This window comes from Pteropus medius, unplaced genomic scaffold (assembly GCF_902729225.1).
Source record: "Pteropus medius unplaced genomic scaffold, Ma_sr-lr_union100, whole genome shotgun sequence".
Classification (NCBI taxonomy): domain Eukaryota; kingdom Metazoa; phylum Chordata; class Mammalia; order Chiroptera; family Pteropodidae; genus Pteropus; species Pteropus medius.
Genome location: NW_024349800.1, coordinates 23,111,719 through 23,172,666, shown reverse-complemented (window position 1 = coordinate 23,172,666; position 60,948 = coordinate 23,111,719). Strand labels below are relative to the sequence as shown.

The window sequence follows — 60,948 nt, the reverse complement described above, 5'->3', positions numbered from 1 at the left end:
TACAATCGCTGTTCCTTTTGCCTAAACATTCTTCTCCCAAGTAGGCACCTGCTTCAGCTCCTTCAGATCTTTATCCAAATATCACCTTTCCAGTGAGTCTTTCTCTTGCCCTCTTATTTAATACTGCAAACACTACACACACACACAATTTTGTATCTCCCTTTCCTGCTTTATTTGTCCCTTCAAAACTGTTCGCTATCTATCATGCTGTCTCTTTTATTTTTCTTATTCACTTCTATCTTTCCCACTAGAATACAAACCCTGTGAAGGGAGGGGATTTTTTTCCCTGCTTTATCACCTAAGTTTAGAACACAGCTTAACAAATAGTGGATATTCGAATAGCTGTTGTAAGAATGTGTGAATAAAATTTTAGGGCATGGCCTTAACATATACTTATGTAAGAATAATTCAGAAAGCAGGAGATAGAATATAGTTCAATTATGTAGTATTTTGGTGATTCAATTTGCTACAGGGGTTAATGCTTAGAACATAAACACAAAAGAATGGATCACAGATCTTTTAGCCAGTGGTCTCTAAAGCAGGGTAGCACAAGATGATCTATTGGGATGAGGGACCAAAGTGTTAGAATTATATTTATCTTATAAATTTAAATAAATAACCAATGAATTTTCACAGTGCCCTTACGCAATATGTGTCAGAAGGGCAGCATGTATCATGCATGGCTCTTGAGGTACCCTAGGGAAGAATGGAGTGGGAATACTCATGTTAGGTGTAATTATATATTTACATTATTATTTCTATCCTGTTTTACGTGTTTTATATTTTTATATGATAGAAATAAGCAATTACAGCTTCAAGAAGACAATCTGGTAAAAGACTCTTCCCTTCTGGATATTTACTGTCTAGCTTCATGACTCTACCATTGTAGATGAAGGGAAATTTAATTCCCTGTATGAAGTAAGGAACATTTAGATATTAAGATTGCTTTGATAAAAAAAAGTTAAGCCATAAAGAACATCTTTCTTGCTAGTGCATTTAGGAGACCTAAATACAACTTCTTCTCCTTGGCCAGAATACTAACATTCCTCTAATACAACTAAGTAAAAGTGTTCTGTTAGGCACTGGCAAAATGACAGAACAAATATTCAAAATGCTTGAACAGAAAAATATTGGACTATCGATTTAAATTCAACAAGTTTTCAAAACACGAATTTTATAGAAAATGAACCAGATTTTTCCCAGTTGGTAGGAGGAAATTCGGGCACTTTGGGAAGAACATGGTCACTGAGTCACTATCTAAACTGTCTAGTATGTAACTTGCAAGGAACCAACTCTCTAGCAGGACTTAACTCTGAAAAGGGCCTCAATTATTCAACCACTAAACAAAATTCCTTTATTAATAAGTAAGGGATGTTTTCCTAAGAGAACCAGAGATTGAAAATTGTACCAAATTGTACCTTTAAATGCAAACTTCTCATTTATTTCAAGTGAATATTTTTGAAGTGTAGGGCAGAACGGTCCACAAGTTACCACTTCTGTTTTCTCATTCTGTTATGCAAAAACGAACTCACAGAGACAAATTTAAATATCTATTTTGAAAAGTATTTACTTAGTTTGAATAAATTAATTGCAAATAAAAATTAGCTACAATATATAGATTGAATAGAAATGACTAGAACAAATACAACACAGGATTTGATTTCCTTGCATTAGTCACAAAGCATGTGACAATCTAGAAAACTTCAAAATTAATTATATTTCTTTGAAAAGGGGGTAACAGTAGTTACTGATACATCACAACTAATAAACTTATAATACAAGTTTCCTGACATGCATTTCCTGAGTGAACCCAAATGATGATTTTTAAAAAACAAGGAAATTTTGACAAGTTGAAGTAAAATGAAATAGTTCATGGCTTCTAAATAACAGATGTTTTTTAAACCAAAAGAAAATTCAGAACATCGTTATAATAGGATAAATTAAAGCTATGCTACCATACGAAATTTTGCTAGTCAATTAAATATTACACAATTTTTCAAACGAAAGGAAAATAAATCGAAAGATTAAAATACTGATTCTGTCTAATCTAAAAGTGTATTGATTTCTACAAGTGCCACAGAGTGTTTGATGTAGTGCAACTGTCTATACTTTCCTTGTGGTGCAATAAGAAAAAAAAAAAGAGGTGGGAGAAGAAACCTTTTCTTGCTCCTGAGAGCAAAAAAATTTATTGAAACTAGAGAATAAACAGACCATGCAAGCATGTCCCTCCACTCTGCTGTCAATGGTCCTTATCTGCCAACTGAACATTTGAGTCACACTGGCAGCTTTCCATAGAATTCAAACCCAAAGTTAAGGCTGGTCTGCTAAGTCAAAAAAAGGGGGCACTACCATCATTCAATGCTTTGCATCTCTTAGATTTCTTAATGTCTAGATAAGGCCAAATACAGAATAATTATTTAACAAGCATTTCTTTTTCTAAAAAATCAAGTCACTCTCTTTTCTTGTTAATTTATGCTTTTTCTCATGGGAATGATTCTTTTTTTCTAGAAACAGCGAACAGATGAACCATAGTTTGTATCTGAAAAATAAACTTGCCAAATGTTGCTGATACTAAAAACAGATTAGTTATCATGGGAGAAAAATAGATAATCTAGATTAATTGCATATTCAGAGGAGCATATAAAATGTTTCTTAGCATTAAGTTTTTGTTATAGTACTACACTTGACAGAAACATTAAGGGAAAAAAGCTTTCCTGATTATCTTCAATGTGGTTAAAAACAAACAACTTGTATACAACGGTAATATGAATTTGATTTTACAAAGTATTCTAATTTACCGAATTCCATATTTAGAAGGGGGTGGGGAGAGAGGCTCTCGTCCTTCTTCCTAACTTTGCAAATCCTTGAGCTACACTCTAAACTACCATTCACACCAAGAGTGTGACACCATCGTTACCATGCTACTCTATCAAGAACATTCTAAGATATTTTCTATAATAAAGATAAATAGAAAAAAAAGTTAATATACAATGTTGCTGTATTTTACAATGTTCGCAACAAACTGTAAACTAACATAGTATGAACCAACAGTACCCTCAGTTATACAAAACAATTTTCAACACTGAGGATGGGTGATTCAAAAACACTATAATGAAGGCATCAAATTAGACTGTCTTTTTTCTCTTCAAAATAGATTTTAAAAACTCAATTCAGAAGTCTGATAATTTCAGAAATTCCTTTGCTTGAGTTTCCCAGATTTTTGCTCAAAAATTGTTACTATTTATTATAAATGTTTAAAAAATTTCTTCATCTTAATGCAAATGACCAGATCAGAGAAATTGTGACGTAGACAACAGGTTGAAAAACCCAACTCGCTTAGCTTACAAATTTATAATGCAGTCCTGGAGGACAACTGTATGTTAGTCTAGAGGTCCTTGGAAAATAAGTCTGATGTAGCCTTGTTCACCAGCCAACTGATGTGCACAAAAGGGACAGGCTGCATGAAAAGTATGAGTACCGTGAGGAAGTGGGATCTGGGACCAATAGGCAGTTGTCTTTTCTGAACACACATGCCCACATGGGCTAAATGCATGGGTTGGAGGACCGGCGTCCACATAAAATCCAGCTTCACATCCAAGCCACAGAGGGACATAGGGACCAACAGACCTACACATAGGACATTCACGATCTTTTCCATCACGTTCTTCTTTGTTTCCCCAGTTATGATAGCCATGCACGTGGCCACAATTTAGATATACCCATGGTTGTTTCTCATCGACAACATCTTTCCTCTTCATACTAGGAAATGCCAGTGTGTTGAACCCTACAGGGCACTGAGGTCGTGCTGCATTGATTTCCTGTCTTAAAGCTTCTAAATGCTTCACTGTAGGAGTGTGGGAAAGGCCTTCTGCAGTACGCCACAGCAATGTTGCACCACAAAGGTCAATTAACGAGCCATCTTGTAATTGATTGGTTTCAATTTCCACCTAGAGGACACAAGAATCAAAAAACACATTCACCACTGTGTTTTGGATTTTTACGTAAGGGTGTTGGTTTTACATGATCCTTACTCAAGAACCAAGATCGTCTGTAACTGTTAATAAATATTTAAGAAACTAACGACAGTTGTGAAAAATATAAGTTTGAAAATCAAGGATAAAATACTGAGCAACTTTATAGCAAAGATAATTTATGATTAAAACATCTGGCTAATCAGTAAGTCTAATATTTCCAATAAATATTATGGTCAAAGATATACAGATATAAGTAGAAAATACACAGTGCTGTTTAACTTAGGAAAGCTTAGGTTTTAAAATATATTAACATAATAGGAAAGAATACATTTTTAGCGTGTCCTAATTGAAACATTAAGATATTATCCTCTAGTGTAGTATTTAGCAGTCAGTGTTTGATAGTCAGACTTAGTACTCCGTGTCAGCAAGAGATTTAAGAGTTTTGGGGAATATGTACGTAATGCAGTCAGTCCAATTTGCCCTATGTGTTTATTGTAGCTAAATAAGAAGCTACATCTCAGCACTTACCATTTTTCCTCTCTGCTGGGCTGATCTGGTTTCACGCAGGCTGAATACATTTCCACACACGGATATTTCTCTCCAGATTCCAGGCTTAGAGTCTTCTGTGAACCCATTACGTGGATGCATAACAAGAACACCATTAGTGGTTAAGCCATCCATCTGCCCATCCGATGTCTTCCATTTGGCAGCCTTCTCCTAGTAGGAATAAGAGTAAGCTTCCATTTATTTGTAATTTGGAAATAGAAGTGATTATGAAATAATGCACCAGTTAGAAAAAAAGCTTTTTACCCCAAGAAAGATGTTTTTTGATGAGTCAAATCCTGCAGCATAAATCCGTGCTGTGTAGGGGGGATTCCGTTCACATATGATTCTACAGGCAAATCTTGATATAGTGCTTTGCACTGACTGTGTATCAGAATTACTTTGACTTCCAGGAACTGTGTCAGTTACTACAAAATCAATGGGACTTTCAGTCGACCGACCAATCTAAGGGAAAAAGAAATATCTATAAACCTATTCAAAGGAACACAGTGGAAAATCCATTCAAGAAAGAAGCAATCAGGTGAAATCATTAAGCCTCTGAAATTTCTAAAGCTCAAACTTATATTTAACTCTGGGGGCATCTATACCCTTGAAAACTAATCTATCAGATTTGCTCTGATATAATAATCACTTAGAGTGTAGAATTAAGTGGGTATTTATGACCTAGAACATGTGAAACCCTCAGGGAATAGAGTTTAGGATGGCTGAGATTTCTAGATGGCTATAGATTTTAATTTTAACCCCTTAAGATGGGAAAATGTCTAATATGTGTTACTCTACCTTCTTGAACAGAATATAGTTAACATACAAGTAAATCTTTTATAACTCCAGAATATGACTATAAATAACATTTATATTCAGCTGAAGTACAGTGATGTCTTCAAGTGCTATAAAAGCATACAAGAACACCCATCCTTATATTAAGGGCTTACACAGCCTTGCTTTGAGGTCTTATGGATACTTCACAGATTTTCTTTGTCTTTTCTGGTAGGTTGTCAGTTATCGTCTCTTGCTGTTGGGCGCACTTGTCTCTAGCAGCTTACGCCTCCTCTAACCAGCTACTCTTATTCTGCTATGGATTGAGAAATCAAATAACCAAACTTCAAAGAATCTTTTCAAAAGGTTCTTGGTAAGAGCCTAAGGGACTCTCCAGGGAGCAGAGAAAAGGAATTTCAGTACTTGACTTATCTGGCATTAATTTTACATGCCTAGATATCCTTTTTATTTTCTTCCTGGTTCTTGGCCGTATTTCAGAGACAAGGTTCCCAGATAAGAGTTCTGGTGCATGAAATGTCAGAGAATTAAAAATGTCTTCAGAGTACTAACTAGTAAATAATTTCATTTTGAAAAATGAAAGTTGAAAAGAAAAAAGGAAATCAGTGGAATGGATGACAGACCAACATGTGTCACAGGGTTTTAATGTAAACATTTTAAAATGTTCAGCTCATTAATGTATTTATTATGAAGTAATATCATAAAATTGAAGAATGTGGATACTGGAAAAAAAAAACAATTCTCTACCAAGATGATGACTCTTAAAAGTCATTCTCTGCATAACTGAGCCTCAAGAATTCCTCATATCAGCACACTTTTGGATAAAACTCTTTAGTGTTTTTGTCTTATCATCAAGTATAAAGTCTTTATTTGGTTTGGATAGTTTTAAGAGGAAATTGATTGACAAATATAAGATTGGATGTCCCTTTTCCTTATTTTAAAGATAATGATATGCAAAGAAAATGGTGTCAGGCTTTTGAAACTAAAAATTTATTTCCATAAATAAAAATACTCTTTTAGAGCCAAAAGATGTAGGCCAAGGAATGGATTGAGAATTGATATTCAGAGTCAAAATATTCGGAATTTATTTGGGAAGAGAGAATACTGATTTTGATCTGTGCCTTGGAGAAGTTCTGACACATCAAAGCAATTTGGTAATGATTGGTAAGAAGGAAGAAATCTTAAGTATCTATAAAGAGAAGAAATCTGCATGATTGTGATGATATGCCAAAATATAATTGTGTTAAGATAGACTTTAAATTTCTCCTCTTTCTAATTGTTACTACTAGCTTTAAAAATACAAATCTTACCATCTCATTCTCTCCCATCCCCATTAAAAGCCTCAACAGTTCCTTACAACTTATCTAAACTTATCCGTTTCTTATTTCTGGTAATAATTAGAAACCGACTTCATAATTTGCTTCTCATCTACCAACCCAGCCTAATTTCCTATTATTTCTGTTCACACAAAAAGTATATTCTAGCTACAAGCCACTTATTCATCAGTCTTCTACCATGCTGTGAACTTCTTTGCCTTTTCTTTTGTCAGAATGCCTTTCTGCTGGTTGGACTGACAAAATCCTACTCAACTTGATAAAAAGAAAAGGTCCAGATAAAAAGTCACTACTACAAAGTCTTGTCCTCACCCTTCTTCAACCCGATCAGAAGACTACTTCAGTGTAGCACTATGTGAGTGATCAACTTGTAATGTCTCCTTTACCTCATAGTGTCAAGCAATGCTACGAGTTGGAGTTTGAATATCTGATGGCTTGAACAATAAATGTTCTTGTTTAGAAGGAAAGCAATCCTATAATGCTTATAAAACCAGTTCTTCAAAAACTGGCTAATTTAGCAGGGCAGTTTCTGATATATCTCAGGTTTTGATGTAGAAATATTTGGATTTTCCATAGGTATAATGCCTGTAGAAAGGGTATGATCAGTTTACTATTATTGGGAAAAAAACATCTATTTCTGTGTAAAAAAGCGAAAATCAAATATACCGCAACTTATTCAAGGACCTTCATAAGATGGTGACGATACTATTCTATAATTCAAGATGCCTCGTTTAATCACAATTTTGCCCCCAACTAACTTTGTAATCTTTAACTTATGAGGTTTCAGTAACTTTATTAACAAAAAGATAAGGGGTAAACAAATAAATACAAAGTACTTTCTGAAACTAAAATTCTAGTCTGTGATCACATATCTAGGTAACATTTTGATTTTTAAAAAGCTAATTAAACACATTAGTTTTAACTGGTTGTCAGCAAAATGTGGAAAACCACCTCAAAGCCTGTGTTACGTTCTCATTAAGATCCAAACCTTCATCTTCATTAAGGATGTTATTTATTTTTAATTTTTTGGTAAAAGCAACATCCATATTCTAATATTAACTACAGAGACACTATTCTAAAAATTCAGTATTCCACTAAAAGGGTTGGGGGGAATGAATGACTTAAAAGAAATATTTTGCTATTGGTTATAATTAAAGACATCTCCAAACCTTTCACATTCGTTCAATCTTATAAAATGAAGAAAAACTGAAAAGTCATTGAGACAATAATTATAAGAAGCAACATTATCAGGAGGTATAGAGTGGCTAAGTAATGTTTAGCAAGAATTCTGATTTCAGAGATCATCTCTTAACCGTGCTACACTAACTTCCATACATGGGGTTTAGAAATAAATATTTATTTTAATGAAATACATTAAAATATGATAATCCTTAATCTGACAATAGCAAAAGTCACTGACAAGTTTTAACTTTTTTTGTTTTTAAGAAAAAAAAAATTCACATATTATAATACCTGAAACATATCAGTGTTGCTGTCATGAGTATATTCAACCACCACTGTCTGGGCCCGAGATAAGGTATATGATATGCTATGCTGGTCCTTGTTGCTTATTGCCTAAGGAAAAAAAAGATTAATAGCAAAAATTAGCGGGCAGCTCAATCAAATCAAATTTTAAAAAAGAAAAGTAATCTGTCACATATATGACATATTTTCCCCCTGAAATTTATGTTAGAGATTAACAACTTCAGCTGTGACAGTAGTTTCTAAGGTTGAGTGGAGTGTAGAAGAATACTCTGAAGTAGTTATAGAGTAAGAACATAATTTCACCATATAAAAACACCATAAAATTTAGGTCTTCTTTACAAGTATTTTAAATTATAAAGTAATCAAGACCAAATCTCATGTAGAAACTGAAAACAATACTCAGTACTTCTCTGATAAGGAGAAAATACAAAATCTTTCAAAAGTAATCTTACTTTTAAAGTAACCCAAAGAGTTTTACAAAGTTAACCAATAAGCAGAGTTAATTGCTTTTCCTAACCATTCTGTCACTCTATAGATGACAGATATTTGCCGTATACTGGATTAGATACAAAGAAAATTCATAGAATGATTAAACGTTACCAAAGGAAATTAATGTAATGCTTACGACTGTACTTCTGACTTATCCCAAACTAAAAACATTGCTAAAGAGAACTTTTCAGTTTTGTTTTCAGGCATTTTCTATGTATGTGAGTTGAAGATTACAGAGCGGGGAAAACCCAAACAAAGGAAGTGGAAATAGGTTGCGTAAAAGGAAAACAGCTACGAAGACACAAAAGAATGATTATACCCAGAGAGGTTAAATGAAAAAACTGTTTCTTAATTAGAGTTTTGACATTATAAAATTTTATTTGGTTTCAATTTGGAGCTAATCTGTAATAGATAGCGCCTTAAGACAATAGCTTTAAGATTAGATAAGACCATGAAATTTTCATATATTATACAAAGAGAATAAACAAATACCTGGTACTAACTACCTAGCTTAATCAAAGTTTAATAATGCCAGTTTTGCTTCTGATATTTTAAAAGAAATTAAACTCTACAGATATAACTGAGGCTTACATGTCCCTCCCTACTCCCCTTTCTTCATAGAGGTATTCAACCTCAAGAATGCAGCAGAGATCATTCCTATGCATGTTATTTTTTTACTACATATTTATGTATTCATAAACATTATATAATTGTTTTATAGGTTTTAAAATCTACAAGTACTTTAACTCAGCATTAAGCAACTGATTTCTGAATCAAATAATTGCTCAGTATTTTGGAAGTTAATTCTTAATGGTTAAAGAAATTTTAAAAACATAGGTTTTTGTATACTTGGAGATTATAATCCTTTTTTTTTTTTTAGTTATTAAACCTACTTAGATTGAGAATAAGGAATATATCAAGTTAAATTCTCACTGGCCTGGAAGGCAGGGCTTATCCATTTATCCCAGATGATTGTGCGACTGAACAGTTTTCTTCATGACCTCATACTACATTCTTCCAAATTTGAAAGAGGAAAGAGTCATTCTTTGGTCCCTAAGATTTTTTTTTTTGTCCAATAAAGATGAAAGGGGGGCAACAATAAAAACATTAAGAGCATGGCAGTAAAAATGCAAGGAAAAAGTACAGAATAGGATATTATAGAGGTAAGGATTAGAAATATTTTTCATAATGATAATGGTTCTCAACCTGAGGTCGTATTAGCTATATAAGTGGCATTTAAAAATATGTAGGTGCATTTTTTTGCTGTCACAACGATTTGAGGGCTTAAATAGTATTTAATAGGTGGGGACCAAGAATATTAAATATCCTGCACAAAGTAAGGCACACCCAAAATGCCAAGCACTCCTGTGAGGAAATATTGGAAAGATCCTCAGATTGCAGCAATAACCTGTTCACTTCTGCCACCTTAGCACATCCCTTCTCTGCAAAGCAGCAAAAGGGAACAGCTAAAAGAAACTGTCCCTTTTCTACATTCACTGGCTCTCAAACAGTAATAAATGAGGCCTAGTTAAGGCATAAGGACTCTTGTTTTAGACACCCACATTGGATATAAAACAAAGCCAAAAATCCAATTAACTTCAGGGACTGGAGCTATGACCTAAAACGAGGCATTATATGTCAATTTCTCTGTCTCTCATTTAACTTACAAAGATACACCTCCGGTGGTATATTATTAAAGATCCTGGGGCTGCTTAGCTAAAGATAATAGGTATTTCCAGAAGTCAAAGAACTCTTTGTAATTTTATTCACTTATTACAGTATCAAATTCAGTCTGAATTATACAATTGGAAGTAGAAGAATTCATAGGAAATGTGAAGATCTGAAACTCTCCATAATGGTCTATCACTCTAAGAAAAGTCCAAGTATCCTGAAATGGTGGTCCAGGTTCTGGAGACTTTGGTGGAAAAAGAAAAAGGGGCTAAACGCATTAAATATGCAAGGAGATTGAAAACTTATGTTATAGATAAAGTTAGGTATTTGCTTTCATAGCTTTGATTCAATTTAATAATTATTGACGTCTTTCTTTAAGGCACTATCCTAAAAGCTAGCAAAAAACGAAAAAATAAAAACAAGATCAGCCACAAAATCTTTGATAAAGACCCTTAGTGAAAGAAATTACCTCATCTAAAGATGCTGCTAGTACCTAAATAGCCTTCCTATACACTACATTCCCTGCTCAGCCTAGGCGAGGCCCCCTACTAACAGTGGGGAACTCCTTACCACTCTGGGGAGACAGGTGCACAATTCTAAATGCTAGATAAAGCCCTGGCCCTACTCCCACCTTAAAACAACAACAACAACAAAAGAAAAGAAAGAAAGAAAGAAAGAAAAGAAAAGAGAATATTTTCTTCTAATATCCATCCACTCATCCCGGTTTGTCATTATACAAAAAAAAACTACTAAAACAAAAAAACTCCTGATGTCATTCTATATGGCAGCTCTTCAAATATCATGTCTCCAAAGTGTCTTCTCCCATCCAAACAAAAGGAAATTTCTGGTATAGAATGTGAAGGGAATGGTAAAGAATATAAACATATAAACATAAGTAGTCCAACTTCTCCAGTTAATTTACAGTTTTTGGTTTTTTTTTTTTTTACCTTTGCAGCCTGAGGAGTACAAGCAATATGCACAGTGCTGGGCTTCACCCCATTTGCCTTAGGTCTTTTAAACAAAGCAAATCTACTTTTCCTCCTTCCTCTATCGCCGTTTGGGAGAGACCCATTATACCTGATAGGGGAGAAAAGTTTAGGTCATCTCTTGTTAAGAATCACACAATTCCAACAAATGTTTTACTTTGTTTTATAGAATCAATTCCTAATTATCTTTTAGCACATTTTAAGTATCTCAAATTCCTTTTAGCAAATGCTGATCCCCAGAAGTCTGAGCATGAAACAAAATGAGATTCTTGCTGGCCACATTCCTAGTCATAGAAAGTATGTTCTAGATTATACGCACAAAGCTAGAATTTGGATCCAGGTGTTTGTCATACTTTTTTTTCATTCTTTACTTTGAGTCATCTATACTTTTCTTCTCTCTTTTACCCAAGATACTCAAGAGCTGATTACTGGCATATCTAACTCCTTAAGACTCATTCTATTTTTTTCTAAAGGTGAATGTTTGCATGTGCTAATCTAACTTTTAAAAGTACAGTATGAATTGTTTAAAACATAATCTCCTTTAATTGTGAATCGAACAACTTTAAAAAGCTGAACTTTTGAAATAAGGAATTTTTAGACTTAAGTCTCTGCTACTTGAATGTACATACACACTCACATATATTGGCAAAACCTGTTCAACTGAGAAGCCTGCTATGTAGCAGTTAAATATACTTTTGTTGTTCAGATATTATGACTATTTCTCCATGATAATATATGTGTCTTGAAGGTAAGCAAGTAAGTAAGGACTGAACTAATAGGAAAAAAAGTTCAAAACAAAACATTTGAGTGTTTACTATGTAGTAGGCACTCTTGGGTTCTATCCCATACATCACCTCACTTAATCCATCCTCATAAAAACACTGCGAGACTGGCATCACTCTTTACTTTTACAGATTAGGAATTAAGTTATTCCTCAGAAAAATGAAATTCCTCAGAGACTCGGAGGAATAAAGTTATTTCCTGAAGGTCACACATGTGACACTGGCAAAGAGAGAATCTGGATCCAGATGTTTGTTGTGCTTTTTTTCATTCTTTCCTTCTCTGTTATGGCACAAACAGTAGCTTAATATTAATCTCTCCTCATTTACTGTACCCCGCCCTTCACCATCATTGGTCAATCTGGGGGGAATGAGGCAAGGAATAAGGACATTTTGAGGTTGGAGGAGAATGTGATTGTAAAATGGCCTATTTTAGTGGCTGACAAAGAAAAGAAGGGAGATTACTCAGGCTGCCATATATAGAAATTATACTGACCATTTATAAAAAAATAAAGTCAGCTAAGGCAAATTTTTCTAAAAGAAGAAAAAGGAAAGACAAATGAAATGATTATGTGACTTTAGACAAATACATTTTTCATTTCATCTTTAAGAAGTTCTGTCCTTTCTGAGGGTGAGGCAAAGTTTATGCAGTATTTGAGCACTTAAAAGTGATGGCATAAAATGAGAAAAGAGCTTCTTGATTTGGTAATATTGCCTTGTAGCTTTAAATTCTTTCTGGAAATAGGCAGGATATAAATTCTTAAAAAAATTTTTTTAACCTATATGCTAAAATTCTATTATACATTGTTCAATTTTATGTGTCATCAGATTAGAGAAACCTTACCCTAAGACAATGAGTTCACCATATTTTACTGGTGCTTTGGATGGATGATTTTCTTGATCAGGAGAAAACATGAGCTTGGCTGTCTTTCTCAAATTTTTGTTCACTGGTCAGGAGCCTTGGACACCTTTTGCATTATTTCCTAGAAGAGAAAAGTTTTCATTAATAATATAAACAATGAATTACAGTTTAAATAAAAATGTTATTTTCTAGCAGTCCTTGTAAGCACAGTACTATATAAATTATCACATAATATACAAAGTATGCGACATTTTCCTGAATAATGGTTGTATACTTACTACAATTATTTAAATAGATTAAAATGTAAATTTGGGGACTTCCACTCCAGGAAAATGGAATAGACATATTTTTCCTTATTATTTCCACTAAGTACAACTAAAAACCCTGGACTAAATTATATACAAAACATAAGAAGATTCCGAAAAAGAGAGAGAAGGCAGATCAGCTGAGGACTTCACGGCCCCAAAATAGACACAGTGGTGAGCTCCCTGGGTTTTCTTTTTGCCTAACATATCCCAGATTTGGAGCTAAAGAATCCAGCAAACTGGAAATGCCACTGGCAGAGATTTAAAAAAAATTTAAAAAGTGCCCTAACAAAAGCTTGGTCTCTTTAGCCAAAGGAACAAGAAAGGAGCAGCCTTAGGAAGACAAAACTTTTGACAATAACCACTCTACCGTAGCCAAACACCACAGAAAACACCGTGGTACCACCTCCACCCACTGAACTAAGAGCCAAATCGGGTGCCTAGAATTCCACTTCATAAGGCCATAATGAGAAGGCCCAACCTCCCAACCAGGTTAGTGTTAGGGCAGGCCAAGTAGGGAGCCAGGATTTCCACCCTGCTGGCTGGTAACATGCCCCCATATCTACCTTAGCAGTGTCAGAAGAAAATACATGGGAAGCTTGAACTTCCACTTCTACCTGGTGGCAACAAGGATCTCCTTTCCTTGGGGGTCAATGGAGGCCGAGTAGGGAACCTGAACTTCTATGTCCATCTGCCAGTAAAAAGGCACCTACTTTTTAGTATCAGGAAGTTAGTGGAAATACAAGGTTTAGATAATATCCAGAGTCTCAGAACATAATATGAAAATGTCCAGGTTTCAATAGAAAATCATTCATCATATCAAGAGCCGGAAAGATTTAAAAACATGCAAAAAGATAATTAAGACGCCAAAACTGAGATATTAGAATTACCTAATAAAGATTTTAAATCAACCACGATGAAATGCTTCAGTAAGCAATTACAAACATATTTGGACAAATGAAAAGAAAACAGAAAGTCTTGGAAAGCTCACTGGATGGGCTCAACAACTGAATAAGAGGGGACATAGTAAAGAACCAAAACAACAGAGAAAATGGACTGGGGTAAAAAAACAAAAACAAAAACAGAGCCTCATCAACCTGTGGGACCATAGCAAAAGATCTAACATTTGTATCATTGAAAACCCAGAAAGACAGAAGAGAGTGAAGCTGAAAAACTACTCAAACAATGGCTGAAAATTTACTGAATTTGTAAAGAGAAACAAAACCACAGATTTAAGAAGCCGAAGAAATCCCAAACAAGATAAACCTAAAGAAATCCATGCCAAGACACATCATTATTAAACTTCTGAAAACCAAAAGCAAAGAAAATATCTTGAAAGCAGCCAGAGAGAAACTACACCTTACCTATGGGGGAAAAACAATTAAAATGACACTGGAACATACAGAGGGGATGGGGGGTTGGGGAGCTGGGATAATGAGGTGAAGGGTTAAAGAAATACAAATTAGTAGTTGAAAGATGGTCACGGGGATGGGGAGCACAACATAGGGAATGCAGTTAGCATTGATATATTGGCTAGGTGGAAAACCAGAGGAGAGAAGGAGCAATTAGGGGGATTGTTTTATAAACTATAAAAATGTCTAACCAATGTACTGTATGCTTGAAATAAATTTTTAAAAAAAGAAAAGAAAATGACATTGGATTTCTCACCAAAAACTACAGAAGCCAAAAAGAAAGTGGCATATTTTTTTCAGGTGCTGAATGAGAAGAACTGTCAACCCCAATAGCGAGCAAAAATGGAAGAGAAATCAAGACAATCTCAGATGAAGGAAAATCAAGAGAATTTGTCACCAGCAGATCTACCTTAATAGGATGACTAGAGGAAATTCTCTAAAGCACAACAACAACAACAAAAAAAAATGATAAGAGAACTTTGGAACATCAGAAAAGAAGAACATGGTAAGTAAAAATATGGGTAAATACAATAAGTTTTCCTTATCTTAAAGTTTCTATATTACATCTGAAGGTCAAAGCAGAAATTATAACACTGTCTGATGTGGTTACAAATATATGTAAAGGAAGTATTTAAGACAATTATATATTGCATTCCTGGCATTTCATTTATATTAGAGAAATGAAGACTTATGTTCACACAAAACCTGTACACAAATGTTTATAGTAGCTTTATTCATATTATGTGGACTAATACTCAGCAACAAAAAGGAACAAACTGCCAGTACATGAAACAACATGGATGAATCTGTACAGAGAATTACGCTGAGTAAAAAAAGGTAATAACCTTTTTTTGAAATGACAAAACCATAGAAATGAAAAACAGATAAGTGGCTGTAGGGAGTTAAGGAAGTGGCAGGAGGAGGTGGGAAGTAGGCGTGGCTACAAAGGGCAATAGGAAGGACTCCTGTGGTGACAGAAATGTTCTGTATTTTTATCAATAACAATATCCTAGTTGTGATATTTTACCATGATTTTGCAAGGTATTACCATTGGAGGAAACTGGGTTGAAGGTACAGAGAGAATCTCTCTGTATTTCTTCCAACTGCATGTGAATCTATGATTACCTTAAAAAGTTTAATTAAAAAACATAAATTTGACAGAAGTATGAAAAACAAGACTGACGCCTCTGTTAAGTCAGAAAAATCACTATAATAAACAATCCCCACAATATTCTCATGTATATTTCATTAGCAGTTTTAATGGGACCAGGTATTTCCTGTTATCTATTTCTCTCTCTAGTCTTTCTGTTAGGCTTGTTAACAAAGGTTTCACAACAAAACTCTCATACTAACCCATAAAAGTCTCCTGGTTCTAAAATTCCACCAACAGGTTTCATAGGAAACTAATAAGTTAAAAATGCCTACTTTTTTCCCCCTACAGTACAGAGAAATATAGCCTGTATAACAGCACTTTTGGAGAGAAGGCAACAAAGAATATTTGTAGCTCAATGAATAAGAACAAGTAAAACGAGAAGGCTTTGCAAGTTTGACCCCTTTTTATGCCTTATAAATGACATACACATTTAGACTAGTAATTCAGACAAACATACTAACTTTTATTATTGGTCAATTCTGCTTACTAAATTAACTTATTTTAAAGAAATCAAACACACTTTAATTATTTTAAGAAAAACTCCATTCAAATACACTATAAAATCCTCTTATCTCCCATATGAATTTTAATAAGAATTAAACTTATATTTTAGATTAAAATTTAATAACATTGCTTTGTCTTAATTTGGATTCCTATTTACAGCTACTTTCTATTTTTAGGAAGTGGTGGTTTTCCATTTATAGTAGCAAATAATTTCCTTTAAAAAACGTTTATTTAAAGAAGTCAATTTAAATAGTACTAAATAGTTAAGTACACAGATACTGCAAAAATCTGAAAATGATATGTGAATGCCCGTATTTGGCTGACACTAATATATCACATGGCTTGCAAGTATTAGCCCATGTTCTAGTTCTAGCTCTCTTTGAACAAAGCAATCTGTTTCCTCATTTCTAAAAAAGAAGAGACTAAAGTAGAATGAAGAGAATTCTGAAGCTGGAAATATGAGACCATCTGGTCTTAAAATAAGAATTTACAAGTAATGTGTACATAGCACTTATAGATTTAGTCCTATTGCCTCTATATCAAAAGAAACAATTTTTTGCTTAACAAGGAATTAGAATAGGGCTGGCATATAACCACCATTCTATTTTTTTCTTTTCCTTTTTTAACCTTAGAAATGGAATATTTATTTGTTTGTTTATTTATGTACTTTTAATTAAGTTTATTGGGATAACATTGGTTAATACAATTATATAATTTTCAGGTGTACATTATCATTTGACATCTGTATATTCTATTGTGTGTTTACCACTCAAAGTCCAGTTTCCTTCGGCTACCATGTATTTGATTCCCTTTACCCTCCCCCTCCTCCCCAACTCCACTAGTAACCGCTAGTCTATAGTCCATGTCCATGAGTCTCTGTTTGTTTGTCCTGCTCATTTGTTGCTTTTAGGTTTATATTCCACATATAAGTGATATCATGTGATTTTCAACTTTTTCTTTCTGGCTTATTTCACTTAGCATGATTATCTCGAGGTCTGTCCATGTTGTCGCAAATGGCAGTATTTCATCTCTTCTAATGGCTGAGTAATATTCCATTGTATATATGTACCACAGCTTCTTTAGCCAATCATCTATCGTAGACACTTCAATTGCTTCTATGTCCTGGCCACTGGGAATAATGCTGCTATGAACATCGGTGTGCAAATATCTTTTCGGATACGGGTTTTCAAGTCTTTAGGGTAAATATCCAGCAGAGGGATTGCTGGATCATATGGTAGATCAATTCTTAGTTTTTTGAGGAACCTCCATACTGTTTTCCATAGTGGCTATACCAATTTGCAGTCCCACCAGCAGTTATAACCATCATTCTGTACTTTCTAGATCCCTTAGCCAAATTAGCCTAGAAAAACAATGTATTTCCAATTATACTTACTCTGCTTTGGTCTCTTAAAAGGCCTGAATTTGGTATATTATATCAGTGATACCAAAGTTTCAATCACAGGAAAACACTCGAACTTGGATCTATTTCTGTATCTAATAATCTAAAACCTATAGTAAAACATTTGAATATTATTGGTTATTTATACGCTTAAATGACTCAATTTAAACAGTTTCCTTAAATTTAAAAAGGCATATAATCAATTATATATAACTGGCATTCTTAAACTACGAACAAAACATGCCATGATAACTATTTCTCCTTGAACTTTTCATTGCAGTCCTAATACATGTTGACAGGTGACTGTTGTAAAAAGTTATTAGAATCTTTATGTCTTCTGAAGAAAGATTCATGCTCTTCAAAATGGTTTAGAATCTTTAACAAAGCCCAGTAGCCAAACAGTGTTCTAGCACTCACTCTCTTCATATATTCTCTATTTTAAAATCTGGATAAGATATAGAATTCTTCAAAATCAATTCTTAAAGGCATGCACCTGAGGACTTGAAGTGGCTATGTACATCAAATTTATTCTAATGCCTCCCTCACCAGCCCCTCCTGTTGGCTAGTAATCAATTAAGTCAGTTGATCAGACCCCCATATATTCAGTCCTATCCCAATGTGATCTAGGCACAAAGAACATGAAATAGCACCATCACGTCTACCTGAAACTGGGGAAAAATGTTGGAGAAAATCTTCCTAAGATAATAAGGCTGTTTTCTATAAAACATCTACTACTTTGAAGCTCTATTTGATCCTTGAAATTTAAGCATGTTGCTCTATCAGCAAGAATCTTCCCAAGGTAAACAAAATGTTTTTAAAGTAGTATATTCTGGAATAGTGTTATTTTCTGTGTGTGGTGGGAAAACACGAAAAGTTAGTCATAAAATATATAGTAACTTAAAATAGTCTCATTAATTTGACTGACAGAACATTTTGAATCATTCGTTCTTTAGAGTCCAGTGAACTACAATTACTTTCAAATCAAGTCCTCCCTAAAGGAAAGGCTTTCCATAATATATAACTGTCAATTTCATCAAAAGAAGGAAAACTGGGAAATCAATCTTTGTCAAATTGCTCCCTCGACATAACTCATTTTCTTTTATCATTTACATTGCATACAGCCTTTTGCTTACTATCTACTAAACACAAGTACAAAATTCCTACCCTAAAAAAAATTAAAAGCAGCAAAACAAACACCAAACAAGGGATGTAGATGTTTACATTAATCTTTTGAACACTTCTATTTTGGTGGGCAAGTAAGTAGGCACAAAAAAGGAAAAATGTGTTAAAATATGAAAATGTTATGATGCTTTACAGTGAGAAATATAATGTGGATTACATATATTACCTTTGATGAAACAGATTTCTATCTACACTAGAGTTCCCCTGTGGCTGATTTCAAAAGACTAAGAAAGAGCTGTTTTGATATATTTGTGGTGGAGCCATTTTATGCAACCAATTTAGTTAATGATTGAAGGGAGGTAAATTTATAGCAGTTTCTTGATAAGAGTGAAAAATTAATCACCTTCTTACTTCTTTCACAATCAGTAGGATTAATAAGCAGCATTTCTCCACAAAAGGAGAGAAGGAATAGGAGAAACAATGGTGTCAGCAGTAAGAGTTTGAGGTTATTACTGTCAGTGTCTTTTAGCTTTCTCAATACACCACTGAAGGAAATGAAAGAAGTCCATGATCTTCTTCCCAAGATACAGGGCACTCCCTGGGCAAATGCCTCCCTTTAGAGTAGCCAAATGACATGCTGATATTCTATGACCTACAATAATAACCTATTTTCATCCTGATAGGAAAAATATTAACATCTTTGCCAGGGATGGTATTTGTTCCTCTAAACTAGGGTTTCTCAACCTTGGCACTACTAACATTTCAACATTATAAAGAGCTGGCTTGTGATTGATTAAAGGAGGTTCAGCAGTACACCCTGGCTTTTATACTCCCTAAAATGCCAGTAGCATCTCTAGTTGTGATGATCAATAATATCTCACCCTCTTTCTTCCTACCCCCTAAACCTATGAGAACCACTGCTCTAAATATTAAATTTGGGATAACAACTTGTTTTTACCGGGGGAATGTGCCCTATTTTTGGCATAGTGCTTGGCACATAATAAGGTATTTAATAAATATCTGCTTACTAAATCATCATACCGATGCCTAAGCCTTAAAGGGTTATTACTATGCCTTGTGTTAGTGAAGACAACAACTTTAAAAGTAGTTGCAATTCCAGAATTTTATTAGAACTGATAAGAGTGGTTGGGAGTGAAAATGGGAGAACTATCATTGCACTTTGATGGTGATTAATTATTGATATTTCTATGCATTTAAAATATTTTAGTATTGAAACCACGTCTCTCAAGTGGTTGAAGGACAGGAACTGGAGCTGGGGTGGCCATAGCACTAGCTCTAAGGCCAGTGCTGGGTAGCCTGACATTTAGAGAAAGGCTAATCTGTGGAGGCCAGATAGGGAGGAATATCTTCATGACCTAGGAGATCCATACCTAGAAAAATTAAAAGCAGGTTTTAGAAAGCATGGGAGAATCCTTTTAAAGTAAATGGGGTGTCAATCTGAATTAACCTCAGATTAAAGTCTATCGTGCGCTTGCACAGAATATTAATCAGCAAAGTGCTTTCACATAGATTATTTTATTTGATTCTCATAATAGCCCTATGAATTAAATAGTAAAGTCTTATTAACTCCATTTTCCAGATAAGGGAACTGAGTACGTCAAAGGCTAATGACTGATTTGAGGCCAAACAGGTAAGTCAAAGGCCAATGACTGATTTGAGGCCAAACAGGTAATATATGGCAGAACTAGAACTGAAACCCGTACATTAACTCATTTAATTTCTATCATGAATATATCAAGTATAATAATTTATCCCCATTTTATAAATGGGGAAATTTAAGTTCCTAGAAGTTAGATAGTCTGAGTTTTCTGATACCACTAATTACACCCCAGACAAGGTTGGGTGGGGCTGCTTCTTAAATAAGACTAAGACCCTATTATAGGACCATTTAGGAGAGAGACTAAAAATAGAAAGTACACCTGTGTAAAATAAACCCTAAACAAGTTACACTCCAGCATAGACTAGCAACAACTATGCAACTATGACTAGTGCTTTTTGAGATTTGAACTTTGTCACTTCCTTTGGCACTTCCTCAATGCTCATTCTATTTGTCAACCCTGTTTCCTGGTAGTGACCAATAATAAAAAGTTCAGTAAATGAAGTAGACTTAGCATGTTTATTTAAAAAATGGGGCGGGGAGAAATGAACCCAAGGGGAAAAGCAGGGTATTACACTAAGGAAAATTCCGAGTACCATCTGGAAGAAAAACTTATTAGAAGTGAGTTCAGACAGCCTAGGGACAAAGGCTGAAACATAACAGCCAAGGAAAAACTGCAGGGCAGTATTCCTGATTGAGAAAGGAGATTTAAGTACAACCGCACCACCCTACCTCCAAAAGATCACTAATCTCCCACGTCTAAAAAACGTACTTTACAACAAATGAGCAGGACAAACAAACAGAGACTCATGGACATCAAATATAGGCTAGTGGTTACCAGAGGACTATAGACTAGTAGTTACTAGTGGAGTGGGGGAAGAGGTAGACGGGGTAAAGGGGGTCAAATATAAGGTTTATGGGGAGGATGAAGTGGGCAAAGGGAATTCAATATATTGTAGCTGAAGGAAATTGGACTTTGGGTGGTGAACACGGAATAGAATATACTGATGTCAAATGTTAATGGGCACCTGAAAAATTATATAATTGTATTAACCAATGTTACTCCAATAAACTTAATTAAAAAAAAATAAAATCAGAAAAAAAAAAAAAGTACTTTAAAAGAGACAACTAAGGACTAAAACATTTCTGTCCCTGCTCATGCTTGGCCTGTATTCGATTCTTTTATATTACCAAAGTTCCTAAAATGATAATATGCTTCTCAGAAAACAAGACCAGAAAGTCCCCTAGGTTTAACCATTAAAGTCTTAAACAAAAGTCTGCAGAAAGCAGCAAATTCACCGGGATTAGATACTTATTTGGAACAAAGACATTGGATAAAAGAATATTCATGGGAAATTCTATCATTTTCTAAAGTCAGCATCCAACACTAGCAGTCAACTCATGCTTATGCCACCCTTTTTCCATAGTGGTTCTGTCCCTATGCCAAGCTCTGTTCTAAGCACTTTACATGTATTAACTGATTTATTCCCCAGAACAACCTCATGAAATATGAACTATTATAACCTTCATTTTTAGATAAGAAAATTAGGGTTTACAACTCAAACTCTAGCTAGCACCCTGCAACTGCTGAATGTACACGGGGTAGAGGGGGAGGAGAGAACTACGTTGGAAAACTAAATTAAACGACAAACTCCTCCAACTCTTTTCCTATTATAAAGTATTAAAAAAAGAGAGAGAGTTTACCTAAATGCTATTGCCCTAACATGGGAATAAACTTCTATAATACTGACTAACCATTTTAATTTTCTCAGTAATTCAATCAATCATTTAAAATTGGGTTTAAAAGTTCCTTGAAGAAAATTTAAACTAGGAAAAAATGAATAAAATGGATTTTCCCCAACACTTTAAATCTATACCAATCAATGAAATAAAGAAAATGGAACACTGAGTCCATGGTCATCTTTTTACATTCTAGGAGTAAACCATATTAATATTATGCAGGTTATGGGCCTACCCAAAAAAAAGTACAGTGTAAGGATTATTTGAGACAGTTAAATTATTCCCGGAAATAGAATAATCTGGGTTTTCTCTAGTCCTTATAAAACACTAACCAAGTTACATGCATTTAAAAAACGGGCAACAATAATAGTCTCAAAGTATCTTCCCCAAGACATTAATTATACAGGGGACACCAGTAACTTCACAGTGGGAGAGACCTGGCAGATACCATCTTAACTGATCAATGTTAACATATCTGCAATGAGACATTTTGATATCATGTGATTATGATGCACTGAGGACACATCACTTCCATGGCATGCTGCCCCAAAATGCATAACCCTATATACAGGGTCCTTTGTGGATTACCAATTCTACAAAATCAGCTCTGTAGGCACATGATTTTATCATCCTATAAAATGATTACAATATTTCCCACACCTCATAGGATTTCTCAGGAGAACTGAATGAGAACAACAAAACTGGATTTAAATTTGGAAGTTGGGCCATCTGCTTGGTTCACTCACTAAATACATAAATCATAGACTTTTGGGTCACTTGAAATTATTCAAACTGTGAGAGGTAAGTCAGTGATTCTCAAGAACCTAATGTAATGTAAAAAAAAATCAAGTATTTGTTAAATGCCTAATACACATTTAGTTAGGTATACAAAGTAGGCCTTAATAATACTTTATTAATTTATGGTGATGCTGCTCCACTACTTAAGATTTAATTATTCTGTCAAAGATTCATCTTTATTTCTCAGTATCTAAACAAGTGTTTACAAGCTCTTCTTTGTAGATAACTTTGATACCATGTAGAAAAATTCTAATTTTCTACTGCTCTTAACATACAACAAATAGAAATAAAATCAAAGGCCTCAAAAATCATTGCAATTAATTTCAAGGTTGAATACTCTATAAATGTTTGATTCTAAACAGGGGAAAAAAGAGTACATCTAAGATTTTATATACGTATTCTTTGTTCTTACAGGGAGGTTAACTTTAAATCTTTTATAGCCTCATAATTCCATTACAAGTTTTAGTTTTCTCTTTGGTTCATGAAAAGTTCTCAAAAGTAGCAGCTGATCTTTCTTTGACCAAATCATGTTTTCCCCATAAATTTTTATAGCAGTAATTTAGAGACATTGTGTGTAGGAGGCTAAGAACATCTATTTTTTAGCTGAGTGAATATTTTAAATCACTCAGTATGGTATTCCTATTTAACTCTTTTCATCAGCAAAATGGTAAATACATGTGGGAATATTTCTACGAATTTCCTCTCTCCACTCTTGATTATTCTTATATTTTCACATTACAAATACCCTAATTAGGTAAATTATTATGATCAATTTAAATTTAAGTTATTATGATCATAATTTGCAACTTTTCTTGTCACTAACTTAACTTCCATTTTATACATAATCAAGAGTGAATACTTCTCCCTTACAAAGAGATTAGAAAATGATCAAAAACAAACACATGGTAATGGGCAACATGTCAGTATTTTAGCAAGCAGATTCAGTTTTTCATGAATTTCCTAGAGAAAGAAAAAAAATCTCATTTAAACCTTTTCTTTTAATGAAAATAAAATAATCCAGAAAAAGATACTACTGTTAACTTATCATTGTTCATTTTTTAGCAGAAAGATCACCCATCCCCCATCAATCATCAGATCTAAAATTATTAAATCTCTTCCCATCAGAGAAAGAACAACAAAATATTCAGGTAGAGACACTATTTAAAATCCTTATAAAGAAACACTCTCACTATTAAAAAAAATTCTTACTTTTCCTATTTTGTGAAAATGTTTAAACAGTAAATTGTAGTTATCTCAAAGGCCTAGATTTCTTTGAGAAGACCTCAGAAGATTTATGGTCAAATAAACTAGATTCTGGAGAAACTGTCAATAGCTAACCAAAATACCATGATAGTATCATGATTCTAGCTACCAATCTCCTTCATAGAGCAACGACTGTCAAATTTAATAATTCAAAAGAAAACAATGGACAACATTAACTTCTAAGGCATGTAAAACTAAATATTGTAGCTTGGACTGGGAAAATAGTACAAATGAAGAATTTTCCAATTTCTGTCAACAGGCAATTAACACTTATAGTTATTTTTCTTACGCTTTCTTTAAGGCTGATGGGAGGTGAGAGTAACAGTATAAAGTCTCTCTAAAAACACAAAAAGCCTGGGAGCTTGAGATTAAGTCAACCTTTTCCCTAAAAGGGAAGGAAATGTAATTCATACATAATATACTTCTAAAACTGTGGGAAAAAATGTGAAACGATTAAATATAAACAATCTGATTATGACTTGAATCATTCTTTTACAAACTTACCTTTAACCTGAAGGACTGAAAATGTGACACTTAAAATTAAGCCAGAGAACAGCTACCTCTATTCCACAGCTATCACCAGAAGCTACACCACCTCCTCACCAGAGGATAAAATCTAGACAGTATTAAAGCATCTCTCAATTACACTTGGAATCACACACTGAATAGCTGTCTGCTCAGTGTTCTTTCACTTAAGCACCTCATAATGTGTGTGGGTGAGCCTGTGTTACGCAAAATAGGTAAGCACTATATAATTCCAGATTCTATTGGCTGAAGTGAGAATTCACTTCTCCCTCATCTCCTCCGTAAGGAAGTCTGTGGCCCAAAGGGGAAGAAACGGAAGTAAATGGGAAACACAGAACAATTTTTAACACAGGCTTATTTTCAAGTTATGGAATAAGGTACTTCAAAAGGGAGAATTCTATTTCTTAAAGGGCTGACTGAATTAACTATATAAATGCTCTAAAATGTCAGAAGTATAACTGAGATACTATACCTTTTCATGACATGTAACAGACTATTTTAACAGATTGAGTATTATACTCAATCTGTTAAGGAACACTCCATTTAAAACAAGAATCGATAATTCATATGTGAAGAAAGAATGCCTTATTAGCACTATCAAATCAGATTTTTTTGGTTTTGTTATCAACACTATATTATCCCAGGCATAAGAACAGGTGAAAATTCAATCACATTTTCAATTGATCATGGTTGTTTATTTCCAGCTTTATACTTTAAAAATAAATCAGATTCATTTGGTGCTCATGAACATGGAGAAATGACAGCAGTACCCAGAGGTGAGATGGGATTGTACAAGCTTCGTCAAATAGCTATTGAAGGCACCATACTTATCGACCTTAGCTGCTCTCTTAGATTACCCTACCTGTAAGTTCATTTGAGGAGTTACTGCCTGCTATACTTTCTCTTACTGCCATACCTTCTCTTAAGAAATGTTTTCTTATGGTGAAAGGCTGTGCAAGGAACTAATCTATTCCTTGACACAACCAAAGGTGAGCCTGCTTTATACTTAATTATACTCGAGATTTTTTTAAAGCATGCTAAATTAAGTCAGAGTAAATGCTGGTTCATCCCTGTTCAATAAGTTGCATACACAAACTTATACATACTATCCACCTATTATGCTGATATTCACAACTTGAGTCTAGGGGCCGATATTCTCTTATATAAAAATACTTTTGGTGGTCCTAAGTCTAATAATACTTTGTCACTTAATGCCTTGGCACAAGATGAACCACCCTGTACTTTATAGCAGCAAGTTTACTTCTGCTGCTTCCCAGCATTCCGCAACTGTGTCATATCCCTCCCCCAACTCCCCCCAAAGCTGTTCTTCAATAAATCTGCATAACATTTCTTTTGCTTCTGTTAGCAGCAGGCCCACATAGGTTACTGTGACATAAATCTGCTCAGGTATCCTACTTTTGTCCAATATAGATACACATCCGGTCCAGGAAACATCTTTACAAATGATCTGGACATAGTCTAAGATTTTGCTCTTTGGTGAGCCTGCCTTGTCATGTGATATTAGGCTAATGAAATTGCTCAAGAAGCCGGACATGACAGGTCCAGTACTCATACTAAATAGAATGCAGTTGTGATGGACTCTTTGTGCCACAACAAATACTAAACAGAAAGGAGATGTGACTGACCCTCTATTCCACAAAACCTTTAGACCAACATATTGACTCTCTTATTGTGGGAATATATTTCTTGCTCAACTCCTAGGGCAACCGAAGTATTTACAGCCCATACACTATCATCATAAACTACTTCAACAATTGAAAGAGCATTAAGAATATAAAAATTCCTTATGTATTTTGAGCTCTGTATTTATACAAAACAGTCTGAGGGAATATATTTTTCTTAAAGAGCTCTAACAAGACATTAAAAACAAAACCTCTATATATTTCCTGAGTATGATGAACTATTTTTATAACAGGACAGAGACTCATACTTATAAGGGAAAGAAAGGCTAGAATTAAATTTTTAAACTTTTCTTTCCCAATCTGAATTATGACTTTTTTTTCGGTAAAGAAACTTTCCTTTTGCTTTTCACATTGCTTTATTTACAATGATGTTTGATTAATAACATCAGGAAGGCCACGTCAAATACAAAAACAAAACTGTTTCTTGGCTAGTGAGAAGTTATCAAACTTTGGCAAATGAACCTGAATCTAAATGACCTTTACCCTACTCTCCATATCTGGCACGGCTTACAGGTGTCTTAAAACTTCCTTGTCTTCATGTACAATGCCTGGACTTTTGGCAATAATCTCAGTTAAGGTCAGAGACCAATGATAAACTCCCAATACTCTGAAAATGTTTAAAAATCATTCCAGAAAAAAAAAACCTATACAAAACAAAGTGCACTTACCTTATAATTTCTATGCCTTTTAAGATCCTTTTCTTATTTTTTTAGTTGTAGCCTAAGGTTTTGATTTCACCTTTGTACACACCTGACCTCTGAGAGCTTTGCTTCTTCTTTAATGATCTCTGAATACTTCCAAGGATGCAATGAAGAACTCATTCCACACAGTCCCTTTGTTTCTAGCCACACCCACAGCTGCTGTGTAAATTATTTCGTCCTTTACTTCCACCTCACTGATGACACTTAGGTCATGTTCCTCTAACCCATAGGCAAACTCATATAGATGGCATTTGTTATTCTACAGTAAGTCTTTACGAATATCCACATGTGCCCAGTTTTTTACTTGCCAAATCCATGTAACTACAATCCTTTTGAGGAAAGGTACAGTGCAGCCTAAGATTTTTCAACAAGGCATAACTCTTCCTTGTTGGAGGTAGGAAGAAGAAAAAAAACTCATTGGTTTTACTGCATTATACAATGACATTTTAAAGCTGAAAAGAATCTTAAAGACTATCCTCTTCTTGTTCAGTTTTCTTTTCAACTCCCTCATTTTATAGACGAGTAGAAAGTTATATCTAGGGAGGGTAAGTGACTTGATGAAGGGCATTGGGTTAAGTAGTGGAGCTAACTAACAAATCTTTTATTTTTATGTTAGTTTTTTTCATTAGTTTTTTTTTGGAGGCAGTACTACAAATGCTAAAAAACAGAGCAGATAATATTTGCATAATATTTACCTTATGTTATGTAAATATTATCACATAGATGGCCAAATATTCACCTTCAGCTCTAGTCTTTACACTGTGTTGTTAAAATTTTATACTACAAGAAAAAAGCTGAAAACTAGACAAATAAAAATGATGACAGGCATATTATGGAGATTTGTTTCTTTTGGCACAATAGAATTAGCTGTTCACACTTGCACTTTGTGGACTTTGCTAACCTGGAATCTCCTTAAACAAATCAAAAAAAAAAAAAAAGTAAGTATCGATAGTACTGCCACAGATGACCCACATAATGGGAAATTTAACTTTGGGTGGTGAACACATAATGCAATATACAGATGATGTATATAGAATTTTACACTAGAATTCTATATAATTTTATTAACTAATGCCACCCTAGTAAATTTAATTTAAAAAAAAGAAAAAAATCAGTTCATTGTAAACAAAAAGTCTGACAACAATGATCAATTTCTCCATATATCTGGACAATGGAGAAAATGTCTTTATAATATTTTTTTCAACAGTGGATAGACTACCAAGCAAGATAAGAAAAAACATTCCCTTAAGCATATTAATTTGCAAAAATCCAGGCTGTTACAACATAATCCTTTTGCTGATATTTATTGAACTACAATAAAACAAGGGAGAACAAAAGCACAAACCTATCGAATACCAAGCCATTAAGAGTTGATGTGAAAACATCTTTAAGAGGCACAATTCTGTATAAATATTGGGAGATTACGCTTTAATAGATTACGAGATCACAGAGATATTTCTTAAACAACATTCGGTCAAGTTTTTTAACATTGATGAATATAATATGGCTTGAATTGGAAATCGATGTCTTCTAGAATTTTGTTGTGTTAAAAATATATTCATTTAACGCTATTTTAATTGTTTTTTTTACTTCCAATAAGACTTTGACTGCAACAACTTCCATTCTGCTAACTACAGTTCTTTTCCCTGTTGTCAAAGGATTGCTGTACTTAAAACTGGCACCTAGAAAATCTAGGTTATTGCCTCAGCTAACATTTCAAAGTAAGAATTTAGTTTCTCCTGACTACGTTTGTTAGGACTGACCACTCGACAGGAATGGATTCTTTTTTTTGAACTAGCTCTTCACGTTAATTTATCTTTTTTTTCCAGTTAGTCACCTCAGATAAAACAGGCTCTTCTCATTCACATAATTTAGAATCTATATTCTATACTCTAGATACCTGAAAAGAAGGAACACTATTAAATTGAGTTGCCTTGTAATTTCAGCTCAGGCTAAGACTGAATAGATGAAAAACAATCAGTTTTCTTTATAATACTGCCTTAAAATGAAATTTCTAAAATTGATGTTATAAGAGCTTAGGGGATAAGGAACGACTTTCTGATTGGAAAAGGTATATAAAATGGTTCTTGAAATATTAAAATATTTTACAGTTAAGTAGTAAACATACATAGATTGCCTACAATGGGTCAGGTACTGTGCTACGAGTTATAGATACAAAAATTAAGTGAGAAATATTCCTATCTTAACAGAGCTATTAAAATTAGAAAAAAACTTTCCCCCTATTTTTCTAAGATTTCCTGTTTTTAATATATGTCTTTTAAGTAAAGTTATACATGATACACTTGTTTTTAGAAGTGATCAGATTTGCAAATGTACTTTTCCAAAGTACTAATACAATTTTAACTAGCATCAACATTTCTTTTTCTGTCCCACTAGAGAGAAAAAAAATTTTTTTTAAACAGGACCTCGAAATGTCCTAAAATTTTACATTTTTAGCCAAAGTTACAGACCGAGTTGAACTAATGTGACATCTATAATGAGTTTTAAAAAATTCTTAATTTGCTTCGATTGTTATCTTTAATTATTTGTCTTAATTATGTCTCCTGACTTTACTGGAGTTTTATTGTAGAATATATGATAGTATGTTTAGATTTCTACACATATCTTTGAATTCCATTTAGCTGATAATTCTCAGCAAGAATCTCCTCTATTAATATTTTCACATACTAACATTTGTCAAAGCAGTGGGTTTAATCATGTAAGCTAACATGATTATTTTTCATAATAGAAATAAACAAGATTCTAATTGACAAATCGTTCTTTCACTTTGAGGCCCTGACATCGATATAAAAGTGCTGATATTTGGATCTGTAAGTTTGGCGGAGTTTTTGTTGTTGTTGTTTTACACCTTTGACCAAAGAGTATCACTGTGTTTACTGAGCCAAGTATCTACAAGGACAAATAGCAAAGCTTCCTATTCATTCTAGCTAAATCAATTAGGTTATTCACACATTTATTGAATACTTGCCAAAAGCCCTTTTTTTGGTACCAGTAAAAAGCCATATTATAATAAAGGTTTATTTTGTTTTGGAAAAAAGCCAGGGTCCTCAAATTCACTGTGTTAACTTTGCAACTCTTGCTTCACTTGCCTTCAAAATTATGTAGGTGGAGGAAAGAAACCAAGACATTCAGAACAAAATGTGAAGTCAAGGGAAATTTTTAGACAGCAATAAATTGTGAAAATGACTTAAACTCACTGTTAGAACAATCTTTTATAGAGAAACATAAATGTAGGCACTTTAATATACCTTTGACATTCGATGAAAAAATACTAGGCTCAGAATACCATAAATTCAGATCTTATTTGTTTAAGCTAATTTGGGCTCATTTTCATATAAATAATACCTCAATAAACTGTAATTAAAATCATATTTGAATAGGTTTTGTATAATTGCTATTCTTAATAAATCATGAAATATATTATTCCTTTTATGATTATAAAAATGTTCTTCAGACTATAAATTTTCGAAGACCACTCAAAGTCACACTGCATTTTGGAAAATCCACTTTAAGTAAACCATACTATATCTGTGAAACTCACTAATACCTATATAAAAACCAAACAAATAAATACATTGCTGATTCTAAAAGATGCAGAATACAGTCTACTTGCTAATATTGCTGTTCTATATACAGTCACAGGAACTTAATGACTCTAATGTTAGGTTAACCTAGCACCATCTAAGGCAATGTACAGACTATTAAGTTTTTATTTAAATCATTACTTACCTCCCTAGAAACAATGTAATTTTTGTTAGAAATGATTCTCCACTCTTATACTACCAAGAATTATTGTAGTGGCTAAAACGGAAAGCTCCCCATTTGACATGTCCCAATAAGCTCCATTACTTCTGATTTTTATATTTTAAACCATATGTCTTTTGGATCCACCATAATTGAAATTCTTTCCAACTTTTTCTCAAATTTAAAGTGACATGGCTATCCCTGTCTATGTTACATTTATCACTGAATATATAATAAATACTCAGTAAACAATTGTTTTAATGTTGTCATTACTTACCTGTAAAATAATCTAAGGTTTCAAGATCCATTTTACATAACTTTTCCAATTAGGAAGTCCCCTTAAACTCTATATCCAGCTTTGTAATATAGTTATGTATGACCTTGTGCTATCTTCTATTAAAGCTGAAAACTCTCTAAAGGATAAACTTTGTCTTGATCATTTTGCAGCACTTAATAATAAAGGAAAAATAGATGTTAAATATGTTTAAGTTATATCTTATGGAGTCTGCACTTTAATTTGGTGGATGATAAAGCATAAATATTTCTATGGTATCAAGAAATTTAAAAGAAAATATTAAAATTTTCTAAAGACTGTAGAATGTTAAAACATTATGGGGATGAGCATAGTCATTCATATATATAGTAATGTAACATAAGAAAGAAAGGTGCTATCTAAATGATTACATAAGAGACTGGAATGTAAGTATCATTTTCCACTTCCTTTTATATTTTGGGGGTTAGAAAGTAAGAGTAACCACACAAGGGCTATCTTATTATCCTTTTCAGTAAAAATTGAGTTTTCCTTTTCAGACTAAAATCAGTCATAGAAATCAATACATAAAGCCTTTGCTAGTGTCTTCCATCACTCCTTACTCCTAACTCCAACTCTCCCCAAGATCCTGAGTTTCTCTAGAACAGAACCTTAGTATGTCATGATTATGAATTTCTTGATCCAATGTCCCAGTCTGCTCAAGGCCTTGAAGTGTTAACCTAGAAGAACGTTAATCTATAAAGACACTGCCTTATATCACAAGAACTATCAATAAATTTGATTACTACAGCTAATAGGAAAATTAATAGTATGAGATTTGTTAAAGTGGCACCAAATTATATTTCAATATATTTTCAAAGCTCTTAAGAGGTGAAAAGTCCTAGCAACTCTCATTTAAACCAGTAATTTGGAAGTGAAATCATACAAATCCCAAATTAGTGCTAAACACTAAAACTCAAAAAAAAAAAAAATCGACCTGGTCTTTCCTAGTTGTGTGCTAACCTTTAAAATGAAAAAGGGAAACACTATCAAGTGTTAAAGACATCTACTTTCTGCTGCTCAGCAAACATTTAATCTTCCTGTGGTATAATGGTATCTTCATTTCCTTTTTGGAAATACATACAGTTTACGTATATCTGGTGGAATTGATTACGCCCTCAAACTCAAACTCGATGGCTGGACACATGGCTCAGTCCAAGTAAGAGCTTCATTTCCCCTGTCTACAAGGGGAATAGCCAGTCTGAAAAAAATGAGATGCAGTGAGACCTCTGCTGGGTCTTCTAGGAAAAGATGGTCACTCTTTCCAGACACACAAGAGACTGTGAGGACTTAGGGGCTGAAGGGATTGAAGTTATCTTTTACTCATGTAGGGCTGGAGAATAAAGCCAACACTGTGGAAGCAGTGCTAAAAAACGTAAAGAAATCAAGTCCTGATGACATTGTTTGAGCCTTGGGTGGAGGCATTCTTGAAGCCACACCTATCCCAGGCTAGTTTATACAAACCAATAAATCTTTTCCCCATTTAAGCCAGTTTGAGTGGAGTTTTATGTCACAATATAAAGAGTCTTAACTGATAGAAACACTATTTTAAGTGTAATTGTTTCCAGAAACACTATTTTAAGTGTAATTGTTTCCACAAGAATAAATACACTAGACCTCAGTTTCAAAAACAAGGTACAAAAAAAATCACCTTGCTTCATAGATGATTCTAGTTTTTCAAAGTCCAATCTCAAGAACTCCTTGCTAAGTTCAAAGGCTACAAGACTTTATATCTTCTGCTTTATACTGTCCTAACACAAAGGAAATTTTTTTGGGGTCACAAATGAATGAATAAGAATAAAAAGCCAACAATGGAAAAAAGAAATAACAAGTACAGGGGGAGCAAATCATCTATAGAAGCTGTAAATAGTAACCAGATGTGTGTTTTTATTAAAGGCCTAAATAAGAGTCAGAGACTAAAGCTGATACTATTAAGCATATTCAACTACATATTGACTAATGCAAAGATATCAAAATACTAAAATCAAAGTTTCTATTGAAAAAGCAGCCAATAAAATCAAAATTCAAAGGAAAACTCCTTGGGAAACTGAAATAGACAAATCACTATATAATTTCAAAAGAGGTAATACTTATACCAAAATTACTGATTTTAAATATTCTGTAAATATGACATACTATTGATTCAAGTCATTCTAAAAATGTTTAGAAAAAGAAGATTTAACAGAGTATGTAAATTGCAACAACTAAAGATATGTAAGAGTAATATGGAAGTAGTACTTCTACTTTCCAGGGATCTTGGTGACTTAACTAACAAGAAAGGGAGAAAAACAAACAAAGCATAGAATAAAACATTAAGATGAATATCTTTGTGCTTCTCAGATTAACTGAAGTGAGCTTTTACTTGCGTATTTTAGATCTACATTTTAAATACCAGGTGTGAATGCTCTTATAATACTCTTATGATCACAATGAGACTATTACTATAGAGTCTGTGTGCAAAAGGATGAGATAAATTATCATTAGTTGAATAAAGTAACAGAGTGGTTAAAAGAGTTCTGGAGTCAGACTGTCTAGGTTTGTCTCCTGGCACTATCATTTAATAGCTGTGAGACTTGGACCAACTTCACTAAGGTTCATTTTCCTTACCTGTAAATCTAAGATAATATAAGTAAATAATATTAACATGTATGCAGTGCCTATCATAATAAGTACCGGGCATTTTACAAAGATCTTTACATATTAATTCTTTCACTCCTAATAATGTTCTTAGGAGATAAATAATATTACCATTTCTGTTTTACAGATGAAGAAACTGAGGCCCAGATTAGAGAAATTACCCGAGGTCACATAGCTATCTGGGATGAAAACCTGAGAAGTTCTGACTAAGAGTCTATACTTATAATCATTATAGTCTATTACCTTTCGATAACATATTACCTACCTCAAATGATTGTTATGAAAATTAAACAAAGTGCTTAGCATATAATAGTAGCTCAATAAAAGTTTATTGTTACAATTCTTCTGATATTCAATTTCTCTTTATTTGAATATTTATATTATCAATTATTTAGAAATGATTATTTTAGTATAGAAACTACTCTTGCTAAACAGAAATTTTTAGGGAGAGGGATAATTCTGGAAATTAATTTTTATGAAGTAATAAATCACTCTTCAAAAAATTCTTTAGTCTGGTACTCCTGAGGCTCCCGCGAATTTGAACTTGGGCATGGGAATCTGTGGTACCTTTGAGACATCCATGGGGAGATTTAGTAATATTTACCCATATGGGAAACACAAACCTGGAACTCTTCAACATACAGATGAAATTAAATTACCTTGGAGTAAGAGAAGAGAGCCTAAGACTAAGTCTTGAGGAATTCAAAAATTTAGTAATCTGAAAAAGCAGCAGCATCTCTGGAAATAAAAAAGTAACAGCATCAAGCTGTGTGTGGTGTAAAGTGAAGCATGTTTTAAAAAGTAGGAAAATGTGGTCGACAGTGTCAAATATGCTGCTGAGACTTTGCAATATGGAGATAATAGGTGATCTCCACAGCTATTTCAAATAATTAAATTTTATTATTTTATTTAGAGCATACTTACATATCTTTTTATCAAGAATAACAAGCAAGCATTTGAGATATGTTTATAATTATACTGGATCTACCTTCCTACTATCTCCAGCCCCCATAATGCCCATCTACCAAAGACACTATTGGTGAGGCATTCTGTAATGGAACTACAGTCTAATGGCATTTTCCTGATTTTAAGTTAAGCACCGCATTAGGCACTAACTAGGAAGACCTCTCCCCCCGCAAAAAATAAAAATTAAAAAAAAAAAAGAAAAAAAAAGAATGAAAGAAAAAGAAAGAAAAAACAACAGCATTCAGTTCCTGTTTTCAGGAAACTTATGTAAGATAATTTAATTTCAATATAGTATAGTAAAAGCAGTGTCTCGACTCCACAGAAACAAAGAACATTCATCCCAGTTCAGGGGGTGGGGTTTGACTGCTTACAGACAAACAATATCCACTCGTTCATTTTCTGAGTAGCTCTTATGTACCTTGTATGCTAGATCCTGGGAACACAAAAATAAGCTTAGTTAGACCTCTGTACCCGTGTAATTCATGGTTTAGTGAAATATGTCCAGACATGTTAAAAGAGAAATTCTAATACAATGTGGTAAGTGCTATAACAGGTATTAACCAAATGTTAACTAAATAACAATAAAAAGGCCTGAGACCCTAACCTAAAACTGGCTGAGCTGGAGAAGACTCTACAGAAGGATAATACTCATGATGGGCTTTGAAGGATGAAAAGGCCCCAGCCAGAGACATTTATTCCAGGCAAAGGGAGTAACATATGCAAAGGTTCAAAAGTGTTTTGAGAACAGTAAGAATTTCATTATGACTTAAGCACAGTAATGAAGAGAAACTGAGGGAGAAGCTAGAGAGGTAAGAGAAGGTCAAAAGTCCAACTATTTAAGAACTTTATAAGCCAAGACAGAATTTGGAACAGATTTTACAGCAAATGGGGAATTAGAGATGGGACTGACATAATTACATTTATTCCACCCCCTGCTCCAACCTGTTCTGCCCCAATCTTTCTATTTCTGTAAATGGTACCACTATTAACCCAGTGATTGCTCATACTGAAAACCTGGAAGTCCTTAATACCACCTTCTTCCTCATCCTCCACATCCTGTCCATTACCATGTCTTATTATTTCACTACTAAAACATACTCAACTCTCCTGCTCTTTTTTGTTCTGCTCTTTATTGTCCTGCTCTTTGCCTAGCTGTCTCCTCATTCTCGAACACTTGAGATAGCAGCTTAAGTGTTCAAGAGTTAAGAACTGCTTTCTCTGACCACCCAATATAATCATTATTCTCTCTCATAACACCTTGTTCTGATTTACTTGTATTTAAAACTATCTCCCTTCCTAGCCTGTGATTTTCATTAGGAAAGAACTGTCTCATTTTGTCCTCTCACTGTATACTCAATGCCTGCAGTGTCTTCTACATAGTAGGCATTCAAGAAATATTTTTTTAAAGACTGTGTGGGAAAATAACTTTGAAAGCAGTATGGAGGATGTGTGAAGAGGAGGAGGAGGAGGTGAGAAACGTGAAAAGACTAGTACCAGCGAGAACAGATAAAAACAGCCCAGGTGAAAGATTATGAAGAGCAAACCTTGTCAAAATGATAGAAGTAAAAGATAGAAAAAGCAGTACTTGAGAAACCAAACCAAGGCAGAATCAACAGGTTCCTGACTTGGGCATGTAGAGAGTGATCCATTAACTTCCATTAGGATTGACGGAGGCAGAACAGATAAGGAAAGAAAAATAAAGAGGTCTTTTTTGACCATGGTAAGTTTGAAGAATTTTAGTTAATATACACAGAAGGGAGGTCCTGGGCTGGGGACAGATCGTCCCCTCTCTTTTTTCTCCTCTACTAAACCAAATCAGGGTGCCAATAATAATAAAAATACTTTCCAATTTTTGAGCATCTACTTTGTGCTTGACACTGAACTGAAAGCTTTGTATAATATTTCTTTTCCTTTCAAGAATCTTACTAGGAACGCATTCAAAGCTTTGAGAAGTAAACTGAGTCAACTGCCCAAGGGAACAGAGCTGCTAATCAGTGGGGGAGAGGTATGGATACAGTTTTCTTCAAACCAAAGCCTCTTTCTATTACACTAACCTCTAACTTGAATGACCACCTATGAAGTTGGTTCTGGAAAGGGAAAACCAGCAAAGCTAAAGAAGCTATCAGACTGAGAAAATAGGGAATGAGTCTAAGAACAAGAGACTGCGAAAAGAACAAGTTTAATAAAACTTGATGTAAACCAGCTAGAGACAAAGAAGTAATGATTTAAAGACCTTCTAAGTCAGAAGGGGCCTCATACTATCATGTACTTCTATAAAGTGTTGTCCATGGCACACAGCAGTAACGTATCTGGGAGATTGTTAAAAATGTAGAATCTCAAGGCCCATCCAGACTTACTGAGACTATGCATCTCAATATGATCCACAGGTAGTTCTCACAAGACATTAATGTTTGAGAAGCACTGGCCTAATACCATTGCATAGATGAAGACACTGAACAGGTTAAAAAAACAGTTTGTTTGAACTCTAGTCTCTCAGTCTTGTATTGATTCTGCTTCTTTAGGTTCCCTCCAAACAGACACAATATAACTCTGAACTTCATTAACCTGAGGTTTTGGCCACAGAAACATTTAGGAGTTGAAATGAGTTTAAATCAGGTTTTTACTGACCATTTTGATTTGTTTCCACTCCACCTGGAATTTTAAGTGCCCCCATGAATTTTCTCCAATCATTTTTTTTAACATCACAAATGTCTTAGTCCATTCAGGCTGCTATAACAGAATACCGTAGACTAGATGGCTTATAAACAACAGAGATTTATTTCCCACAGTTCTGGAAACTGGGAAGTCCAAGATCAAGGCACTGGTAGATTCAGTGTCAGGTGAGGATCTGATTCCTGGTTCACTGAAAGCTATCTTTTTGCTGTCTCCTCACATGACAAAAGGAGGGAGGGATTTCTCTGGGGTCTTTTATAATGTCATTAATCTCATTCAAGAGAGCTCAGCTGCCTTCATTGCCTAACCACCCCTCAAAGGCTCTACACCTCCAAATACCATCATAATGGAGATTAGGTCTCAACATATGAATTGGGGTGGAGGGGCAAAAATCATTCAGTCTATTAGTACTACATGAAACACAAACATGCTATAACCCTGACTATAAAGAATTCTTCAGTTCACACAGTAAGTTTCAGTCCTGAATGCTCAATGTGAAGAAGCAGTAAAGACACAGAAACTAGAGACATTTTATATAGGCAAATCATTTAAAGTCATAGTAAATCATTTATAGTCATGGAATCATGGAATATGGAGCTGGAAGAGACCTTACAAGGTTGAGATGACAGAGAGAGTTCATCTAGAATGCCAGCCATACAGCTGCTGACCATGCTGTACCTAAAAGGAGTCTGAAGCTGGTTTGGGGTCAGTGATTAGTTATATTTGCCATGGGCTGATTCTAAAGAAGGCTATCATAGAGTTGCTGACCTTAAAAGATAAGGAAACTAAGGACCGGAGGTTAAGAGAAATATATGAGGCACATAATAAATGGACCCGAACTCTAGGTCTGTTGACTTCTGGTATAGTGGTTTTTATCCCAAATCACACTGCTTCTCCTGATACATTTATTCGATAAAAAAATAAAATGATTTTCATGTAATAGATAATAAAAATCAAACAAATTAAAATTTAACTGGGAATAAACAAGTCCTCGGAATTTACAAGTCCTATAATAAAGATTTACATGTACATGTAAATAAATTCAGAGGCTTAAATGAAACCCACAACCTCTAGGTTGTATCATTATAATCAATGAATGATCTCTGACTCAGATTGTTTTCTGACAATTTTACTTTATGGTGAATTTTTCCATGTGACAATTCTGTAGAGTTGATGATGATGCAGGGAACCTAGGTGCTATGATGGAGCTTTCAATTTAAGAAGTGGGTGGAGAATGAGGGGGCATATTGAATCATTAACAGCCTACTCAGTTCTGAAACCTAGCAAATCCTTTTTGGAAGCCATTTTAAAGACAGCTTCAAGAGGCAAATTCTGGCTAAAGCCTTAAAAGACTGATCTGTAAGAGCTGAACTATACACAAATAAATTGGCATGCCATTTCTAAAAGAGACACAACAAAGAAGCTTCAGAAAATTGGGATTTTCTTATTGTTGAATAAATGTCTCTGATGAATTGAAAAAAAGGTCTGGTATCACAGAAGTTACAGATCTGTTCTATGTTGAATAGTTTAAGAGTCCACCTCACAATTCATTGCTTCTTTGAGGACTAGTTCAGAGACTGAATTATCCCATTTTAAATGAAAATTACAGAAAAGTAATAAGTAAATTTAAAAAGCTTTCAGATACATGAAGTCTGTCTATAGTACTGTGGTTTCTAATTAGAAGCAGGTAGTACTTTACAAAAGACACATTTTTAACACATTTGCTCATGAGTGATAAAGTTAACTAGTTTTGTAATTTGGAATGTTTTGGTCTGTTGGTAAATTTAAAAGTGTGGTGGTGAGAAACGATTTGAAGAAAAATCCATTGTGTTAACTGTAGTCTAAAATGAAAGGAAATCAGCTTTTAGTGCTTCCAGTACATGCAGTCCATTAAATTTGGCGTAAACCCTGAGGAACGTGAAGTACTGTGGATATATCTGCCGAGAACCAGGAATACAACGCTAGGGTTCTGAAGAACCAACAAAGCACTTCCAACTGTTTTCACTTGTTAAAAAACAAAACTGAACTTCAATATGCCTTCTAAAGATTAAGCCAACTATGCTGAACACTACAACAGGCATCTACCAAGTAGCAAAAAATCAGGGCCAATCACCTTGGCCATGGATGGAAGGAGAGAAGTTACAAACTTCTTCACCACATTAACTGACCTTTTTATCCTTTCCTCTTGACTGTCAAAAAGCTCAACAGAAGTCCAGGCACAGTTTTTCCCCAAGGCCATTTACAATTAACCTAATATTACAGTGATGATGAAGATCCTGTTTATTTGACGTTTTTGGAAAATATAACATATACCAAGAGCTGAAAAGAGCTTTTGAAATTCCACTATGCTATTAATTCCATTATCAAATATTGCCAGTTTAGGTATCAGTTCTGGACAAATGTAGGATTAACTCATGAGGATTTAAAATTAGTGAGTTTATTACTGTTTCCAATATTATTCAGTTCAAAAAGTAGTGCATCCTATACGTCACACAGTTATCTTAATCTACCGTCTCTCCCACAGAATAGGCACCAATAACAAGGGAAAGAAAAGATAAAGTTACATAGGTAAGACAAAAAGGAAAAGTATTACATCTGTCCAATATGTAATTTGTTTAAGGCCCTTAATTCACTCCAAGCCTACATTATAAGTATACAAAATAGCAGACAAATGTAGAAAACTGTGGAAGAGCAATGGGCACTACTAAGCTGGCAAAGGAAGATAAACAGCTACTGGAAGAGCGATGAAAAGATGAAAGTGAGAGATGACGTGAGAGAGGCAGGGATATGGAATACAAGTATCTTGTAATGTATAAGCTGAAAAAGAATAACCTGAAACCTGATGCTGCAAAAATCTATAGAGCTGAATAAATGGAATTTTTAAATAATTCTTAATTGTTAACTATCATTATTAATAATTCCAAATTAAGTACAGGCTTTATAGTGGTCATAATGTTTAAGTCAACATGAAATATATATAATGTTCCTTTTGCAAAGCAACTTTTTTCCTTGGAATAGAGGCTGTACTATTACAATTCTGTGTTTCATTTGTAAATTTGCATCCTCAGCTCATTAGGTCATAGACATTTTGGATCCATGGTCATGTTTACGATTTTGTGAGAACCAATTTTTTTCTTTCCTTCCTTTTCTTTATCCCTCCCCCTCTCTCTTTCTCTTCCTCCTCTATCCTGTTATTTATATATTCCACAAAAACAAAAATGAAAACCAGATTCATAACCCTACTACCAAATCAACAGACTGAAAGCTATTTTTAAAAGGAACCCCACATTAATAACGTCATCGTAGAATTTCAAAGTTCTTCATGAAAAATTGCCATTTTTATTTTACAGATGAATTAAGGATAGCCTGTTAAAGACTTTCAGGGTTAAGGGAAAGCCCAGGAATTAAACATGGGCTCTGTGTTCCATCCTAATAAGTTAATGTTTAAAACACATTAAATAATCCAGCCTCACAGCTTCATCCTGGTAATATGTAGAGTAAATGAAGAAAGAGTCTGGCTACCCATCTGTACACACACATATACACATATGTACAGCAAAGGAACAAAAACTGAATGAATTAAAGAACTAGATTCCTAATAATTTTCTAAAAAACATTTAAACCTGGAAGCTTTGTTGAAGTGTTCCTTATACATTTATATACCTATATTCTTAGTGGTCACTATGCGATTTATTATATAATAAAGGTTCACAAATTCTACTTTCTTCCATTAAATTCTGCATATTATTGGCTAAAAATACAAAAGAAAACATTGTGCCCTACCATTATGCATAATTAACTAGAAAAAGAATGGTTTTATTTATTCAATGTTATCAGTAGAGTAAAAATCATTTAAAAGTTTAGTTTTTCAGGTTAGAAAATGTATTCCTGTAAAAAATGATTCCTATAAAAAACCATTCAAAATTAGTCATCTCTTCATGTATATTGTCACGTGAGTAGAATATGTAGAAAATCCATGTTTATAGAGGGTTTTGGGGGGGGGCTTTAAAACATTTGAAGGGTAAGATCCAATTTTTCTATAATTTTAATAATAAAGACTTCAAAACAGTTCTTTATGGGAAATCAGCATGTTCTTGAAACTACTAACCCGATAATTGAAGCACGAATAAAAAGACCTGAGAGCCAGATTCATCTAGCTAAAAGTATGCTAGTCTTTCAGTTCCACAGTGTGTGACATAGCAACAAGAAAGTTATACAATTTCATTATAAATGCCATCTCTTCAGTCTTGAATGTATGTTACAAATGAGCTTACCTGCATAACTACTTTGAGTACTTAAGTATTAAGAAATGGTCATGGTCTTGTTGTGTATAAGTGTATATGTTTTAATGTATCAAACAGAACTTAAATATCCAAACAAAGCCTCATCCATTTTAGTCACTTTCAAAGGTTATAGCCTTATTCTAAACGATGCTACAATTGTCCAGAACATTATTAAAACTCCTTTTTAATCTATGGATGGATTTGATTTTTACAAACAGTAATTGCCTTCCCAGAATGGATCTGATTTTAGAAAGAGCCTAAAGTTATTCCTTATTTTCATTCTGTCAAAATCCTTTCTGAGTCATATCTAATAAATAAAATGAGATATCATGTGACTAATACTCCCATTTTCCTTAAAAACAAGAAGCAAATATAAAGTATATATAGTAATGAGCTATTGTCTTAAACTGGCTAGGAAAGCAATTTTTTGAACAGTTCCAAAAATATTTTGAGTAATGCTAATATTGTTGAAGTAAGTGTATAGCTTCAAGGGTGACTAAAGCAGACTTATTTTGAATGTGCATAAAATAAATATCCTTACTTTAAAGCAAAGATGGACAACCAGGCCCTACTCAATCTGGTCTCCTCTACCCTGCCTTTATCTTTCTGACTTAATTTCCTGCTACGCTCTCTCACTCTAATCCAGCCACACTGGTCTTCTTGTAGTTTCTTGCATTCTAGTCAAGCTCCTGTCTCAGGGCCAGCTGTTCCTTCTGCCTAAAATGTCTTGCCCAAGATTACCTGCAAGACTTACTCCCTCACTTCTTTCAGGTCTTTACTCAAATATCTATCACCTTCTCAATGAGGTCTTTTCTGCATCTTCCTCCCTCCCCAAACTCACATCCCTTCTTTATTTTCGTGTGTGTATGTAATACTACTCATTATATAAATTTTCAAACATACACAAAATTAGAGAGAATATAAGAAATCTCATGTGTCCATCATCTACCTTCAACAATTTTCAATAATATAGACCATCTTGTTTCATCTATGCTCCTTTCCCCTCTAAATTATTTTAAATTAAAAATCCTGATATCATCATAGTTTAATTCATAAATACATTGTATTTCTAAAAGGTAAGGACTCTTGTTTAAAAACTGTAACACATTACCACAAAGAAAAAAATTAACAATTCCTTTTCACCAAATATCCAGTCAATGTCCTAATTTCCTCCAAGTTTTCATAAATGTCTTCTTACAGTTAGTTTGCTCAAAGTAGGATCTAAGTAAGATTGGTCCACACTGCATTTGGTGGATATGTCTTTTAAGTCTCTTTTAATCTTATAGTTCCCTTTCCGTCTCTTATTTCTTGCTATTTCTTGCTATTTATTTCTTGAAGAAGCCAGGTCATTTGTCCTTAAAACATTAAATATTTTATTTATTTATCTATTGTCTATGTCATATTATTAGAATGTGAACACCACAAGGCAGGGATTTTAGCCTGTGTAATAGCAGCATGTAAACCAGTGCCTGACACTAAAAGGCATGCAATAAATACTTGAGGAATATTTAACATTTATGCCAAAGGTCTACTGTCCACTCAACAGCAGAAATTGCTAATCACAGGTACTCTTTCCTGCTGAGTCTAACTAAGGACTCCCAATTTTCTGAATAATGTTCAAACACTCTAGGCAGCCACCACCAAACAATCGGATTTGGTACCCAAAGTGAAATCTATTTATTATCCCTGCTTTCGCCCCCTTCGAAATAAGTGTACTTCTATCTCCAAAACAGATTCAACATACTTTGTATGTTGAATACTTTGTATGTTGAAACTGTGCTGAAGTTTAGCATGATAAATTACTGTCTTTCTTGTCAAGTATGTTTAAACATTTCTTAGCTTATTTTACAATTTAGGGGAAAAAGCAAATTGTAGCCAAAACACTAACAGAAAAAAGAAACTGCAGAAGATGGTGGGAAACCAGGGGTACTACATATATTTAAAATTAGCGACATCCCAAGAGATTCATTATAAAATAAAATTAGCAATAAATTTTTTGAAAAGGAAGTAAATTGTATGTGTTTTGAATTAAAAACTTTTTTTTAAGAAAAACAACATGAATGACCAAGATTAACTGGGGGATGACGAATGTCAGGATCTTCCCATTTATAGGCACCAGCAACACATTCTATTTTTCTGTAAATGGTATTTTGAGCTGTATAAAAGTTGTTACAGAAGTGATACAAGGACTACTATATAGAACTCACTTTTTCGGAAATAAAAGTTTATTGTGGCAAAAAAATAAAAAATTAAAACATTTTGTACAATATTCTGAAAAAATAATGTCTTAGACTCATTTACAATTCATTTCTCTTAAATTACCTGATGAAGCTCTCTTTTCCTAAGTTTATCTCTGAAGAAAGCTATGCTAATTGAAAGGCTCCAATCAGATGTTCATATATCTCCAATACTTATATCTATTAAAAAAATCAGAAATTCCTTGACATTCACTCAAGAAATCTTGTGCTTTCCCTTTATTACCTGCAAATTCATTTGGTAACATCAAAAATTATGTAGGACCTACTATGTGTATAATATATTACGCAATTATTTTTAACCTCTGGAAGGAAAAATTATTATTAGTGGTCTTTCAAGATAACATTAAAAAAAAGCTAGTGGTATAACTTAAAATTATGTCAAGTTCTTTTGGTGACCAATATTTCTTATTTTGAGGTTCTCACACTTCAGTCTGGGGAAATTTTTCTCTGGCAGAGATCAAACTCAAACCAAGAAAACAATAAACAGCCACTACCACATGTGTAAAAAAATCTCCAACAGCCCAAATCCCTGGAAAGAATGATTTCTATTTACTTTTCCTGTGTGATCTATTTAGAGGGAATCTGAAAAGGATGGCTAGAAATCTATAAACAGAAAGTGCTAAGTGGAATTCACTGTTTATAGATTTTAGCTAGAATAATGTTGCCAGGACTCTTTAAAAACATCTTCATCAGGTTTCCTTCATTCTATTGATTGTCTTCCTTTTTTCTACTGGCTCTTAAATTTGTTGTATTCTCCTCAATTAAAAGACACAAATGTAACTTTTGGAATAACATAATTTTTCCAAAGAAACTCCTAGAACCATCTCAGTGCCACCATATACTTGTCATCATGGAATTTTAATATAGTTAAAATATATGTAATAAGACAATCCATATAAGCCTTTCTGATTTAACAAATACTAGGATAGTTTCATATTGATGTGCCATGGTTAAGATGTATATATTTGAGAAAGTTAGAAAGATAGTTTTAAGTTCTAAGTCTTTTGGCTTAAAATCTTTATCAGCTACAGAAATTTCTGAGTGAAAACCGTTATTCACAGAACTACTATAGTTCTTATCATATGACCTACTGAACACAGGTATATTCTGACGTATACTCTGAATACACCAGTGACATTTTGACAACCTGAAATGAAGTTGAAACAAAGTCAAATGGAAACATACTTAGGCTTCCCCTTGAAACTTGCCTCTGTACCATTAGGCAGTACTAGAGACTCAGTTCCCTGCCTTGTACTTTTCAGTCATTTCCTTTAAGGGGTCCCCCCAAAAATCAAGAAACCTGCGATGCCAGCTTTCGCTGGTCAACACTAACTTCTGCCTTTGGACTTTAGTGATTGAGCAAAGACATTGTGCTAGTAGCTTCCTTAAAGTAAAATACCTCTGATAAACTTGATTTGTAAATGCTACAGAAAAAGTTCAACATAACCAACTGTAAGATCACTTAAAGATAATTTTAAGGAGAGCACAGATTCCACATCCCTCCAAAAAATTTGCCACTAAGCCACGATTTCTATTTCACTTTTTTCAAGTCAACAATTAACATTACAGCCTTCCATAACACTAATAAAAAACTAGGTGACAGTTTTCTCCTTAAAAGTTGTAAATTTATTAGACGAGTCATTATAACCACTTCACTACATGCAACTTTCCATACATTTAACTGTTTTATTTTCCAATTGTTTTAAATTCAAGATCTATTTTAATATGTTACAGAAAGGGAACTAGTTAGATGACTGGGGGGAAAATATCAAAATAACAGATGTCTCACTTTCCTTTTCTAATGGAACTACCACAGTCTAAAATCTGGGGGCAACTAGTAATACAAAATTAAATTAAAAAGAATTTAAGATAAGTGAAAGTACACACGGTTACTACAGTTCTGACCATTATTCACCTCAGGAAATAACTAGGAGAAATGACGCTTGATTTAAATTTTTGGCACCTTCCAGTTTGGTTCAACTACCAAAATAAATAAACTTGTCCTCAGAGTTAAGTATTTTCCTTCAGAAGAGGCTGTTGGTATGAATAAACAAGGAATTCATATATTGTATTTACAGTAAGGACAATGTTTTGAGAGATGTATATCTGATCACCCTGGGAAAACATTTTGTTAGTTATAAAGAACACATCATAAACTGAAACAACTGTAGAAACTGAACCTCCTTCACAATTTAAAATTTTCTATTCACACTATTATGCAAACTAAATAATTTTTTAAAACTCTTACGTTTCCCCTCAATCATGAAATACATATTCAATGTTGAAAAAGACAAAGGCAGTTCTGAAACAAAAGATCAACTGCTATGAAAACAAAATGACATTTTGCAGAATAGGTACACAGTCTCAGAACCAAAACAAATAGACGACCTCTTCATACACTCAAAGCTTCAGCCTTTAGCACAACCAGCACCTATGGATAAAGTGCTCACTTAACATTTGTTGGTGACTAAATGATGGAAAGGTTGATGGTGCTGTAAAAACCAAGACCCATTTCCTTGTGTGCAGAGATTAAAATCTGTTAAACCTACATTTAAAAATCTCTGCCCTCCCACTCCATCATCGCTCTCTTGCCTTGTAAGAGACCTGCATGTACAAAAATAAAAGTAGATGGTGAGGTGACTTTATGATTTACAGCATTTTCCCCACTTGGAGCCTTTTTAAAGAGTCCTTTGAGGTTCTAAGAAACAAACACTATGTAAAAAGAGTTATTGTTTGAACTACCTAACAATTACCCAGACTTCTTTTAGACTTCTGTTAACCTATAAGTAAAATGAGCATCTTTAACTTTGGAGAACGAGTTCCTATTCATAAATGCTTTCAGCTTCTTAAATCCCAGGCGCGGTTGGCAGATCAAGCATATCCATCAATTAGAGGGCTCTTCCGGGCCTCAGTTTATCCACTTACAGAAACGGGCGTATTAACTTGTTTCTTTGGGGGCCCGGAGGTGTAATTAATCAGTGTTTTAAAATGCTGTGAGATCCAGAGATGAAAGGAAAGGCGAGAGCCACTCAGACATGATGACAATAATCATAACAATAAAAAGAATGACTAACTTAGAAGTCTGCGTTATGTAAGGAAGGAGAAAGAAGTTATCAGATTCTCACAAACAAAAGAAAAGCCTACCGCCCCCTTTGTTTCTTTCATTTCTCTCTTCCTCCCTACCCCCGCACAGCTCCCCTCGCGCAGCTGGCGGCCAGCGCTGGGCTCTGGGCTCGGACCCGGCCGCCGCGCGCCCCGCTCTCAGGCGGAGGGGGAGGGCGCGCCCCGCCGGCTCCTGACAAAGGCGCTTCCTCCTGCTAGGACGCGGGATGCAGGCGCCGCAAACTCCGCTCCTGGCCGCCTCCGGCGCGGGGGCGCGCAGGCGGCCCGCCACCCCGGGAAGCCGCCGAGGAAGTTGCGCGCCCACCTTGCCCGCACCCTTCACCAACCCCGCCGCGACCCCTCCCGCGGCGCGCTGCGGCCACTCACCGGACAACCGCTGGTGGCCGGAATCCCAGCACGGCTCCGAAACCCGGAGCGAGGGGGTGAAGTGTGCGTGCGCCGGTCGCGCGAGCAGACAGCGCGGCGTTTCGCCGCCGCCTTCCTCGCCAGCCGGCCAAGCCGGGCGACGGGAAGTTGGCCGAGGAGCCGAGCGCTGAGGGGCCGCGGGCGAAGGGAGAGGCGCGGGGTCCGCTTTGTGGTGCGCTCCCGAGGGCTCGACGCAAATCCGAGCGCGCGGCAAGGCTTGTGCTGCTGGTGGAGGCGGCGGCGGCGGCGGCGGCGCCCCCCCCGACGGTCCCTCCGCCTCACACCGCCTCTGGGTCACTGACACACACTCGGTGGGAGGGGAGGGGACTAGCAGGAGGGCGGGGCAGGAGGGAGGGGACAGGGCCGAGCCACAGCGGGAGGCGGTGCCGCGGCGCCTTGTGGTCTCTTGGGAGTTGTAGTTCCTCCACCGAAGAAAAAAAGGGATACATTGTTGAAGCGTCCCTCTCGCTCTGCACTGCGCATGCTCGGGGAGAGAGGGTCAGCCTCCACTGTTACTATGGTCACCGACACACTAAGGAAGAGAACTTGTTTAGTGCTGCTGACTGAACAAGGCCTTTCTTGTATTATGGTGCTGTTAGGTATCCCGCCCTTAGCTAGTCCTTCCTACTTCGCTCCACCCCCAACTCCTAGCCTCACCACTCACAAGTCCGCAATGAAATCTGGCATCCCGATATTTCGGTCTTCTCTGCTGTTTAATTTTAGTCCACAAATCCTGAATCACAAATACCCATTTCCTTCCCTTCCTTCAAGCGAAAACTTTCAGCCTTAGATTCATGGGTTTTGTTTGTTTGTTTGTTTGTTTGTTTGTTTTGTTTTACCTAGGACTTGTAGACATGTAGTTGCTTCTAGTAATTTAACAATTAGGTTATAAAACTGTTAGAATCAGAATCTGATTCGCTATCAGGATCTCATAATTAATTTCTTTACTTAGGCACATCTAACTTTAAGGCCAGCAGAGGTAAAGTTCAAGGTTAAGATCTCTAAATATAGATATTTTTTTAAAATATCTAAAATATAGATATTTTACTTGATCAGTGTAAAATAATCCAGATTATTTTAAGGCCTACAATTTTTAAGAAGTATGAATTTCATAAAGTATAAATTCAAAAGATAAGTGGAAAGTTGAAAATTGTTTACTATATATATGTTGGCAGACTTCCATTTAGCAATAAGATTAGTCTGAACCAAGGTCTGAGTATGCTGTTGGGCTGGTGAGCTAAGTCAACACCCATACTGGGCATCCGGGTGTGCATAGGTAGGTAGTGGAGGAGGGTGATGAAAGGCAGGACACATTAATGGATTTCCAGAGGACTGACTAAAAGCAACCTATCCCAAGATCTTGTTTTCTTTCTCTGCCTACCTAGAACCCCATACCATAGAAGAAAAAAAGATAATGCATAGAAATCGGAAACACATTTAGAGCAGGAAAAGTTGAGTCTCAAGATTAGAAATCTTTATATTTGTAGACCACATAATTATTCACTCAAAAAAATTTATTGAGTATACTACATCCCAAGCACTTTATTAGGTCCCAGAAGCAGAAATACAAGAATATAAAAGAAACATTCCTTATTTTCAAAGTACTTACTGTGCAGAGGAGGCAGGTAAATAAACAGCCTCAGTGTGATGAATACTGTAATTAGAAAGTATGCCAGGTGCTTTGATATACAGCTACCTCCAGACTCAGGCCAGATCAGAAAACACTCCAGAGAACATTTGAATGAGGGTGACTAGGAGTTAATGTGTTTGTGTATTTTGGTAGAGGAGAGGGAAGACAGAAGTGGGTAAGAGAATTGGGGATGGGGGTAGAGGGCAGCAAGAAGTACTAGAGGCATGAGACCCGAGAGTGTTTTGATTCAGCAGAGCGTCTAAGCTGGCAGGGGCAGGCGACAGAGCTGGGTAATCAGACACTGTTTGAGGGAAAGAATTAATAGAACCTAGTGTGTAATTGCCTGTGTTCGGGGATAAAGGATAAAGGAAAGTTATTCTTCATGATGTTTTTGGTTACAAGCAATGAAAAATCCAGCTCTAACTGGCTTAACCAATAAACCAACAATGATCTGTCTAGATAAAAAGTCCAGCAAAAAGATGGACTACAGGGCCGAATGATTCCAACAGCTCCAGATGTCATTAAGGACACATTTCTTTCTTGTTTCATTGCATTTCCTTCTTTAGTATTAACTTTTTATGGTCAAATGACAGACAGTTGCCAACAATTCCTGTGGCTGTAAGTTTTGCCATGAGGTCCAAGAAGAGACAAGAACAGAGAGTCATTTTTGGAAACTCTTTCAGAAAGAAAACTACTTTCCCAGAAGCCTCAAGAATTGATTCATGTGTCTACATAAACTAAAAATGGTGGCTAGGGGATGGCATGAAACTGAGTATCTTAGGATAAAGACATATGTCCTGCCCCTATACCCAAAGGAGTCAGCTTCTCACAAAGCTATGATGAGGAGGTGTGGATATCTCAATGAAAGTTACCCAAAAGAAGAATTGAAGCTGAGAACGAAAGTGGGAGGATCACAATATCTACTACAAGGAAGGAGAGGAATGAGTCACAGATTTCTGGCTTCTGTGATTATGAGCTAGTGATGCCATTCACAGAGGTAGAGAATACAGGAGATTGAACAACTTTTGAAGGGGAATCTGTTGAGTTTACTTTGGCTATGTTGGGTTCAAGATGTCTCTGGACATCTAAGTTGAGAAGTGGAATGAGCTATATGACTCTATATGACTCTAGTGCTGTGAAGAGAGATCTGGACTGTAGAAGATACCATCTGAATATTTGAATATACCATCATGGTGGTTGAAATTATGGGAATGGATGAGATCACCCAGGGAAAGTATGCACAGAAAAAAGGAGGAGTCAATAATAGCACCCTGGAGAATACTAGCACTTAAGGAGTGGGCAGGAAGATCATGAAAATGCCTGGGCACTAGCAAGAGAACTAGGACATACAAAGGAGTAGGAAAATGTTATCTATAACCAGGAGAAAAGTTAGTCAACATAAACACAGCTAGAAATGACAGAGATGGTAGAATTAGCAGTCAACAACATTAAAACTGTTATGATAAATATGCTCCATTTGCTGAAAGAGAGAAATTAAAAACATAAGAAAAGGAATTTGTAGAGATTAAATTGCAACTTCTGAAATAAAAATTTCACTGGAAGGGATTAACACTCAGAAGTAGATTAAGCACTCAGAAGAAAAGATTAGTAAATTTGAGAGCATACCAGTAGAAATTTAGACAAAATAAAGGATGGGACGAAAAAAAACCTAAAAACACAAAAACAAAAACAAAAAAAGGAAAACAGAGCGTCAGTGATTTTCTAAGTATTCTAAGATATGTGTAACTAGAGTTCTAGGTGAGAGAAGGGTGAAAAGAGGTGACAGAAAAATTATTTGAAGTAATACAGCTGAAAATATTTTCATATTTGATGAAAATTGTAAACCCAGAGACTCAAGTAAGTAGCTCAATAAGCCCCCTAAGCAAGGTAAACATATACATTCACGCACGCTTGCAAAAGCCACTACAAGAGACATTGTTATTAATTTGCTGAAAACTAGTGATAAGAAGAAAACATTAAAAGCAGCCAGTGGGAGAGGCAGGGCGGGAGGGGTGAGGATGGGGGGAAGAAATGTTATGTATATAAAGAAACAAAGACAAAAAGTCATCAAACTGATCAGAATCTCTGCAAATCAGAAGACAACGAAAGGACATTTTTAAAGTGCTGAAAGAAGAAAAAACGTGTCACATAGAATCCCATATTTAGAGAAAATATCTTTCAAAAATGAAGGCTAAAGAAAACGGAAGCTGAGAAAATGTTGCCATTAGAACCGCACTACAAGAAATGTTAAAGAGACTTTTTCAGCATTAAAAAAACAATCCCACCTGGAAACTTGGATTTATGCTAAAGAATGACCAGTGCCAAAAAAGGTAACTATATGAGTAAGTATAAAATACTTTTTCCCTTCATTAAAAATTTTTTTAAAGGATAATTGACTATTTAAAGCAAAATTTATAACACCACTGTATTATAGGGCCCAGAATATATGTAGAAGTAAAATGTTTGACAGCAATAGTTTAAAAGATGGACGGGAAAAATGCAATGGTTAGAATTTACATGTGGAGCGTTATAATAATATTTGAAGGTAAATTGTGATAAATTAAAAATGCATATTCTAAACCTGATAACAGCCATCAACAATAAAACAGACAGGTATAGCTAATAAGTCAATAGTGAAGAAAGAGAAAGTAAAATCCTAAAAAAAGGAAAAAACTGTTAGAATGGAGAAACAGAAATATAGAAGAAATCTGTGTCTCTAATGACAGTGGAGCTGACAGGAAGCTCCACACAGCTCTGTATTTTCCACCTCTTGAATTTTTTTAAGTAAGAGAGAAATAAACATCTATCTTGTTTAAAGGCATCGTTATTTTGTATTCTATATTATGAATAGCTGAACCTAATGAGAACAGCCAGGCATAAGCCTACAGTAGTTTTACGAAATAGGGTATTTTTTTCAGCATCAAGTAGACCCATACATTGCCCAGAATTTGGCCACATTGCCAGCAACTTCACATAGTTCTGGGATTCAAATATTTGTCAGTTAAATTCCAGGGATAGACCATCTTTTGGAATAACATCACTTACTATTAGTTTGATCAGTTTTTCTTGAAGAAGAAAATACATGTAAAGATCTTAGTGCAGTCTTGGAATACAGAAAATGCTGAGTCAATATACATACTTTGACTGAGCCACAATAATAAGGTACTTAATATACCTCAATTTAGGCATATGCTGGAGTATACCCTCCAAACTCAAGTGTAGAGAATCAAGGTGGCATTCATTTATATATCAAAATCTGTGGATCTCTTTGAAATTCTGACTTTCTTTCCACCATACAGTTCTGTATAGTTCTTCAAAACCTGTAGTCTTTAGAATTCAGAACAATTCAATCATGGAAAATGAGTGAGCCTCCAATTACCACTTGCTCTATCTTCATTTCTAGTTTAATACCTACATTTCCTTGACCAAAGCAGCTATCCTTCTGTTGCATATCTGCACTTTTGAATTTGGTATATACAGTTACCTAGTCATTTCAGTAAGAAAGGGAATCCTGGGGGACTAATAAGTTAGATTTTTTGCATCTCTTAAATTGTAAAAAGTTTTTGATCTTGGGAAATTGCTCAGTAAATTTCAGCAAGTTTCCTTCACCGTCTGATTATATAAACATCACCTAAAATTCTGTTTCTACTCTCCTCTCAAACATACATGAAAAAAGATTCAGGATATGAAATAAGAAAAAAACCACAGTATTGATACCTTTCTCCAAAATATGCAATAAATCTAATTTGCTAGTAAATGATGCAGGGGAAACTGGGCTTGAAGAAACTATTGCGAACATTTTTCTCCTTATATTGAAAATGTTTCATCTGCTGCAAAAAAACATATCTTTTCATGTTTAGTTCAAATTTCACATATTTTATATTGACAAATAATTGTATTAGTTCTAATGTGCTAAAAGGTTTTTTTTCACTAAAATTTCAGGCATATTTCCCTTTGGGATCAGGAAAACCCTATCTGTATGTTGGACTCTTGCTGAGATTCTTGAATTTGAGAGTAAAAAAGGTGTGTGTGTGTGTGTGTGTGTGTGTGTGTGTGTGTGTGTTTCATTTTAATAATCAGATAATAAGTAGGTTTTCCCTCAGAACTCCTACCTTCCAGCATTCCTCTACAAAATAAAATTATTCTCTTCTAATGTTCTCAAAGGCTCCAAATAGCTCACAGTCAACATGGAATATGCTCCTATTTTAAACCTGTGAATGACACATAATTTGAAGGCCTGGGCTTTCACTCAAAAGATTTGTAGACCCCAAATGCTGGTTCTGACATTTTAGATATATTTGGAAAATGTCAAAGATAAGCTAGTTAAGATTTTAATGGTTTAAAGGATTATGCTTGTACACGAAAGAATGCAGCTTATATATTCTCAGCATTAGTGCAACCAACGTGTATGCAAGCAGTTACTTTGGAACTTTAAAAAATAGTGCATAATGAAACAAGTGGAAGACTCAAGGAGAGAAGATTTAGGTTGTATTTGCATCTCTACTGATTCATTTGTTCATGGAATAACGACATATTTTAGTATCTCAAATTTCATGTATTTATTCTTTCATCAAATACTTGATTATATATCGTATGCTAGGCTATGGATACAAAGATTAATTTGTCATATTCCTAGCCCTCAAGAAACTTATAATTGAGTGAATAGATAAGTGTAGTACAATTTTATAAGTGCTATTCTAGAAGTATGTTCAGAGGAACAGTGCCAATGTAGAGAAGGGAGTAATCAATTTTACAAGAGAATGCAGTCAGAAAACACCTCAAAGATAAGATGGTGGTTGAGCTGAGTCCTTAAAAATGAGTAGGTGCTCTCCAGGAGAGCCAGGACATTTCAGTCGAGCTTGCACTGTAAGAAGAGATTTGGAAGAGTGAAACAACTGGGCTCATTTAGAGAATTACAAGCAGTTCAGTATGGCCAAAGCATAGGGTATGATGTGGGCACTCTGAATGATGAGGTTGGTGAATTTCCTGGGATCAGATCATAGACATTTGTGTATGCCATGCTGTGCCAAGGAGTTTGGTGATGAGGAACTGTTGAAAGAGTCTAAACAGAGGAGTGATATAAATCATATTTATGTTTGAGCACAGTGATCAGTTAAGAGAATATGCAGTGATTCAGGTGAGAGAAGATGGACAAACTGAGTAGCTGTGGAGAATGAAAAGAACAGATACCAAAGATGTTTAGGAGGTAGAATGAACAGAAGTTGCTGATTGGATGTGGAAGGTGAGGGAAAGAGGAGGGAAGGATAATTCTGAGGTTCCTGGGTGTGCAATTGGGCATCATATACTGGAATTATTCATTAATATGGTGAACACTATAGGAGAAGCAACTTTGTGAAGAAGGATAATGAATTCATTTTTGCAGTGGTGCTTGAAGTGAATGTGATGCTGTCTAGAAGGCATGAGATAAATATTTAGGATTCATCCAATCACTGAAAGAAAGCGTGTGGATAATATCATCCAGGAAGAGTATGTAGAGTAATTATGATAATGATAGTTAATATTTATTGCATTATTAAGATCTTGCTTGTGCCAAGCATCCTGCTCTATGTTATTTCATTTAATTTTTGGTACCACCATGTGAAATAAGTACTTGTGCTAGTTATCTTTACGTGTCAACTTTGCTGGGCCATGAGGTGCCCAGATATTTCCAAACTTTATTTTGGGTGTGTCTGTGAGGGTGTTTTTGCATGAGATTAACATTTGAATTGGTAGACTAAGTAAAGCAGATTGCTCTCCCTAATGTGAGTGGGTCCCAACCAATGAGTTGAAGGTATATTTGAATAGAACAAGAAGGCTGACCATCTTACAGATAAGGAAGAATTTCCTCCTGCTTTACTGTCTTGAGTTTGGACTTCGACTTCTTCCTTCCTTTGGACTCAAATTGAAACATTAGTTTTTCCCGAGTCCTAAGCCTGTCAGCTTGCAGACCTATTTATCTATCTATTTTTCCATCTATCTCTCCTATTTTTTTTTTCCCACTCTGGAGAACCCTGACTAACATAGTACTTATCTCCTTTAACAGTTAAAGAAACAGGCTTAGAGGCCTGATGTCACACAAGTACAAAATTGTGGATCCAGAATTCAACTCCAGCTCGTCTGATCTTCGCCCTTGAGAATCTTGAGGAATACCAACATTAAGGACTAGTAAGAGGAAAGAAGAGGCATACAGGAAGAGAAAAGACTGAACAGTAGAGAAGTAGAAAGAAAACCATGCTTAACTCAAAAAGAATCTAGACACTTTGGCTAGAAATAGATGATAAAGATTTATTCAAGGGTCTTAAGGTTTGCAAACTGGATACACAACTAGGCAATACCCAGAGTGTTCTGAAGGAGAAAAAAAGTTCAGAGTCCTCTAGTAAAAAGCACATTCTTGAGAAGAGTCAGTTCTGCATTTTTAGCTTCTGGATTTGTTCAAGATAGCTAATCAGATATCAAGTAGTCTGAATATACAAGTCCTTTAGGGGGTAATCTGGAGTTCTTATACATGTCCAGGTGTTGAGGCAGGAACTGGAATGTTTCAAAGTTTAAGTTCCCTGGCTAGTTAAAACAAGAATAAAACAGTTTCCTCATGCTTCAACCTACTTGATTTTAGTAATTTTTTCAGTTTAACTATAGTGACTCCATTTTATTTCTTCATTCTATTTCTCACTACATTATCATGGAATTCAAAAAAAGAATGTTTTAAAATGGGAGAGGTTGGGTAAGATAAAGTTTGAAAGAGTCCATTGCATTTGGCAACTAAGAGGTCACGTGTTTCTTCAAAGCAGTATTTTTTGGAGTATTTCAATATTTGCAATACAAGGAAATAAGGAATTAAAAAATATTAGTTTATCAAACACTTTTATTTTCTTATTCAAGATTCAAAAATCTCATAAAAGATTTTAAAATTTAGGTCTGAGTCTAACCAATAAATTATATGGTTGAAAATTTAATGTGTATATATTCAGACCACTTAAGAGTTATCGTTAATATATGATTCTAGATCTTTGAGATATTCCGTTATTAATTACTGGTTTTAATGGATACATTATTGAGGAATATATGTCTAAGCTATAGTCAGTCCAGTTTTTCAGATTAAGTTTCATGAGAAAAAGACAGTACTTATGACTGATATGTAGGAAAAGGGATTGTTTTTGCAAAAAAAAAAATATATATATATATGTATATATATTCTTGTGAAAATACAGACAGTAAATAAGTATTCTTTTAAATAAAATATTTTCTAAATCTAAGAGTCTGTGAAATGAAACCAATAGATGTGACAATGTTTTTCATGATTTTTTTCTTGCTTTTTCCCCACCATCCCTTTCTCAGTTTTCATTTATCTAACCATGTTTTCCTTATTTCTCTCCCTTCACACCTTTTATCCTTCTAATAGTATGGTTCTCAATTAGTGGTGTCACCAGTTTCCTAGGGGACATTTAGAAATGTGGGGGGAGGGACATGTTTTGTTTTTCACAATGACCGAGCACTTTTATTGGCATTTCATAGACAGGGGCCAGGATTACTGCATAAAGGGGAATGGTCTCACTCAAAACACCAATTGCATAGACTGGTTTGGTGGTTTTACATTCAAAATATCCATGTTTCAATGGTTATCCTTAGATTTTTCAATAGGGTACACTTACTTTAATAAAGTTTAAAGTTAATTAAAAATTTTAAGCAACTCCCAAACAATACAAGGACTCTAGAAAGATTCTAATCACCCTGTTTTTCCACCTTACATATTACTGTTAGTATTTAGTTCTATCTTGTTTTTAATTCCCTAAAACTCAGTTGTCATCATTATTTTATTATTTTTACAGTACACGCTTATTTATATTTATGTGTCCACATCCTCACCAACCTTTATTATTTTCTGTCATCTTCATTTTAGCTATTCTAGTGAGTGTGTAGTATCTCACCATAGTTTTTATTTACATTTCCCTGATGATTAATGAAATTAAGCAACTTTTAAAAAAATATTGGCCATTAGGAAATCCTTTCTTTGAAGGGTCTAGGTTAAAATTTTGTCCATTTTTCTATTATACTGTCTTTCTTTTTCTTACTGACTCATAAGAATTCTTTGTATATTCCAGTTATAAGTCCTTTATCAAATATATATATATATTTGATATATATATCAAATAAAATATTTTCTCTCAACTGGACTAGTTTCTATGTAAGTTTCTCAACTTGGGATTCTCTTACCGCAAAGATAGTATAAATTCAGACCTTATACTCACCAATTATGCAGCTTTTGGTTTAGATTTCTCCTAGAAGAATTTTTTCCTATACTCAGAGCAGAAAACAAATTGCTTGCTATTTGTCCTGTCTGATAGACCAAACTTTCCTAGCTCTTTCTCACTGACTCTGCATATATTCGAAAGTTCTAACATTTATAGGAGTCCCAGTCCTAACCTCTGCACTGCAGATGCAAAGGCACATTCTTGTCCCTGTGTGGGCATTCACACCTTGGGCCCCAGCTCCTAAGGCTTAGATTCAGATCTCTGGCTTTGAGTCCTCTCCTCTGAGTACAACAGTGTGTGTGTGTGTGTGTGTATGTGTGTGTGTTTCTGGCAACAAGTATTTCTCCTTCTTTCTCTTAAGCTCAGCTGTATATTTCATTGTTGTTTCTGTTGTTATAGTTACCCAGCATGTCTATATATTTGTATCAGAAGAGATGGCTCTTATTAGCTCAATCTGTCATAATGTAGGAATCTATTTTTCATTTCTTTTTGAAAAGCATTTCAAACACTTTGCCATAACTACCTAGATTCTTCTTTTCTAAAACTTTTTAACCAATACTGTAAAGAACACATTTGACTTTCTAAACTGCTACTTCATTAGTGTGCAAGTGAAAAGAAACATATTGACTGTTAAGCATTACAATCTCTAGAGTGTTAGTATAGAAACTACATGATTAGGGAATACTGGTGAACCAGGGTACGGAGGAGAGAGTGTTTACGGTGAAGATATAGGACTATAAGCTCACGATACTCATTTTAATTTTTCCTATATCATCCTTGTACTAGATTGTGACATATATATAACACAATCTTTTCTTGTTAGTTTTCTCTAGTTCTCTGAGTTACTTTAGTAAGTAAAACAGCAAGTTACTCCCTAAACTCTTCGGTTTTTAAAAATCTCTTTGTAGACCAGAGTACAGGGATCCTGGACTTTGCCAAGAGAATTTTCTTATCTGAGCTTTGCCTTTCTGATGATTGATTCCTTACAACTAGCTCTCCTGAACTGGTCCTGCTTTAATATTTTCTCATAATTCCCCCATGCAGTTTCACATCCTGCCTTAATCATTTGTGTCTCCTCCTGCCTGTCCTGCCTCCACTGATATCAGAGATCAGTTTCTTCACAACCCCACCCCACTGTGTCACTGGGCATAGCTCCCCGCCTCCCAACCTGAGTCACCACATGCCCCCTTCTAGTGTTACCAGCCCAAGCTCTTGCCCCTAGCCTCTCTCTTCTCAGATAAAATCAGCATCGCACATTAGCAGAGACAGTTCTATCCATCTGACTAGACTTAGTCAGCCTGAAGTTTTTCAATTTATAGTTTTATGTTTTCAAAATGCATTATTTAAAAATCTTTTTATTTTAGAAAATTTCAAAATATACAGAAGAGAAAATAGTCTAATAAACCCCGTGGACACTTCATACAGCTTCAACAGTTTTCAGCTCCTGGTAGATCTTGTTTTATTTCTACTCCACCATATCTACTGTTTTATTTAGAAATAATTCCCAAATGCCATATAATTTCATTCGTATTTCCATATGTGTCTCTTGAAAAGTGGGTATTTTTAAAACATAGTTATAATGTAATTATCACACCTAAAAATAAAACCCCTGAATATTTCCTTAATGTCCTCAAATATCCAAACAGTTTTTATGAATTGGGATCCAAAAACAAATATACATGCCATTGGTTGTTATAGCTGTTCAATCTCTCTCTTTTTAAGAAAATTTTATATTATGGAAATCTTCAAACATATTCAAAGCAAGCAGAGTAATGTACATATTGAACACACTTATCTTCAACAATGATCAACAGTCTGTCATTCTTTATCAGCTATACCTCCACCCACTCCCCAATTTTCATTCCATTCTGTTTTTAGTCTTTTGAGGTAAAATGTACAAATATTTAAATATGCAAATCTTAGATGTACAATTTTGACAAATGGATATACCAATATAACCTACAATGCTATAATCATATAGGACATTTCCATTTCCATAAATGTTCTCCTTGTGCCTCTTACCCCATCACAAGCAACCACTACTTTGATTGTTTTTTGTTTTACTGTAATTTATGTCTATTCCAGAACTTTATGCTCTTATATACAACTTCTTCTCAGTGTAATGTCTGTGAGATGCATCCGTGTTGTTGGATTGGTTTGTTTCTTATTGCTATAACTACTACAATGTGTTTATCCTTTCTCGTGTTGATGGACTTTTGGTCAATGCAAGTTTTCAGTTACTGAGGATAAAAGTATGAACATTTGTATATATGTCTTTTTGTGGATATGTTTCATAACTCTCAAATAAATTTCTAGGAATGGAATTATTTGGTCAAAGGGTAAGTTTATGTTTAACTTTATAAAAAACTATCAAACTTTTCAAGGTGGTTTTACTATTTTACATTCCCACCAGCAATGTGTGAAATTTCAAGTTGCTTTATATTCTTGTCAACATTTGGAATTGTTAGCGTTAAAGTCTCTTTTAAGCTCCAAGTCCTATGTGTGTGTGTGGGGGCGGGGCAGGGGGTGTTGGTGGTGGTTTTTTGTTGAAGAATTTGGGTCACTTGTCCAGTAGAAATTCAGGTCTGGATTTTGTATCCATATGTTTCCCATATTCCTCTGTCCTTTGAATTTTCTGTAAATCGGTGGTTAGATCTAGAGGTGTAATCAGATTCAAGTTCAGTTTTGTCAAGACTGTTTCAAAGATGGTGTTGTGCATGTCCATTAGAAGATACATAATGATTTGTGTTCTTTTATTTGCCACTATGACTTTGAGATAAATTTCTAGAAATATGATTGTTGAATCAAAGGATAAATGCATATATAAATTCACTAGATTTAATTTATAAGATTTTCAGGGGCTTATTATAAACTATAATATGCTGTTTAGTGAGGTACTAGACAGTTGCAGTAATTTTACTACATAGAAATTTATACGCATACACAGACAAATCTCATTATTCATAGTAATTATGTTCTATAAAGTCGCTGTGAACACTGAATTACCTTTTTACCAAGAAAGAACTCTGCCTAGATGAGAAAAACAATGTTAGAAGTGACATGAAGTCTAGAAACATAAACATAAAAGTGTGTAAGGAAACTAGCTAACAATATGACTTGAAACAAAAGAGAAAACTGAGGGTTATGTATTTAATAAAGTCAAAAATCCAGTTCAAAAATATTTCAGTGAATGGGAAATGAAAGACATACTACTTAATGAGGATGTCTGGTGACTAGAAAAATCAATTTACTTGGAACCTGAGAAGTAGAGATGGGGTGCAGACAGAAGAGACTTTGCCTCACCAGTGGAAAAGAAACAGTCCTGAGTTTGACTTTAAGAAATAAAAATGAATGCTTGTGATTTATATATTGAGGTAGATTTGATATTCACCGAGGCCTCTGTAAATTGTAGTCATACATTTTGCACTACTACTAAGCAAATGCTGATTAGGGACACTACAGGAAATATATAAGGTAAAAGCCATATT

At 34.7% G+C, this 60,948-nt stretch overlaps 1 protein-coding gene across 1 annotated transcript; it reads right to left on the bottom strand.

Moving 5' to 3' along the window:
• Positions 1-1,415: 1,415 nt before the first annotated feature.
• PELI1 (pellino E3 ubiquitin protein ligase 1) lies at positions 1,416-47,879 on the bottom strand. The gene is made up of 7 exons (XM_039886998.1): positions 47,543-47,879; positions 12,901-13,039; positions 11,239-11,368; positions 8,120-8,221; positions 4,785-4,982; positions 4,503-4,691; positions 1,416-3,947 (listed from the first exon to the last, which is right to left on the bottom strand). Exons 2-7 carry the CDS (start codon positions 12,969-12,971, stop codon positions 3,381-3,383), a joined length of 1,257 nt encoding a protein of 418 aa, XP_039742932.1. The 5' UTR covers positions 12,972-13,039; positions 47,543-47,879; the 3' UTR covers positions 1,416-3,380.
• Between the last annotated feature and the right edge of the window lie 13,069 nt (positions 47,880-60,948).

Bases quoted from the DNA above. Each gene is read 5' to 3' on its own strand.
- PELI1 (XM_039886998.1), bottom strand. From the start codon at position 12,971: ATGTTTTCTCCTGATCAAGAAAATCATCCATCCAAAGCACCAGTAAAA. The intron at 4,983-8,119 runs GTATTATAATAT...TTTTTCCCTTAG, and splicing joins GCAACACTGATATGTTTCAG to ATTGGTCGGTCGACTGAAAG. The intron at 4,692-4,784 runs GTAAAAAGCTTT...TATTCCTACTAG, and splicing joins CAAAAAACATCTTTCTTGGG to GAGAAGGCTGCCAAATGGAA.